Consider the following 71427-nt stretch of genomic DNA (forward strand, 5'->3'; position numbering starts at 1 on the left):
ATTTAAGTTTTTTCTTGAATTTTTTCTAAACTTTAGTTTAAATCACCACATTTAACTGGCATAACTCATGAAACATAAACTAATGCATCAAAATTTAATAAATATCAAAAGAAATTTTCTCTATCTATAACTAAAAATCGTGTGCTCACAGGTTCATAAAAAAGGTTGCAATTATCATAATTTATCTTGTTAGCTTATACAGTATCGAATCACTTATCCCTTTGGTATTTGCAAATTTTCCTGCTAAACTTGCTTACTTATAATTCTCTTTGAAACTTATCCAATTATTTGACTAATAAAGTTTATTAATTACGAAATTTATCAAAAAAAAAACATGATTAACTGCAATTAAATTAATTATGTAGTAGAAAAATATAATGTAAATTATACTAGCTTAATTAATAGAATTATTATTTTTATATATTGAGTTTGGGCCCGGGCTTAGCACAGGCATCGTGCAACTAGTAATAAGATAAGGTTAACTATTAGCACATTGAAATATTTGACATAAATGGACCATTATACGGTCAGACCTCTCTATAATAACATCCTTATATAATAATACCTCTCTATAATAGTCAAGTTTTTCTCGGAACTGATTTTTTATGTTACATTTTACCACTCTATAACAATATTTTACCTATTACAACAACAACCATCTTTAAAACAATACTTTTTTTGTAAAATTATCCCTTATAATAGTTATCTTCTTTTTTTGATAATATATAGTAATTAATTATTTTTATAGAAATAGAATCTCTAAGATTACCAATAATAGGTCTTGAGATTTTAATCAAACATTTTGATACTTTATTGCATTATTTATGACAAAAAAATTTATATGAATATATACTTTCATCTTTAAAAAATTTCCTTATAACAGACATTCGCTATAGCAGTCAAAAAATTTCGGAACCAATGATGTTGTTACATAGAGGCTTGGCTGTATATCTCTTTTACTTCTTAACTTAATTATTGCGACCCAAAAAATCAATTATGCATATATGTGGGGTAAAAATGGGGAACAATCTCACCTAAATCCTACCAACAAAATAATATTATACATATGTGGACCAATTGATGACATCCAAATTCTGCCAAAAATGGAGAAGCTTCTCGCAAATTATGATTGAAAAGATGATTACTGGGTTGATTCTAGAAATGATTTTAGATTTGAAGTTTAAATTATTCTAAGAATTTCTTAATATATGAGTTAGTAGATGGGTGCTTTTTAATCTCCAAAAGGCTTGTAGTGGGATAGATATGATTTATACATCCTCGGATTCAAGCCCTGGATATAGAAATTTTTTGATAGAGAGTATTTTCCCCTTAAATGATCTCAATGCATACAGTGGACGTGATGGCTAATTATTTAGCCTAATTTTGAGCTGACAATCAAAGTTTAGCCACAGTCTCAAATGTGAAAACGTTAGCGATGAGCCAAAATCCAACGGATTTCATAGGAAATTAGCGATTTTCCGGTAGTATATGTATAGTAGATGTTGAATCTGCTTGACTTACTTCCGCATGTTTACTTTTATGTATTTTGAATCTTCTTACTGAAAATTCGGCCTCCGTCACTAATTGTAATGAACTATAAACTTCAAATCTTAAATCCGCATATACTTAATTTTATAAGTTTTCTATTATCAATGAATTAGTGACCGTCCAATTTATTTGCCTGCGTAGCAATTCAATTCAACAATATAATTTCTTTGGCTGATTGATTAATACTGTATGTCTACAAATCCTTGTAATAAATTCTTTCATTTATAATTCTGAGTCATCAAAAATGCTGCAGAGAATAATGATGTTCTGATAAGGAAGAATAGTGATCAGCTATGTGAAGGTATTTGGAGATTAATTAGGGTTTTTTTTTTAATTTTTTTTTTTTACCAGTTTGAGTTATTAATTTACAAAGTGTTTGCTCATCTTTTTCTCTTTTTTCTTTTTAAAATTCTTTTTTTATTACATAGCGGGTAGGGTAAAGGGGGATTGGGAAGAAAATTATAACTTGGGAATTCGAACCCTCATCAACAAGGTGAAAGTTCAGGCAGTCAACCAACTGAAAGCTATTAAGATCCCTACAGTATTTGCTCATCTTGATAAATGCTTGAAATTTTATTCCACTAAATGTTTAATTCTCCTTCTATCTAACTTCTCTTGAGAGATTCATATTTATATCGTCTTCTTATAACTAAGAAGTCTAAGAGGGCAATGATTCATGGTTCAAAATTCTTTGTATAATGACTCGTCCCTCTACCCTTCTCCAATATTTTACTGGGCTTTGTATGTGGCTGCGTTCGAACCCATAACGTGGGTCGGAGTCACACATCATGTGTTGCTTTCATACGACTAAACCAAAGCCTTGAGGGCTATTTATATCATTTTTACATTTTATATTATTATTATTATTATTTGGTAAATATTTTATTTAAAAAATATAAAATAAAATCATGATATATATATATATATATATATATTACTTGGAAATCTTTAATTTGTTGATTTAGTTTGAAGAATCTGCTTTAACCGTAATTACTTAATGCGGCAAATAATTATTAAAATGTTGTAATTTTCTTTCATAGACTAATTATCTGAAATATACTAATCCTTTATAGTGCTTGTGAAGGAGAGCAGCGGGGTAAGTTCTGAGGTTCGAGACGTGAAATAATTTCTTGCGAAATACGGGGTAGGTCGCGTACGATAGACCCTTATGGTCCGGTTCTTCTCCGAATCCCGTGCATAACGGGAGCTTAATTAGTGCACAGGACTATAAAGTTCAAAATGAAGTTCAAACAACAACAATAACAACATACTTAGTGTAATCTCAAAAGTGGGTAAATAAATATTTAAAAATTGAAATTGTATTTTAAGCATGCAATATATTGGAAAACAAGTAATTAAATATTTATAAACCTTTAACCATTTATGTTAGAAAGCTACAAATAATTTTAGAGTTAAATACGTTAAACGCCCATGTATAATGACTCAGAAACAGAGACACGCCCTATATATATTTTAAAACAAAAACTTAATACTCCTGTACTATGAAATTCCTACACAAATATTAACCCCGTTAAAATTCTGTTATCTTTTTTTATTTCTTTCATGTCGCTACTAATATATTGAAAAAATTAACCTTGTAATATTAAACTCCCGTAGGAGTCATTAAGGATCCATCTACACCGAATTTTTTTTTCCAAGATAATGATTTTGACATTGTTTGTTGCAATCGATTCCCTGTCAAGATTTTAAAAGCATTATTTTCCTCTTCTGTTTTCATATATTGTTATAAGTGGAAAGAAAAGAAAGAAAATGGTAGTATAATTAATTTGGTGAATTGATTAAATCACCCTCTATAAAATATAACGGATCGCTTTTGTGTTATGTGTCCATGTATACAGAGGTCATATACCTCTATTTATTTTGTAAAGACTCCTTTTAACTAATTTCCTCTCATTAGACTATGGTCTATAAGGTCCATAAATTAAAAAAGAAACAAAAAGAGAGTCATTTACTATACAGCTAACCAACAAAAATTTCAACATCTCCCCCAATGACTCGAGAGATCCGGCTCCTCTCCATATCTCATTGTCTCCATTATTTCCCAAGTTCTTACTTGGAGGGGGACACATATCATAGTTTAAAATTAAGGCAGAATACCTAAAGACCCCCCTAAACTTGTTGTGTTTTATTCTTTTACCACCTTGTACTTGACTTTTTATAATCATTATCCCCTCAAACGATAACTGGTCCTAATTATACCCCCTTTATACTTGATCTTTTTATAATCGTTACCCCCAAAAAATAAAAATGAAAAAAAGAAAAAGAAAAATTGAAAGTTGTATTTTAGTGGAGCAACAGAGAAAATGTATGGGAAATAATCGTTGGAATGACTAAATAATCTTGGTCGGACTCGCTCTTGGATGCGTCTTCACCCTCAACGGTTCTACCCTCCACTCGGTCTCCACTGGGTGTATTATTTCTGACAGTTGGTGTCGGGGGTGTCCCTCCGGACCTTTTGACTCTGGCATTTGGGTTGTCAGAAAATCTTTGGGATAGTTTGCCTCATGAATTCCATCTCCTCCATCAAAGACCGTTGTCTTCTATGATTCTTGCCAACACCTGTTTAGCTTCCTGTTGATATTTGCACTCCTGCCCAATGTACAATAGCATAGAAGATTCTCCTGGTCCAAGCACAATCAGAGAACAAATGAACTTGTCTTTCAATGGCCTGAGCATCACACAAGCTACATTTAGTGTTGTCTACAAGAATATGCAGTCTTTAAAGCCTATCCTTTGTGAGAGTAATCTGTCCTGCACAACAAGCCAAACAATGAAGCTATGTCTAGGTTGAAGTACATTGCTCCATATTAAATCAGCAACTCTCATTCTTCTTTGGTAACCCAACATTGTACCATCGGTCCATAGCTGGCTGAAATGGAATATTTTCCATTAGCTGTCAGAACATAAGCCCTTTGGTGGGAATACCAACTAATCATATCGCTTTTAACTTATGTATAAGATATGGTAAAAATATCACAATAACATTATTATATTAGTTGTTATCGTAGCTAGGTATTATCTCATTTTACAAAATTATGAATTTCATTTTTACGAAGTAGCCTCAGATTTCTTTTGAGTGATTTGATAATATCATAATTGTAAACATTATGAATTTCATTTTTACGAAGTAGCCTCAGATATCTGTTGAGTGATTTGATAATATCATAATTGTAAACATTATTATTGGTGCAAATGGTTCGCAACGGGAATAAAATGATAATGGTATATTTGTACAACAAATGTTCAGGAAATTAAATAAACAAGTCAAAGAAGACTAATAAATGCTTTAACGAAAGTTCCACGTATAACAAAAGTCTTGCCTAAAAATGAGGTCCATAGTAATGCCTTTGTAACCTAACAACATTTAACAATAAAAAGGAAAATCCTCCAAATGCGTCAAGACGCTATATCGTCTAAAATACAAATTGATTCTAATTATTTTCTTTATTGTATATACTGCGACCCTTAATGTTCTCTCGAAAAATCACCTCCTTCTCTAACCCCAATTTCACTTGGGGTCTCCAGCACGTCAACCCAAAACTTTTCCCTCGTCGTCCCTTTCTTAACGGACGACGAGAAAAACCTCCTCATCCCACCACCACGATCACGTTCGCGACCGTCACATCATGAAAATGCCGCCAATTTCCAAGAACATGGGGATCATGAAACCGTTCCAACTCTTGGAAATAAACGTCATTTCAGCACAGGACTTGGAACCCTTGTCCAAGAAAATGAAAACCTACGCTGCCGCATGGATCCACCCTACACGGAAACTCGCCACGGGTGTTGATGTCGAAGGTGGCAACAACCCTACATGGAACGACAAGTTTGTTTTTCGTGTGGACGAGGAATTCCTTCGACAGGACAACTCCGCCGTCCACATTGAGATTTATTCCGTCCATTGGTTCCGGGACTCTCTCGTCGGAACGGTTCGTGTCCTCGTCGGAAACCTAATCCCTCCTATTCGAACTCACCACCGTACTCACCATCTTGGAATGCGTTTTGTTGCACTTCAGGTTTATACATTTTTTTTTTTTTTTGGTTTTTAGTTTCTACGTATGTTCAATATATGTTTACCTGCATACGTAAAGTTGCATGCATGCATGCACGTACAACAATTTGACTTATTCTTGGATCTCCTCTCTATTGTATTCTCTCTTTTTGGTTCCAATATGCCTTTCTGAATGTCTTCTTCTTTTCTTTTAATTTTCTCTATAAAGAATTTCACGTTTTTACCCCCTTTTACCTGGGGTTTGGAAAAGGGCCTCATCCTTTTGGGTGTAATGTGGGCAACTTGCCAGCTAATTAACATGAACACAAATGGTTAATTTCATGGCTCGAACCGTGACCTATAATTCATCATATATAAATAACTTTATTGTTGTTCCAAGGCTCCTGGTGTGTGACAATAGGTTAAAATTTCAAATTATAAGTTAAGTACCAAGATACTGCATAAGTTAATTTATATCGAGTTATTATAAAAGTACTACATGTTGCTAAGAGTTATGTAGTTAATGTTTATAAATAAATTAGTTTGTGGATATGGGGATTAGTTGCTATGCGTGTGATCATATGGTTCTATAGTTCTTCAATCATCAATTTTACCTTATGTTAATTGACATTTGAATGTCTACATATCTATTTTGGTGTATGTAGGTTCGTCGTCCATCAGGGCGTCCTCAGGGTATACTGAATATTGGTGTGGCGTTGCTCGATGGCTCGATGAGAAGTATGCCATTGTACAGACGAATGAGCACGTCAGCAGTTGGATATCGCGATTTAATGGAGGAAGACACACATCTTCTACGCAATAACGAGATCAAACAGAACAGCACCAACACCACCACCAACAACAATAACATCAGTAACACCAACGACGACGACAACAACAATGTTGCTACTTTAAAACCTATATTACGTCGGACAAAGAGTGAACGTAGCGAACGTGTCGCATTCGATGACATTTCCATGGGTAATAGTTCAATAGTTGCAATTCCCTCAAAAACAAAGGTTAAAGATCAAGACAAAGAGAGTTCAATACTTAGTATTTCATTTGAGCCTCCAACTCATATGATGAGAAAAAAGGGGAAAGCAAGTTCGGTTATTAGTGAAGCAGATCTAATAAAGGAGAAATCAAGAATAGAAGGTAAAAAAGGTAAGGCAAGTTCTGTTCTTAGTGATTCAATTGTGAGCAAAGGGTCATCTATTTATGATAGGCCCAATAATGAAAAGCCCAAGCCCAAACTCAAACTTATTGAGTTGGAAATGGGGCCCAAAGATGAGCCCACAAGTGGCCCACCAACAACTAAAGTTATTGATGAACAGTCTGTTACAAAGCCCATTATGAAGAATAGTGGAAATGAGTTTGGAGGCCCAAAAGGACCAATGCAGAATGGCAAGTTTGTGTATGGAGGCCCATTATCTGAATCAGAAATTGGGCCTTCAGCATCTGAATTGGCTGCTGCATTATTGGTTGATGAAAAGAGATATCCATTATTAGATGACAAAAAGAGCTCAGTGTTGGATGGTTGGAGCCTCGACGAGAGCACCGAGGGGCTCCGGTCCAAGCTCGAGAGGTGGAGGACCGAACTTCCGCCAGTATACGACCGAGGGACTGGCTCGAGCAGCTACCGTTCGACCGGGCGTCACGGGAGAAGGCGTTCGGATGGAGGGAGTAGCTTGTTTTCTTGCTTTGGTAATATTTGTGGGTATGAATGTCAATGCATTTGTGGGAAGCCTCAAAAGAGAAGTCATAACAACAAGTACAAAAGCCCATCAACTGCTAGCAGATCATGGCTTTGAAAGCCCAAGCCCAATTAGATTTTTCAGGCCCACTTGCAAGAAGAATGATATGTTGATGCTATTGAGGAATTAGGGGGTCATGTTGTTTAGGTCACTCTTTTCATTAATGATTATTATTTTAATGTTTCCAATGTTGTAAATTATTCTGCTATTTGGTTTTCTTTAGCAGAACTTCTCAAAATTATATACATTGTCATGTTGTTGATTGGTATGTCTTCTCCTGAAAAAAATTGATTTTATCATCTATTTTTTCATTTCCAATTTCTAAAAAATTTCCCATTCTTTGATAACAGGGAAGTTTCGCCATAAACCAATTGAGCTTATTGTACTGTTTACATCTATTCCTCTTCTACTTCTTCCTAACACTTCAAAGCAACTCTTAGGAGTAATTCTTTTTTATTTTTTTATATCGGGTATCTCATATATAGTTCCATAGATTAAGAAGCCTTAGAACATTCACTGCTAAAAAAACAGGAATAAGCGACGCACAAATTGTAATAGCTAAACTGCAAAATTTGTCGCTAATCTAATTTAGCAACAAGTTATCAATAAATTGAGTTAGCTACGGACAATTATCGATGGATTCACGACGAAATTCGTAGCTAACTTAATCTTTTTTAGTTATTCTTGGAGATTCCATATCATCCTAAGTTCCTAACTAGCTATTTGGTCTTGATCATTAGCATCAACAAGTAGCCAATAAATGACAGCACACAAACGAGTGAAATTAGCTGCTAAAGAGTTACTTCGACGTCCTATTATGAGGTCACATGTTGAAGGGGTTCAAAAAAACGTTAGGTGGGCTACAACTGAAAAGCAACAAGTATCACCAATAAATTGAAAGTTCAGGTAGTCAATCAATTGAACTAATAAGATTCCCAGAAAAAAAAGCTTTGAAATGCCTTACGGGCATTTTAATGTGCTTGTAAGTTATTAAAGATGATCCGCAAAGAGCAAGAAAAGAAGCATCACTATCTGAGAGCCGCCGCAAAAGCAAAGTTCAGAGAGTTTCGCTATATAATCGTGATCCCGTGATGTTTAATTTGAAAATTTTAATTTTTGATCCGTTTGGTATCACCGTTACTATATTTTACATACAAATTTATAGATTGACTATGAGGTTAATTTGGATCACTTTACATAATGCAACAACAAATTTGATCGTTTTTCCTTGTAAAGAAGTTTCATGTGTTGTGATTTTTCCGTTGTTAGTAAATCGTAATTTCATGTATTGTAAAGCTTCTGTTGTTAGTAGTACATACTCTCTCCTATTCAAAATAAGTATCCATTTATCCTTTAGCACACTCCTTAGGAAAATACCATTTTCTAGAAAAAATAGATATTTTGACTAAATTACTCTTAATTAAATACTACTGCAATTAATATAATTTCTTGATTATATAAAAGCTCACTAATCTAAATAGGAGTAAATTTGAAAGAAAATAACTAATTCTTGCTTGTATGTAAGTGAACACTTATTTTGCATCAAAATAAAAAAGGTTAAGTGAATACTTATTATAAATCGGAGGGAGTAATATATTTAGATCTGTTATAAAATAATACAAATTGAGAGTGAAACAAGAGAATTAGAGAGGAAGCTTAAGGAGTGATTTGCCATATTTTGATGGATCTCACTAAGGAGATAAAACCTTCTAATTTATAGGAAGAGAAATACTTGGTCATCAAGTAACTAGTTACATTCTAACTAGATTAGTCCATAATAACTACAGTTATTATCTAGTTACGTTGGTCTCCAACCAAACCTTGCTCTTCAAGTATAAATAAATATATATTTTACAATACATGCACATTCACTTATAATTTTATTTACAACAAGACCAATCTTATAAAAATAAAAATAAGAAAGTATTTTAACTCTAACTATTAATGATAAAAAAAAAATTGAATCATTTCGCAAAGTTTAGATTCAAACCCAGTGGCGGACCTAGTAAGAGCCCAGGGGTTCATCCGAACCCCCTTCAGCAAAAAATCGCACTGTATATACAAGGTGAAAATTATTTTTTATGTATATATAGTAGACGTTGAACCCCCTTAGCTTCTTCATTTATGACTTCTTTATATTTTTGAACTCCCTTGGCATAAATCTTGGCTCCGCCACTGTTCAAACCTATAGCTTTTCTATAAAAACGAATAAAGATTGATAGCCTGTTTGGTCAAACTTATTTTTTTCCAAAAGTACTTTTTTTTTCTTTTTTCAATAAGTGCTTATTCTAAAAAGATGAGGTGTTTGGTTAAGTTTTTGGGAGAAAATAAATATTTTTAGAGAGTAGCAGAAGCATTTTGTCAGAACCTAAAAAAAATAGATTTTGCGCATAAGCCTTTTTTGAATAGCAATTTTGAGAAAAATACACTTACCAGCACTTTTTAAAAGTTTGATCAAACACTAGTTGTTGTTTAAAAGTATTTTTTAAATTAATTAGTCAAACATAAATTGATTTTAGCCAAAAATATTTTTTTGAAAAATAATTTTAATATTTTTAAAATAAATTAATTTTGAAAGCTTGGCCAAATAGGGTATCGACAAAATTTAAATAAATAAAAGGAATAAAAATAGAGACAAAATTTCTAAAAAAGGACTAAAGAATCAACATTCTACCAAGTACACTACCACCTTAAGATCTTGTCATATTTGTGGGACCCGTAACCCAAAGCTCAACAATATTTACCTTCTTTAGCCGCCATTTATTTGGGCTATATATGCTACTTCCCCTTAACTCAATATCCAAAAAGCTAAGTTAATTTGTTTCAGTAATGGCATCTTCAGCTATTGCTTCAAGTTCTACACCTTTCATCAATAAGGTTTGTCTTTTTTTTTTTTTTTTGTATAAACTATTGAATTATGATACCCCTTTGTTGCAAAATCAAGGTTTTTTTTTTTTTTCGTTTTTAGTGAATTTATGATGACCCTTTTGCTGTAAAAATCAAGATTTATTGCGTTTTGAGGGAATTTATGATGACCCATTTGTTGATATTATGTTATTTGATGCAAAAATCAAACCTTTCTTGCATTTAAGGTTTGTCTTTTTTTTTTGCTGATTTTTTTTTATTTGATGTATAAACTAAAAATTATGATTTGTTGCAAAATCAAGGAATTTTTTTGACCTTTTTGTTGATATTATGATTATTTGCTGTAAAAATCAAGATTTATTGCGTTTTAAGGGAATTTATGCTGACCCTTTTGTTGATATTATGTTATTTGATGCAAAAATAAAAGATTTGTTGCATTTTGAGGGAATTTATGCTGACCTTTTTGTTGATATTATGTTATTTGATGCAAAAATCAAAGCTTTCTTGCATTTTGAGGAAATTTATGCTGATATTATGTTATTTGCTGCAAAAATAAAAGATTTCTTGCATTTGAGGGAATTTATGGTGACCTTTTTGCTGATATTATGTTATTTGCTGCAAAAATCAAAGATTTCTTGCATTTGAGGGAATTTATGGCGACCCTTTTGCTGATATTATGTTATTTGCTGCAAAAATCAAAGATTTCTTGCATTTTGAGGGAATTTATGACGACCCTTTTATTGATAATATGTTATTTGCTGCAAAAATGAAAGCTTTCTTGCAGTTTGAGGGAATTTATGGTGACCCTTTTGCTGATTTTCTCTTATTTGGTGGGAAAAAAAAAGATTTCTTGCATTTGAGGGAATTTATGGTGACCCTTTTTCTGATATTATGTTATTTATGAAAAAATATTATTGCTTCAAGTTTTACAGCTTTCATCAATAAGGTTTGTGTTTGTGTGTAAAAACTATTGAAAAAAGATGCCCCTTTGCTGCAAAATCAAGAATTTTTTTCGTTTTGAGTGAATTTACGCTGACCCTTTTGCCTATATTCTCTTCTTGGTGTTGTGTATGAAACTATAAATGATTGAATTGATGCCCCTTTGCTGCAAAATCAAGTTTTTTTTCCTTGTTTTGAGTGAATTTGTGCTGACCCTTTTGTTGATTTTCTTTTATTTGCTGCAAAAAATAAAAGATCTCTTGCATTTTGAGGGAATTTATGCTGACCCTCTTGCTGATTTATAAGCTATGCTTATAAACTAGTGAAATTAAGATGCCCCTTTGCTGCAAAAGTATGTTTTTTTCTCGGTCTTGAGTGAATTTACGCTAACCTTTTTGCTGATTATCTCTTATATGCTGCAAAAAAATCAAGATTTCTTCTGTTTTGAGTACCTTATTGATTTCTGCTTGCAAAAGTCAATAAGGTTTGTGTTTGTGTGTACAAACAATTGAATTAAGATGCCCCTTTTTTTTTTTTCCCCGTTTTGAGTGAATTTTCTCTTATATGCTGCAAAATAAAAGGATTTCTTGCGTTTTGATGGAATTTATGCTGACCCTTTTGCTGATTTTCTCTTATTTACTGCAAATATCAAGATTTCTTCTGTTTTGAGCAGATTTGCGCTGACCCGTTTGCTGATATTATGTCATTTTCACACAGAAAGATGTTGGTTTATCTTCTTTCTTTGTGTATAAATGATTGAATTGATGCCTCTTTGCTGCAAAATCAGATATTTATTTTCGTTTTGAGTGAATTTATTCTGACCCTTTTGCTAATTTTCTCTTCTTTTCACGCGTAATGATGTGGGTATATATTCTTTCTGTGTGTATTAACGATTGAATTGATGCTCCTTTGCTTCAAGTTCTACAACTTTCGTCAATAAGGTTTGTGTTTATACAGTGATTGAAACAAGAAGCCCCTTTGTGCAAGAATCAAGATTTTTTTTCCATTTTGAGTGAATTTACGCTGACCCTTTTGCTGGTTTTTTCTTAAAAGCTGCAAAAATCAAGATTTCTTCCCTTTCGAGTGAATTTACGCTGCCTTTTGCCGATATTGTTTTATTTGCCCGCAGAAAGATGTGGGTCTATCTGCTTTCTGTGTGTATAAACAATTGAACTGATGCCCCTTCGCTGAAGATCGAAGAATTTCTTATTTCTTTTTCTTCATTTTGAGTGAATTTACGCTGACCTTTTTGCTGATATCCTCTTCTTTTCGCACAGAAAGATGTGGGTCTATCTTCTTTCTGTGTGTATAAATGATTGAATTGATGCCCCTTTGCTGTAAAGTCAAGATTTTTTTTCCGTTTTGAGTGAATTTAAGCTGACCCTTTTGCTGATTTTCTATTATATGCTGCAAAAATCAAGATTTCTTCTGTTTTTTGAGATTTGGGCTGACCCTTTTGCTGATATAATTTTATTTGCCCGTAGAAAGATGTGGGTCTATCTGCTTTCTCTTCACAACCTTCATTTTCCGTTCAAACTGCTCGGAAAAGGGTTTCCAAGAAAATCGTTTCTGTGATGTCACCACAACAGACTGAGCGAAAACCTGCCACCACTGGATCAGTTTGTATTTCTGATTGTTTTGTGCTCTTTAATATTTTTAAAATTGGGTCGTTGATTTGGTGGATTTTGATTATTGGGGTTTGTTTGCATATGTATTTTTAGGTAAAGACTGGGATGACCATGACAGAGAAGATATTTGCTAAGGCTTCTGAGAAGCCTGAAGTGAGCCCTGGTGACAATGTTTGGGTAAATGTTGATGTTCTGATGACCCATGATGTCTGTGGGCCTGGCTCTATTGGAATTTTTAAGAAAGAGTTTGGGCAGAATGCTAAGGTATATGCTGCCAATAGAGTAATTTTTTTAGTGCAAATTGATTGTGTTGCAATTTTAGCAGAGTAATTTGATTTTGTTTCTATACTTGGAAACTGATTCTTAATTTGCTACTTTTCTTCATTACCTGGTTATGTAGCTCTACTATGCACAGACTAAAATTTTTTTTTTTTTTTTATTTGGTTGTCTGGTAATGGTGTTATGAAATGTGGAAATATGCAAATCAGTAAGTGAAATTATGTAAACTATGCCATTGTGATCTTTGTAGTTAGTTTTAGGTTCATTTGGTTTCCGGTGTAAGGGAAAATAATCCTAGGCATAAAATTCTGTGTATTTATAAGAATACATGTGTTAGCAATACCTAGAGATTAGAGTATCTACTAACAACAATGCTCTTAAACTAGGTAATACCTACATGATAATATCTGTATTATTATTCTTTTGGATAAGGATTATCTGTATATCATTCACTGAGTTACTATATCTGTATTGTTATTGACCGTAACAGTCCCTACATTATTATTCACCTTGTAGCATTCCCTGTATTATAATCCTTGCCTAAGTTGCTTGTACTCGGGAGCGGATCTAGAGGTCGGATCCTTCGTGATCTAAATTGTAAGATTCGGGAATACGGATCCAGGTATGGATACGGGTGCGGGGATTTGGCTAAAAATAATTGAAATACCTAAAAATAGAATTATAAAACCTAAATTATGAGATATTATGTGGAGAACTTGAGGAGAAAATATTGATCAAGAGGAGAATCCCAGAAGGAGATAAAAGGAAAAGGAGTGACATAGAAATTTCAATAGACAAGGTATTCCATTTTCTTCAAGTCCACCTTAGCTTTTGTTTTGATTATAGAAATCATTGGATCTGTCCGGAATTTCTCTGTCGATTTTGGTCAAAGTACCCAAAAACGGTTGACCAGATCGGGTACGGATCCCACACCCACACCCATGCCGAGTCGACACGGGCGCAGCACCAAAAGTGAAGAGTCCGAGTAACTTAGAATTCCTTGCATATAACTTTGGATTTATTTGAACTCGAGTTAGAATTAGTCTTTTGTTTTCCTTGAGGAGTTTGAAGTCTAATCTACTGGTATAAATGTTTCAAGTCTAACCTATTCTGGACATGTACTATATTTTTAAAAGTGCAATACTCTCCAATGATGACATGGTCAATATGTATAAATGGCTCTAGGGATTGCTTAATTTCTTTCTTTTCATGTTGTGCTTCTATACTAATTTCCTGTTATGAGTAAACATCACATTTTTATGAATTGGCATTGAGTTCTTACTTGATGTTTATTACTTATTATCAAAGCAGGTTCTTGTAAAAAAAATATTAACTAAGCAGGTTAACCCTTCTTGCTTTTAGCAAATGTATTGTAATTAATCCTGTATTTGCTTTGATTATTCAGCCATCTAGGCAGTTGGAGTAGAAAACTTCTTCTCCGTTTTTCTTTTTCATAAGGGAGTACAATATTTCCATAGATTATACTGAAATGAATAATTATCAATAGTATATCAGACTTCATGAATGTCATCTGTATGATAAAATTAAAGCCATGGATAGTAATTGGTGGTCAATGTCATTCGGCAAAAAAATGTAACTTAATGGGATTCTTTTTAAGTCTTTATGAACTAAAAACTATGTTTCTAATTTTATGAACTAAAAACTACGTTTCTCAGGCTAGAGCTTTTTTGTTGATTAGACGCATTTATTCGAATTATATATCTAATGGATGTTTCCTTATTTCAATATCATAGGTCTGGGATCGTGAAAAGCTTGTCATTATACCTGACCATTACATATTCACGACTGATGAACGAGCAAACCGTAACGTGGATATCTTGAGGGATTTCTGCACTGAACAAAATATTAAGTACTTCTATGACATTAAAGATCTGGGAAACTTCCGCGTATGGCTATTTCCTCTGAGAATAACTTATTACGTGCTCTGCTGAAGCTTTTACTTTGTTTGTCTGCTCTTAACAAATGAAAAACTAAATGCGTGATAACTATACAGGCTAATCCTGATTACAAGGGTGTTTGCCATGTTGCTCTTGCACAAGAAGGTCACTGCAGACCCGGAGAGGTTAATAATATTTGCCACCATCCACTCTGTCGAGATGTTTTAATATGTATTGTCATATGCTTAACCTTATGAAATCCTTATGTTTGTTCCCAGGTTTTGCTGGGTACAGATTCCCACACATGTACTGCTGGAGCTTTCGGGCAATTTGCCACTGGAATTGGAAATACTGATGCAGGTTTTGTGTTGGGTACTGGCAAGATTCTGCTCAAGGTATGTGATTCTTGCCTTTAAGGGATGCAGTTCTGGCTTGTGTTGTTTGATTTTATTGCCAACATGGTTCCTAATTAAATAACCAGAGGAGCTTTATCTACATTTTCTACTGTTGCATAGAGGTGTAACCCACTTTCTTTTTGTTGTCTCTTACCAAAGACTTGCCCTTTTTTTTCTTAAGACAAACAGATGACAGAGCTAAAAACTTAGAATAGTAAATGATAAGCTCATAAAGCATGTAATTGTGCTTGTTCTCCCTTGCAACTCACCAGATTAACGAGGACAAGTAATCATAACACTTTCTATTGCTTGAAGATTCAAAACAATCTACTTAAACGCGGTCCAATGCATGTAAAAGAGAAAAAACAATACGCATTAAAAAATGTATTAAAGAAACAAGGTATATACTTTATCATTTCCTATTTGAATTGAAGGATGAACAAGAACTGACTGTCACATTTGTCTCTTGTAAATTTTCAACTTTCATAGTTTTCTCTTTCTGCTAATGTACGTCATCTGTGAAATTTTACATCTGTACGCTGCAGGTGCCTCCAACTCTGAGATTTGTAATGGATGGTGAGATGCCCGATTACTTGCTTGCTAAGGACTTGATTTTGCAAGTAAGTTTTGTTGGATGCTCTATACTTCATTTTTGTGTGCTGTTTTATGTGAATAAAGCTAGCAGTAAGTGATTTGTTATGTCTCTTGTTCTACTTCTCTACAGCGTTGTTGGATTGATAAAAATTCAAAGTTCAAATTCTTGTCCTTTGCTTAAAAAATTGCAGATTATTGGTGAAATTTCTGTGGCTGGTGCTACTTATAAAGCAATGGAGTTTGTTGGCTCGACCGTTGAAAGTTTGACGGTAAGTTTTGTTTTAATATTGTTGATGGGAGTAAGCAGGTTAGATCTGTAAGTAATTATGGCTCTTATTGTTTTAATAGATGGAAGAAAGAATGACATTATGCAACATGGTTGTTGAAGCTGGTGGAAAGAACGGTATCATCCCAGCTGATAAAACAACATATGACTATCTCGAGGTAAGTGGGGAATCTGGGGACACGACTTCACCTCTTTAAATTTTTCCACCTCCCTTGAGCTTAATATCATCTGAGACATGCTGCCAAAAAGATCTTATAACTTTACATTCATGGGTACTGAATTGAAGAACCACTATTCAGCTGATGGATTTTTGTTTTCTGTTGTCACAGGGCAGGACTTCTGTGCCCTATGAACCTGTTTATAGTGATGGAGGAGCCAGGTATTTAACACCATAGAACATTGTTGCGACATCACCAATTGATTGCATGTTATTCTAGTGTGCTTTTGTCTCATGTTACCTAAAAGAATAAAGACTGAGCAAGTGTTGTCCTAATGAACTGGTGGATGGTTTAGTATAACATTCATTCCTGACCGCCGCTGCTTGCTTAAGATTAAAAGCTAGTAGTGAGACTTATATTCTGCCGCTTTCTAGTTTCTGTGGACAAATGTTTTAATGGCCGTGGAATGTTTGTTTGGATATAGCTAACACCAGAAGGGTCCGAGCTTGGTATATTTTCAAAAATCTTTGGGATATAGAGTCTTTTAGTAAAGCAGTAGCCCTCTTTCATGAAATCAATTTATTCTATTTCCAACGACATTGTAGGATTTTGTTTATTTGATGCCACTCTTTCATAAGGTTGTACACTTGTAGTCATCTTCCATATAACCTTCTTCTGTTCTTTTGTCTCACCAAAGAGTACTAGGATAACATCTGTATTCAAATTGCCATGACTTTAACATTTACACGTTGTTTTTGGTATATCCAGATATCTTAAGGAGTACAGATTCGATGTTTCCAAGTTGGAGCCCTTAGTGGCTAAGGTTGGTTATGTTCTAGCCTTCTCTCTTTGGGGGGTTCATCAATGGTGTTAACTGTGTTCGGTTGTGTGGATATAATTTATAAGGTTGGCAAAATTCTATGTTGCCTGGACTCCCTAAAAATGCCATCGGGTGCGTGTTGGATAGTTCAAGAGTACTGCATAATTGGAGGATCTGACACGGGTGCGGCAGTGTGTTTGGAGAGTCCAAGAAACATAGGCAAATATTGTACTTAAATTCTATGTTATCAAAAGATCAAGAACACTAGTACAGCGCTCTTTGCTGTGCTTTAAGCTAGTCTCTTGTTGTTTATTACTCTGGTTGTATTTTCTCTGGTGATGGATTTTAACTCATATTGAGTACTGCCTGTTCCAAATGTTCTAAATCTTCTGTGCATTGTGCAGCCTCATTCTCCTGATAATCGTGCTTTGGCAAGAGAATGCAAAGATGTTAAAATCGACAGAGTATATATCGGATCTTGTACTGGGGGAAAAACAGAGGACTTCATGGCTGCTGCAAAAGTTTTTCTAGCTTCTGTAAGATGTTACTCCAATTTTCTATTTTTAACCATGTAGTTGTTGATTTGGTGCACTCTGCAAAATACTGCTGCTATTGTGATCGACAGATATTTGCACTATTTTTACCCTCGCACTTCTCATAAATTAGGAGAAAACAGCCTATTTCTAATCAACCATTAGGGTTGATTGTGGAAAAATAGTCAAACATCCAACAACTCATCCCAATCCACTCAATTTTTGTCAGTTAGTGACTGATTTCCACATTAGGCCACTTGTCTTTTCTGCAAGTCTATGTTCTTTAGATTTGTTCTTGTCCTATATTGGCTGATTACTAGATATGTATGCAGTGTTGCTTCACCATGTTTCACAACTATCTGACACTATTCTGCTTACTTTCTCGCTTCTTTTTGTGGCAATTTTAGCTCTTTTATTTCTTCTCCCATTCCCGCAGGGAGAGGAAGAAGGGGAGCCTTCCTTTTGTGGCAAGGTTTTGGAAACAGCCTCTTTTTATTTCTTCTCCCATTCCTGCAGGGAGAGGAAATACCTAACATTTTTCATGATTAAGTCCTTATTTTTCTCATGTTTTCCATGTAATAAGACTCGGGATCCCTGTTTTAGATCTTATGTTATGTTCTTCAATTGACTCTAGATGTCCGATGCTTTATTTCCTTTTTAGATAACTTAAAAAATGGAACGTTCGAGTTCTGCAATCTACTTCCAATTAAGCAGGATATGTTAGGTCTTTCAGGGTTTAAACAAATAACCTTGTCTTATGCAGGGAAAGAAGGTAAAGGTTCCAACTTTTCTTGTTCCTGCTACGCAAAAGGTTCGTAATCTTATTTTTCGTCCTGCTACTATTTTGGTACCTTAGCTGCAACATCACTGCAGAAATACCATATGATGTAAATATTTGAAACTGTTTCAGGTATGGATGGATGTATATAGCCTCCCAGTTCCAGGATCCGGCGGCAAAACATGTTCCCAGATTTTTGAGGAGGCAGGTTGCGATACACCTGCAAGTCCTAGTTGTGGTGCTTGTTTGGGTGGCCCTAAAGATACCTATGCACGCATGAATGAGGCTCAGGCAAGTCGTTACTTGTGAATAGTTTTTCTTACTAATTATAAAGTGACTTTTTTGTAGTCGAAATAAAGTGATTTTTTTCATCAATATATATCTGGGCTAGCTTGGCCCATAGAGTAAGTCATACTGATCGGCAGGAAGTCAGCTGACTTGACCAGCCGATCAATAATCACCCAAATAGCGGAATGAGTAAAGAATCAAGCTACAAGTATCGATCTATACGAAACACACTGGTCTTTTTTCTTTCTTTCGGTTCATTGATAATAGAAAAGACCTACTCTTGACTTGCCATTAATATGCTACTGTGTTACGTGTATGCGGCTCTTGAGTAAACGTCATTGGTTTGTCTGTGACAAATAGTATATGTCATAGTGGAATTTCAAGTAGTAATTTCAATGTTATGCCACCTAGTTGAAAATATGCATTTGAAAGTTGATGTATTCTTATCGTAAACTTTATGTAGAACAGTTATAAATGAAGAGAACTTCAGAAGTAATTATGTGAAACACAGATTTGTCTCTTCCTGTGATTAAGCCTTTCTTAGAAACATACCTCCTGCATCAAGTAGAAACCCATACAAGCTCTTGCTATTCTTTTCCAGATAAGGTAATCGCTTGCTATTCTGGACTATCGGTCTATGTGCTATATATCATGATGCTAGCTATAGCTGTCGATTATTTGTATGCATGCACCTCTAAAGCTTAAACTTACTATGTGGTTTGCAAAATCTGGAGACAAGCAAGTAGGCAGTTGTTTGGTCGATTGGTTCAATGTATGGTGAACGAGGAATAACATTTACGTGCATATTTTCGGCTCACCGTAGCATGAATTGAGATTATTTGTAGGTTTACCCTTATTCCAGATTAATTGACCTGGTTTTAGTGAAGGACTTACATTATTACATAACTTAAATTAGCTTCCTTAAGTGTATGATGCTGGATCTTTTAGGTGCATTAATCTTGCTGTAGAGAATCCTTTGAGAAAAATTCAACCAAGAGGTCAAATTTTGTCATCGTGATGTAGTTCGTTACCTCATTCTACGAATGGTGGTTTGTTTTGCAGGTCTGTGTATCAACCACGAATAGGAACTTCCCTGGTCGAATGGGACACAAGGAAGGCCAGATTTATCTTGCGTCCCCGTATACAGCTGCGGCATCAGCATTGACCGGTTATGTCACTGATCCCCGAGAGTTTTTGCAGTGAAATGCTGAATGACCTCATTTTAGGAGTTGGGAGTATGTTGTACACTAACAGATGAGTGAGGTTTAAGCTCTTAATGCTTATATATTTTCTGAAAAGAGCCGCGGGCGATGTGTTTTCTTTGAAATGCATAGCTCTTAGTCCTTTTTATCTCAAGATTCTTTGTTGTATTATTGGAGTCTTATGGTTAATGCATTGAAATAAACATTTGCTTCAGCAAGTAATCCTGGTTCATGTTTCACTGAAATCTCAAGGGATGATTTTGTTTGCTTCCTTTCATGTGAATGAAGACACACAAATCACAATCAACAAAGGAACTGTTTTACTTTAAATATCAGAAAGCCTCATGGGAGTAGACACTTAATAAAATAGACAGCAAGGTGAAATTTTCGCTTTGAAGCAACTGTTTAGCGATTGATGCTTCCTTCCTTTTTTTTTTTTTAATTTTTTTTTTTATATATATTTCTCTCGCAACTTAAAGACCTTTTAGACCCCGGTCTAGAATTTTGTTTGATCAAACGTACAATCTTAAGAGAAAATATTGGACAATGGTCTAAATTTTTGTAAGTTATTGCAAATGTTAGACGATAACCTTATATTTTGTTTGTAAGCTTGAACAATATGTGAACAAATATTAGGTTTGAGTCTAACATTGTCCGGAGTGATAATTTTTAAGGGCCTATATGTTTGCCACTTTTAAAAAATATGGACAAAATTTAAATGGTGGTTTGGTTGGATAGTGAAGTAGAAAAAAATTCCGGTAGATTAAGATTAAAATTCTAGTAGAAACAAAAAAAATGGCTGGGATCTTTTCCCATTGTCTGCAGTTTGAAGTTTGAACATACTTCATATGTCCCAATTTATGTGGCAAATTTTTCTTTTTAGTAGGTCTTAAAAAGAATGTCACATTTTTATATTACGAAATAATTTAACTTTATGAGATGATTTACATCTACATAAATATTTTAGGCTTATTTTGGATCACAAATTTTAAAAGTCTTATTTTCTTTTTGAAACTCCATGCTATGTCAAATGATGCTGCAGAAATTGAGACGGATGGAGCACAGGAGCTGGTATTAAAACTATTTCAAGAAGCATAAAGACATCAAGTGGTCGTGCCGGAGTGGTTATCGGGCATGACTAGAAATCATGTGGGCTTTGCCCGCGCAGGTTCGAATCCTGCCGACCACGTCATATTTTACTAATAATTTTAATCAAAAGCAAAGTATTAGGTATGTACTATTTATTTTTGTAAGGCTAACCAAACATTGTCATTATCTTATGCCAATTTTTAGCACTTCAATAGTGGCTCTTACGTTTTATAGGAGTGATTTGGCGTAGAAAATATACATGACTTGTACTGCAATACATTTTATTTGTAGTAGCATAATACTGAGATGAGTTCAGCGCAAATTCACATAGCCAACTCAACTTCTTATGGACTGAGACGTAGTTGTTGTTGTCACACCAACAACCACTTAGGAACAGGATGAGTGACAATGAAAAACTCCCTCATCTGCCGCAATTTGGATACGAGTAGCTCCGCCACTGACATTTGACGAGCAAAAGAACCAGTGAGGATGTCTTAGGATACAAATGCTAAGTTTAATTTGTAAACTCTGCTGAATGAACTGATCAAGAGCCTGCAACTAGCAAGTTCCCAGATAGGCACCAATTAATGCATTTGTGCTATATATCAGAAGAGAACTATCTGCCAGCATCCAACTACATGGGCTAGAAGCACATCTGTGAAAACTTCTCAAATGTGGCTTTCATTTTTGCACTTTCAATGAGCAACTATAGGCAATCCATACGGCAGAGTGAGAATGTGTTGGTTCATAGTGCTACATTTAATTTGTCAACTTTGTAGCAAAAAGTGAAGTAATCAAGTTACCTGGGGAGACGCTATAAATGCATTCTGCTATGAACTACAAAAATCATATGTACAGCTAAAGATTCATGCCACCTGAAATCTATATCTGAACTTAGGAAATGTTATAAAAGACACGTGATATTATAAGAAAAAATAGAGAGTAGAACATAGTTGCAGTCCTTATAAGCAGCACATTCGCAGGCATCAAGCATGAAAGTCTGAAGCAATTGACCGTAGTAACAGCACCTCACTCTATTCGAGCTGCATATATTTTGACTTCACCTTCAAATTTTTTCATTACCTAGACATATGTGGACATGATACCATTGCACGAATCAATGTTCACAGATTCTAAAAGATACTAGTATTACTTAAGCTCCTTTCACCCAAATACCTGTGGTGTTTCGTCGAGACTCGTAATTCTCAGACAATATGCAAATAAATAAGCAGGTCACATATAAAATATAAGAATAAAAGAGATATGCACAGCAATATCAAAACTAAATCTTTCTTAAGCCATTGTATATCACTGACAAAATTCACTGAGAACAGAAAATGTTCAGCTCATACCGAAAAACCACCAACTGTATTTGATACATCATACAAAAGTAAAATGTCAGTCAAATGACCTACTTATTCTTAGTGGTCTTCTTCTTGGAACCTGAGTTAGCAGACAGTGGTTTGGGATGCTTTTCAGCTTCACTTGGGTCCAACCACTTGAGAGGATGACGATTATAGACAGGCCAGTTAGGGATGGTGACAAGGGCAGTAAAGACAACACCACCAGCGTATGTTAACAACATAGTTTGAAACGAGCCCAAGACATAGCCTGTGATGAATGCTACTACCGCGAAGCTCACAAGCAGTATCTGCATCAACTGTTCCACTAGCTTTTGTCCTTGCCAATCCATCTACAATAGACGGCAGAGAAACAAATGAAAAAAATGCACATCATCACCAAACAGGAACAATAGAAGTCCTATTGATACTTAGTCAATCAATCCAATCAACTACCCATTAGTCCCAACTGACAAATAGTTGGGATCAGTTATATAAATCTTTCGGGCCATTTCAGTGATATCACTCCAAATTAGATAATTTGCTTTCTAACTAGATTACAAAAGGGACTCTTGGCAAACATAGGACATAACGTAAGTACAACAACAACTAAGCCTTAATTAAACTAGTTGGTATCACTTTTACAGTTCTTTTGCTTCAATTATGCCTTAATCCTCTTTCTACGTGATGAAAACGACAGCTCAATCTTCCTATTTTCAGCTCCAAAGAGAGCCAATAATTTTTGTAACAAAAACTTAATACGACAAATTATACCAACGGACAAATCACAAAAAACCTCTATCTCACTATGTATACGTAAATCTTCAATGTTATGAAAAATATATGTACTATGTCTTAGTCTGTTTCTCCTACATAACGAGAAATTATTGGAACTCGAACCTATGCAATATACAAATGGCCCGAGTGTTTGCCGAGTATACAAATGTATACCAATATACAAATCTAAAACTACCTGTATATCACTATGATTATGTAAATCTCTCATGAAATATATATATTTTTTTTCTTTATTCATTTCCTCAACACTATATTGCTCAAATCCTCCTAAAAATGGCCCGAGCGTTTGCCGAATCCTCCAAAAGTTTTTTTTTTTTTTTGAGGATCCGAGCAATAAAACTTAGGACCTGTTTGGCCATGAAAATTATTCACTTTTTTACGGAATTTTTTTCTTCACGTTATTTGAAAATCAGCATTTGTCCATGAAAATCCTGTTTTCAAAAAAAAACAACTAAATATTATTTGCAAAAACTATAACCAAACCAACTTCAAAAATTCCAAATAAAAAGCTCTTACAATTAACTCAAAAAAAAAAAATAATAAATCTTCATTTTCATCAATTACCCCTCAAAAATAAATAAATTAGTATATCCAAAACTATACAAACAACAATTAATTAGATCTGAATATTTAGATCAGCAAGAGGTGTGATAAAATAAAACCTAATTTTTTTTTTATTTTTTTAGTGTACAGTGATTAATTTTTTTAATTAAATTTTAGAAAAACAAAATTGAAAAGAAAAAAAAAGGGAGCATTTGATAAAACTCACCGGCGGCGATTGAAGAAGGAGATAACAGGCGGGTATAGAGAGAGAGAGAGACAACTAGAAAGTTTTTAATGTAAAGAAAATAGGGGTAACTCAATTATGGTCAATATATTAGACAAGGGAGAGGGGTCAAAAATATCTACTTTATTTTCGGAAAGATATCAAATATGTCGTTAAAGCATCGAAAATCTTATTTATTTCATTCATTAATAGTTTAGCTATTTATTGTCGATGAACTATCGAAAATGGTTTATTTATGTCACCGATCAATAGTTTGGCTCATTTATGTCATTCTCCGTTATCAGAATAATTTATCAATATCATTTTTTATTAACACCAATTTTATAATACCAGATATGACACGTGGCCTCTAACTAGATTATGGTTGTAATTGGGTGGATGTATGAGTCGGATTTTTTAATTAATTTGAGATTTAAAATTTGGCTGATTTAATTAAATGACGTTGACCTCTAATTTGAAGGTCCGTATGTCATTATAAAATATTATAAAACATGTGTTAATGAAAAATGGCATGGATGAGTTATTTTGGTAGCGATGGCATAAATAAATGAGCATAAATGGTGTAAATGAAACTATTGATCGGTAAATTATTGATAAATGAGTCATTAAAACAATTTGATGCATATTTGAGCCTTTTTCATTGTTTTAATGGCTAAAAATATCTTCCAAACTAATTTTTGGTCATTTATAGCTCCTGCAGTTATGAAAGTTAACAAATATATCCCAAATAACACCATTGATTTCAGTTGATTAATATGGGAATGAGTTATTTTTTATGAAATCGGGTTATTTGAATTAATTTGAGAATTACCGTCAAATGAAGAATATATTTGCTAACGTTGATAACAGCAGGGCCATAAATGACCCAAAATTTCGGAGGATATTTTTATCCATTAAAATAAGGATATTTTTTACCCTTTTCCCGTTAGAGAAAGTAAATTATGTTAGAAAATGTTCAAAATTCAATCCCACAAAATGCAAGCAATTAATTTGCCACCAACATTGTCTTTAATCTTTATTCCTTTTGGGGTAGTTTGATTTGAGTTGAAAAATAATTAACCTCAACACAAAGTTTCACTTAAAATAATACAATGTTTCATTTCTGTAGCAACCCCATTAAATTATACGAAAATTTATGTATTATTTTATGTAAACTAAAATATGAATAAGAGTATGTATAGTAACACATATATTAAATTACTTAAAGACAAAAATGTACTTTTATAGTAGAGTTTAATTTATGTATATCATTTTCGTTATTAATTATGTGAGACTTTTTTCTTTTCAATCGGTCCGAGAAAAAATGACATTTTTTTTTATAGAAACAATTTAAATTTTAGACTTCTCATTTTTCCCTTAATGATATTATTTATAGCCACAAAAATATATGTGACTTATTCTAGATCATAAATTTCAAAAAACTTGAACTCTGAGCTTAGTCAAACACTTTCCCATAAAATTGAGACGTATAGAGTAATAACTACCGCAAAACAATATATTATCATTGAACACCGCATATTATAATCACTTTATTATTAAAAACCGCATAAATAATTGGTCCTTACACAAGCATTTCAACAAGCGAAGAAAAACATCATCAAACACTTGATCAGAGTTTTAAAAGGTAGTTTCAGGATTCGTCGCGGGACGGAACACTGACAAAATGCTCGGGGGCTAGCGTGCAGGGCTTAGTTCCTGTGAGGCTTACGCCCTAAGCGCCCGACTGTATGCCCTAAATATGCTAAACGCCCAACGCTCGCTGCTCGCCTTACAGTTCTTACACAAATTATATGTTTTCCTTAATTAAAATCGTTGACCCTTATAATTCTTCAATAAATGAATGATATTTAATAGTTTTTCATCTTCTATAGAAATAAGAAGATTGGCTGTAATCCAAATAACAAGTCGTAGTATTACATATTTACTATGTGAGAACATAGTGAGGGTCACTTAATATTTCAGAATAGCTTTTATTTCATTGTTTTATTTATACTTGTAAAATTATATTTATATATAATCAAGTTGTAAATTGCGTATAATGAATTGTTTTGATTAGTTTTTTGTGAGGATCAAACACACACACACATATATATATGTATATATATACGCACTTCATTTGTTTATAGTTTTCTTTTATTTCTTTTAATGTAATTTATCTATTTAAAAATATTTATCGTAATTATATTATTTTATAAAATACTAAAAATTAAATATCCATGGCCCCCACCTTTTAAAAACACTGCACTTGATATCCAAAGGAAGAACCCGATGAACAATTAGGGGTTCATTTTCTACCCAAATGGACAGGTAAACTTAGTGAAGACACTTACGCGAAGCACACCTACATTAATTTAAACTTATTTCTAAACCAAACAACACGTTGGTTGTGTTTGGTATGGAGGAAAATATTTTTCGAAAAATATTTTTCAATTTTGTTGTTTTTTGGAAAACATTTTTTTATAAAAAATAAGTTTAAAAATGGGGAAAATTTTAACACCGTATCAAAAGGGAAAACAAGTCCACAAATGGCATTTCAACAACCACCCAACCCCCCTCCACCCCACACCCCTTCAAAATAATTTTTTTTCACACCCCACCCCTCTCAAAATATTATTTTTTTCCTTAAAAAAAGTTTTAATTTTTTTTTTTTGATTTTTTATGCAATTATCCCACCCTAATTTGGTGGGCATAGGTTTGTAATTTAAAAACTTGGCTACGCAAATATAATTTTGGTTTCTAAAAATATTATACCATTATTGAAATTAATTTCAGTATGGTTCGATATTTTAAAGTTCGATTTCGGTATATTACGGTACGGTAAATCGGTACCATAATTTGTCCAATTAGGGGTTCATTTACATATACTCATATCGATGGAGAACTATGAAGTTACTTAAGAACCACGTCTCAATTATTATGTACAAAACACCTTACACATGTAAAAATATTCAAAAGAAAGTACACGTTAGGTGTGTTCGGTATGGAGGTAAATCAATTTTACAAAAAAGACATTTAAATCAAGGTAGAGTAGTCACGTTTGGTCAAAATTTTAAACAATTAGTTTTCTAATAATACTAGTTTATATAAATGTTAGTATTATAATACTAAGATATATGAATTGTATATGTAATTATATACTTCGGTCTGATATTCGGTATTTTCTTTATGAATATCGAATCCCTCCACCGAATACCAATTTTTTTTTTTTTTAAAAATGCATACCAAATACCATAATACCAAAATTGCGGTATAAAAAATTTCTATTTCTGGAAAAAAAGTTTTAATTTTTTTTTTTTTTTGGTTTTTAGACCATCCACCCTACCCCACCCCACCACCCCCTCCAAAATAATAATCATTTTTTTTTCTAAAAAAGTTTTGAAAAGATTTTTTTTTTCTGCGATACCCCCACCCCCTCCAAGAAAATTATTTTTAAAAAAATGGTTTTGAAAAGTTTTCTTTTTTGATTTTCTCCACCCACCGCCCCCTCCCCCTGCTCGCTCACCCCCTACCCCTCCTGAATTTTGTACTTCATATTTAATTTACCTTTATAAAAAAATTATAAAAGTTTGTGTGGTTAAATTTGGTGTGGGGTGGGTGGGGCGTAGGGGTGGGTAAGAAATTTTTTCTCATTTTTATAATTTTTTATAAAAGTAAAATAAAATATATGAAATAGAAAATTTGGAGGGGGGTAGGGGGTGAGCGGGAGGGTTGGATGGAGCGTTGGTGGGTGGTGGTGTGGGGTTGGGGTGGGTGAAGATGAAGTGCGTTCGAGGGTGGTGGTTGGGGGGGGTGGGGTGTGTGGGGTGGTAGGTGCTTGGGGTGGGTGTGGGGGTTGGTGTGGTGTGGGGTGGTGGCATTGTGGTGTGGGTTGGTGGGGCTTGGGTGTGTATTTTTCGAAAAATATAATGTTTTATACCTACCAACCGAACATGAAAAATAAGCAAGAAATCCACTTATTTTTTTCTACCCAACCGAACATGAGAAAATAAGTATAAATTCACTTATTTTCCAATAACACATTTTTGTGGAAAACATTTTCCTGCATACCGAACACACGTTTTATTTTTATTTTCTTCGTCTATTATGTAATTGGGCAACTTAATTGTCTTCACGAGTATAGCTAACAAGATGTACCTCATTACTAATATACTAGAAGAATTTACACGAAATTTATGTATTAGTGCATTTTATTAGATGTAATAATATACTACTAAGAATACTTATATTAGTACACGTTGTATAGGGCAAAATCCGTAGACACCACGGGATGAATCAGAGGATGACACGTGACAATGGTGATAGATCAGATTAGAGTGAACAAACGAGTGGCTCCGGGAAAGCATAATGATGCTCCGGAGGAGTAACTTGGCAGCCGCTTCCGGAGATAGAAATTAGAAGAGGTCCGAAGAAGCATGCCAACTCACTATTCAAATGTCATTCAATGTGCAGCCATTGCAAGAAACCCTAATTAAGTCTTCCTCCAGTCTTAAATGTGCATTATTGCCCTTCATTACCATTCATTGTCATAACATTAAATCCCTTTATTACCTTTAACATTAATATGGGTAATGAAAAGGGCATGATTTGTGGATCATACACCCCATAGCTCTAATATAAATAGATGTGCTCATCTCATTGTAAACATCATCTGAAACATTATACAACAATACATAGTATTCATATTATTCTTAGCATTTGCTCTTTCTTGCTTAATTTGTGGTGTTTATAGTGATTCACCACGCGGAGGCTTTAGCTCAAAGCCTCTCCAAGGCCCACGCTACGCAACTAATTATGCTTTACTTTCATTTGTCTAGTTAATTATTACTTGCTATTTCATAATTTTAATTACATTGATCTACGTGTCCTTGACTACGTACACAAATTCAACTGTAACGATTTTCCGTGTAAACACACGTGGATAAGTGTCCTTAAATACTAAAGTACCTTTAAAGTAGTGCAGTTCTTGCATAACAAATCCAGCATATTATGTATCGTAGTATAACAATTCATATAGTACTAGCACGATATATTAATTATAATGTTTTATTCATAGTATAACAGCGGTGGAGCTAAACTTTTCACTAATGAGATTCAAAATATAACGAAATAAGCATAAGAAGAAGCTAATGGATTAATTCAACATCTACTATATATATACATAAAAATAATTTTGATTATATATATATAGTGTAATTTTTCTTTTGAAAACAACCTCTCTACCTCCTCAAGGTAGGGGTAAGGTGCAGTACACTCTTTCTTTCGGACCCACTTTGTGAGATTCTGTTGAGATATGTTGTTGTTGTTGTTATTGTTATATATAGTGTAATTTAATTTCTTACAAAAAAGATTCTGATTAATCTCTTACAATACCTTAGCTCCACCTTTGTACATTAACAATTTCTATATTATATTTTTTATTTATTTAACCATTCGGTGTTTAAAATTTATCATTTGACTAATCTAGATTCATGTCATAAGAAAACTCATTAATGGGATTTTAGTGCTCCAAGCTAAGATTAAACACAATACTTTTGTTATATAAAGATAATTTTTTTTTTTTGTTTTGTTATTCCAGTACATCTCTTAGTGATTCAATAGCTATTTTATAATTCCTGCATGGCTAGCCCTTAATAAACGACCCCTTAAATGATGAAACGTTAGGGATGAAATCAAATTTAAGGCCCCTAACATCAAGAACATTTGTGGAATTTTCTCTAAAACTACTAGCGCAATTGTTAAAGATCCAATATTGAAAAATTCTCAGAGAAAGAAGAGAAAAAAAGAGATGGTCGATATTTTATCCAATGTCAACGTTATATTACTCACCAAGATGTTTAATGGAAATGATTTTATCCAATTTTATTCTTTTCCTAAATTTTGGTACATCACAACATTTTTTAATAATTGAGAAATTTTTAAGGGTAAATAACGCACCATTCGAAACTCAATGGATAATGAACCACTCGCCTATATTTCTTCATTGAAGTATGAAATTTTTATGTACGACAGAATTCGAACTCATAATGTGCAACTCACATTTCACATGCTAGCTAGAATGCTCCTCTTTGTTTCCTTTTTCTTTTCTTTTTACTTCGATGTCTTCTGCATTTGATCCAAAATCTTGGATCACTCCATGATTTATTATAAATTAATTAACCTCTCATTGAAATATGGAAATTAGTACTCTTGGTTTCAGTAAACATTTAGATCATAATAAATTTCCTCCAATTGCTTGGAATCTCGTCTATCAGTTTAATTAATTAAAAAATAGATAATGGTCAAAAAACACCTAAATTATCCTCTCTTTTTTTCAAGTTGAGGTGTGTTTTAATACATGTGTTAGATGGAGTTTTTTCTTAGAACTATATCACCATTGGGTAGAAAAAGGGAACGACGGGTAGTTAAGGTGTATCTTAATACATAAATGGTGATAGTTCAAAAAGGAAAAGAGAACAACTGATAGTTGAGAGGGGAAAAAGCGATAGTTCAGAAAAAGAAAAGGACAAAAGACCAAATTAGGATGTGTTTTCTTTATTTTAAATAAATGATACATTGACTGATTGTTTCTTCAGATCGTATCACGAAAAATATTCCATGCTGCTTCAGTTTCAATATCTACTGACAAAATTCAAATTTGCAATTATCATAGCCTGGAAAAAAGAGGAAACAAAACATTGAAAATTACATAACTTATAAATTATAATCCAAAATCAAAAAATGAACGTATAACGATATTTATAACTCATCAAAAAAACAAGAAAATATTTACTTGGGTCAGTAACAACAATAACGCCAGTTTTGCCAAAGTCACAATTCCAATAATTTCTCCCTGAATTCTGATAATAAATGTTCATGGCCACTGATGCATGGTTCATGAAAGTATCAGGGTTACAACAAGATCCACCATCATAAATTAAAGAACAATCCATTTTCTGTTCATTACAGACATAATGAATATTCCTTTGAAGTTCCTCATCTGAAGCTGAGGGTCTTGCAATGCACCAAGATCCCTATAAAATTTATTATAAAAAGTTTAATATTCTTTCTGAGAAAATAAATCAGAGTGTGTTGTTAAAACGGTCACTTAACTACTCAAAGTAGGTGAACAAAAGAACAAAAACAAAGTCACCTTTAGTTCTTTGTATCAGAAAAGTCACTTATCTTTTGATATTACAATCAAATGATTACTCAACCCGAACGTGATACATCCGGTCAATTTTTATGATGTGGCATTTGAGTAAAATAGCAAAAAGATAAATGAATTTCTGATAGAAAAGAAAGAAAATCGATTTTGTTCACCAATTTTAATTTCAATAAGTTTTTCAATAACTGTTTAAGGAATGAACTCAATAAATCAACATAATTTGTAAAAGAAAAGAGGATTTTTTTTTTTGAGTCAGAAGTTTAACCTGTCCTGGTGCTTGTGCATTTGCAAGGTTTAGGATTCCACCTGCAGTTAAAAGAAAAGAAAAATTAACAATTGAAGATAATTAAGCTACTTTTTTATTTTTATTTTTCATATTCTAGAAGTTAATGGAAAAAATAAAAAAGTTGAATTGGTGGTATGGAATAATCACAAAAAAGGGGGGTCAAGAAAAGAAACAAGTATGACCTTATTTTAAAAAAAAGTTCACTTTGGTGTCCGGTACCTGTTTTGAGTAGAATTAATTCACATCCGTGCCAGAATTAGTTGAATTTAAGTAATTAGCTTAAATCGAGGGACTTGGACAACGAAAATTCATACGATCGATGTGTACCTAGTTGTTTGGTTGAAGTGATCACAAGTCTAAAATCTTTTGAAGTTCCTAAAATCAAGAATCTTATGTGAAAACAAATTAAAGGACAACACAACAACCACAATTCAACAACAAACCAAGTGTAATCCTATAAGTGGAGTCTGGTAATAGGACAACACACAAATTAATTTTAAAGTGAAATATACTCAATACAAGCTAAAATGAAATAAAAATAAAAAGTAGATCGAAAAGAAAAGGAAAGGTACCTGAGTTGATGATTGAAAGCAGAAGAGAAAGGATGAGAATGGGATCAAGAACTCGAAATGAGTGAGCCATAGATGTTCTAAACTAAAGTTATGAGGTAAAATAGAAGGGTATAATATAATCAAAAACTTAACACCTACATGGAGTTGAGTGAAGAATCTCTTTATATTTATAGAGGGTCCAAACCCCACATAAATTTCATGCAAAACCTTGTCATATATATAGACCAGGAATTATTTTTTATTCGCGTCGGTATTTACACTAAATCATATTAATTTATCATGATTAAAAAAAAAATTAAAAGTAATGTGTATTGATTGGCTGTAGTTTAGTGATAAGAGTGTACTTGAAGACATGTTTCATGATAAGCAGGAAGGTAGTGTTCAGCATTTGGTCAAATCCAGTAGTTATGTCACAAAACCCATATTTGTCTTATAAAAAATTATTTAATATTTATAAATTATTAATTTAAAATCTAATAATTTAAAAAGGGTAGAATTTTGAACCCGTAAATTTCAAATAATGTATTCGTATATGTTTATTTTATTGGTATAAACACCGATTATGGATAAATTTTACTTATAGTGGAGCTCCAACGTAACTTCATGATCAGTGAAGTGAAATCATAGCCGTAGATCTGTTCAGTATGTCTTAACAAACATCAAAATCAATTTTCGTAATAAACTTAATTGGTGCATGCTTAAGAATTAGGATATATTTATGGGTTTTCTCAATTCTAGCCAACAATACATATTCAATACATAATCTCATCACAATTACTTTTATTTCATGAACCAAGCTCAATGTCAGGGATGAATTCAAGAAGATAGCTAAATTTAGAGGAAAAAATTATTACTACTATATTATTATTATTATTCATTAACGATCCAAATTGTATTAATAAGATTGAAGAAGAATTAACTAACACTATACAGTAGCAACTAACTCCAACGGGACTAACAGATAACTAACTCTAATAACAGCTAACTAAATTCAGCTTTGGCAGCTCACCATTTTTCACTCTAATAACAACTCCTAACTGAGTTCACTCCACCATTTTTCTAGAAATGCCTTGTATAATATAAAAGGAAATTCGTTAATAAACTGACCATGATCTGAGCACTTTGAATATTATTTAAAAAAAAAAAATCAAGCAAATTGATGAAATTGAAGATGAAAATCCTGGATTTGCTTATCTATTTATTGTTAGAAAAATAATATTTTCTATTTAATATCTTAAAAATAAAAGGATTATTTCTAACATTTTTATTGGCTTTAATACAAAAACTTGATTATATTTTATTAGCCTTAATGGCAACTTTTCATAATGGAAAAATTAGTCCGTTACTAAACGGTTTTGTGCATTAAATCTGGTCATTTGACCAATTGTTTTTATGGTCGTTTATGGCCTTTATTATTTTTAAAACTTTGTATTGCAGGATTAGAAGCTCACTAAGTTGCTATATATATATTACCTTATGGGTTCATCTTTGTGAGAGTGAAAAAACATAGAAAAAGTACTTCTTCTCATTTTGTATTGTTGGGCTTTTATGAGATAAATTTTTGTTAGTTTCTGGCTCCTAGTTTTGTCTTAGAAGAGCTTGTTGAATCGCGGGATACACCATCTTGCTGAAATATCCTTAAAGACAGTGTCTTAATTGACATGCCTCAAGCTTTCGAGTATTTCCTGCAAGGTTCGTGATCAAGTATCTTCAGAGAAGGTTCGTGATCAAGTATATATTTTCCGTAAGATTTCCAACATTTATATCTGTGAAAATTTTAAACTATTAACAGATATATGCATTTACCTGTAATTCTAAGTAAAAAGGAGATGGATAAACTTAAAACACTGTACTTACTATTACAGCAGGTAAAGGTGATTGCATATAAGTTAAACTCTACACGAAATGATAGATTATTAGTTATATGAAAGGTCTTTTAACTTTATTGTAATTAATTTATCATTGAGTAGATGGAGAAGTGCTGTCAATGGAATTGTAATTTATCGGAGATTATTTTTACCCGATTTACTCAGTATGATTTTCCTACGAAGCGGATTGCAATTGAATCTCCTCTCTTAATTCATGAGGCTACGCTTCGGGAGGCGGATGTAACATATTAGGTAGGGGTCAATTGAACCCATAACCTTCAATGCGGAGCATAGATTAAGTGTAAATTTTTTTTAAAACTACAAAAAATAGTAAACATGAACCCATAATTGTACTTTAAGAATATAATGAGCTCAATATTAAAAATCTTAAAAGGTTGAACCCATAGATTATAGAGTTTAAATATTGAATCCGTCTCTGTTCGCCACCGACTGTTGTTCAAAAATACTTTTCGGTTTTGGCTGAATACCAAAAAAAAAAAAAAAAAAAAAAAAAAAGTACTTATGTAACTTTCCAGAAGTTTCGCCAAACATGCACATGCATGCACTTTTAATATATCCTTTGTTATTTGAAAAGCAACTCGATTTTTATGTAGGGGGTGGGCTATTGAACTGTTTTGTTCCTAGCATTTATGTTAACGACATTTCTCATGTTCAAACCCCAAAAGAAAAAAGACGAAATACATATATAGACCCTTGAACTTGGTCAAAATTTTCAATTTGGCACTTTAATCCACGGTTGTTCCATTTAGACCATCCAACATCATCTAAATCGTGCCTTTTAAACATAAAAAAATGAATAAGGAACCAAATGAAGAGCATGAGATTCAATCGGGTGACATGGCAAAAACAACCAATAAAAAAAGTCCATGTGAACTTGAGTCTAATTAATCAGGAAAAAGAAAAAAGAAGAAAATATGGCGTGTCATCCCGTATCCTCCTTCTTCCAAGTTTTAAGCCACGCATCTATTTTGCTATTCTTGGCCAAAACCAGTAGTGCTCCTCCCCATCACCAAAAATCTTCTTCAATAAAATCCAAAATAGTGACCACACCTTAAGGTCCATGAGTCCATCATCTTCCACTCTTTTGTAAAAGAAATCAGCAGAATCTTGAAACATCAAAAGATCTGAAAATCAATAATTTCAACAACAAACAGTGGAGAACATTAACCACAAAAAATATTAAGGAATTGTTTTAATCACTCGAATTTGCATTTTTATTCGCTTTCGATGTTTTTCCCTTAATTTTCTGAACACCTAATTCCAAAGTCTTGCTTGTGATGGTCTATACAACACAATTAGCCTAAACCCATCTTACACAAGTTCAAATTTGTAACGTTGAATAAGTATCAGAGCCATTTTTTTTTAATACCTATTGCAAAATTCTATCAATTTCATAAGGTTTCTTACATTAGTTTGTTGGAAAACTAATCCTGCCGGCTTTAATTTTGTAGTTGTTTGTTCCGTTTTGTGAGGGTGGAGTGGGTGGTCATGCCAGAAGGAGAAAGTAAGAGAAAGGTAGTGGCGGAAGGGTGGTGGTCACAATGAAGATGGCAATGTGAGTTTTAAGAAGAAAGAGAACAAATAAAATTACAATCTGAGAGCAACTCGCGCATATGTTCATGATTTCTAAGACTTGATGAATCGCTGATTTATCACTAAGGTCATGATTTCTACAGCGAATGTAGACATCTTTTTTCTTCATATCGAAAAAGAACATAATGATCCATTACATAACATAAGCTAGAACATATCCATTACCCTTGAAATATCCAGTATTAAATAATGAGAAAACAGGAAGAGCACCGACCTCTGGAGAAATTTTCAGTGTTTTCGAAGGCTTTCGATTGGATTTTTGCTACCAGCTAATAGATAATAGAAAAAAGGTTAACAAGCAGTAGAAGTTTGAGGGTTTATGATGTGATCCAGGATACCACTTTTTTGGATGGTTGTTACTTCCACGACCCAAACCGAAGGGCCGCAATCGACACCAAATGCCCTGCCTGACTGAGAGTCACTATACTATTCATTCTTTTTTCATTATCCTTATGTAAGCCCATAAATCATTTATTCTTACTCGTTATCGAGTTATCATAGAACTCAGCAAAACTTTTCGTAAAGAACATACATGAATATGCAGATCTATATGACCGCTATAGACACTGTCGACATCTCGACACACTATACACAAGACACTGTCTGCAAAGTCTTTAACATGGACCAAGGTACCATAACATAAGTCGGGACAGGGCCTCGACGTACTCATAATGCATATGACAAATGTATATAAACACACGTACTCCGACTCGGCAATACTCCTAATTGAAATGGAGTTCACCGATTCAGCTGATAGCCCGGGAACATCCTACAGCAAGAGTCCTCTACTCATCTGTGTACACCTGTGTGACATGAAGCATAGTGCTCCCAGGCAAAAGGGCGTCAGTACGAATAATGTACCGAGTATGTAAGGCAAAAATGAAACAACATATCAATACTCAAATGATAAGAAGAATGTAAGAGTCAACTTGTACCTGTGACCGTCGCTAAGGACCATGAATATGCATAATGTACTTTTGAAAACATTTATATATTTATATGTACCTTTACCCATTTGCTCCTTCGAGCTTCGCCCCGTAGGGCATCATATCATATAGTCCCCTTCGGGCATCGTAATCATCATATACCAGCTGATCAGGTGGTTTGCGTATATAACGCCATAGCCCTTTCCCCTTCCCCATAAAATCGTGATACATGAGTATGTAAATATGTATATATGTATAATGCATGACAAAGCTTATAAAACTCGGAACTCCCTTCGGAGTGACTCTCTAGTCATCATAATCATACGTCCCCTTCGGGACTTGGAATTAATCAAGAAATGTATGGAAATGTGAAACCTCGTACGTGCCCCTTCGGGACTTAGGAACTTAAGAAACAATATGCTTGGAAGCTCAATCATAAGAATGTCAAAGAGTAAATTTCTCTAATGTTCTAAGAGTAGAATCATTATGGAGCAACATTCGTTTACGTTTCCTTCTATCATGGGTCATGCCAAAATGAAAGAAAGGATAACCTTAACATACCTGATCTTAGCTCAATGGCTCAAGAACTCAACTCAAATCTGCTCCACGATCTATATGATAACAATAATGATACTATCGTTAATTACACAAAACGATTGTCTTAATCTTATAACGAAATTTTGACTTATCCTAAAATAAAATGGGCAGTATCTCCCCCGTTCTTCTCATTTCCTCAAAAATCATAACGACATCAACAACACACAAACACCATCAACCTAGATGTCCAGCACCCCAACAATCACAAGAGCAGCCCTAAAATTATGACACAACGACACCCAACAACTAGTTTACAAATTTCTGATCGCCGTCACGAAAATTTTATCCGTAGAATATTCATAAATCTTATAGACGAAAGGTAGAAAAATCTTTACATACCTTAAAACTATTTTCGAATTAACAATAGCACTGCGAGTTCCAAACAACTAAACGAACGTAATACTTTCCGCGACGAAAATGGACCGACGAAACCAAAGTCGTGAGCAATCCCTCTGTCCGTTTTTGTTTTGCATAGCTCCTCAGTTTCATTTGAAAATGGGTGCTTATGTGAAGAATTTTCTCTATTAATGGGCCATGGGATTCACAAAATTAAAGGCATGACTCACTAAAGTTTGTCTATCAAGATGCCACCACATATGACAATTTGTAATAGTCACTTCCTATTTATTTTCTATGCAGCCACGTGGATACATTCTTGTCCCTTACACTTATCCACAAATCCCTAATTAAACTCATTTATCTCCCACTAATTTCAACAATTAGCCAAATTATCCACATAATTAATTTTTTAATCTCAATTCATTGAAATATGAAGTACGAAATACTTTTAAGAAACTTCATATACACATTACTATGATCATGTGATATAGCACTAGTTCATAGCCATAGCCTCATTCGGCATTCATACAAAATTATTCCAATCACCGTCATTCTACTTTTGAGTCTTAAATAATTTCGGGACTTCTCCTTTTATACACCGATCTCTTTATTTACATACTTGAATATGATCAAAATTCTCCGGTTCGAACCATAGCCCGAACGTTCGGGTATAATATTGATGAAACTTATACTATTCGATTTGTTTAACCTCTAACTTTCACGACACTTATTTATCACTTGTTAAGCATCGCATAAATACTTATAACCTCAAAAATTAACCTTGTCCTTGAACTTATGTCGATTAACTTACGACGAATCCAACGTACAAAAGTACGGAATGTAACAATTACATAATGATCCAGAATAACACCAATACATTATAATATGATACTTTATGAAACAATATGTAACAACTATCCAAACAGAGTGTAAGAGCTGAAATGCGGGAGTAGTACATGAAGTTGTCGAAGGAGTACTTAACAGCTGAAGAGATTCAAGCTTTTAGTTAGCGTTTGTTCCTAGATTTTCGATCAAATTTTGAAATTTTACTTTCAGGTTATGAAATTTGATTAGATTTTGAAAATTTATCTTCAAAATATTTTCAAGTTCCAAAAACTGATCTAAGATCAGTTTCTGGCCGAAATTTCACTTCCACTCACAAAACTTCAAAAGCGTTTGGCCTTAGATTTTAAAAATTTATCTTCAAGTATTTGTTTGACCAAGAAATTTGATCAGATTTTGAAAATTTATCTTCAAAATATTTTCAAGTTCCAAAAACTGGCTCAGACCAAGTTTTTGGGAGAAATTTCTCTTCCACCCACAAAACTTCAAAAGCGTTTGGCCTTAAATTTTGAAAATTTATCTTCAAGTTATCTGTTTGGCCATGAAATAGGATTAGATTTTGAAAATTTATCTTCAAAATATTTTCAAGTTCCAGAAACTGGCTCAGACCAAGTTTTTGGGAGAAATTTCACTTCCACAAACAAAAATTTCAATTTTTTTCCAAGTAAAATGCATGTCCAAACATAACTTCTAAGTTCCAAAAATCACAACTTCAAAAAAACTCAAATTTTCAACTTCAAAATCTATGGCCAAACGGGAACAAATTAGTCACGTTTTTGGAGCTATATGTACTGAATTGGAGCAATGCTTTGAGCTATGAATCAAAACCTGTTAGTTCTTCTTTCCTTAGTTAGATTAATTATTACTGCATTTTACTTTTGATTTTGCAAAATCACAACAAATTGATGGTGCGGTTATTCATTTAGTGAATATAAGCCATGTATTATACCAAAAAAAATTTAATGTTTCTACTGATTCTGAAAATAGCCATTAAATATCCCGGCCAAAATTAATTTTGGACCGTTCGATCAGTACAATCAGGCGGTCAAGATTTAGTGTCCTAAAATAGAACCATCCGTGTTAAGTTTGAAGTTGGAGTGTCTCTACATACACTTTCATCAAATTTATATATTCCTTCCGTCTCATTATCTGTTACTTTTTTGTTTTGCATGCCCTATTTAGTAGGCATTTGGCCATGCCATGGTTTCGAGGTTTCAAACCAGCGTTTGAATATGCGTTTGAAATCAGAGTTTCAAACTCAAATTATTCAAAAAGGCATAATTTGGGGTTTGAAATCATGGTTTCAACTTTTTTAAATATAAAATTTAATCCATAAGTTTATATTTTGTAAAAAAAGACCCATAAGTTGGTAGATATTTTTAACAATTATCCCATCAATCATTTACCAATCTCATCAACTTCCACCAAATTTTATTTATGTCTACCAACCTTTTAATTTTGTAAAAAATGACCCATAGTTTAATTTTATTTATTAAACTAAAATTTGATCAATTGATGTTGCATTTTTAGAAAGGTCTTCTAGTATTAATTTTGAGCCGGTTGTCATGAATTAGCGTATTAATTTTGTTATGAATTATGACTTGCTCATTTGGTAAGATTGTATAAGAATTGAGAATGTTTTGATAGTTTTCACAACTTGTGGGGTTTTTATGTCTATAAGAGAAAATACTCCTCAAAATATCCAAATTGCATGTCCAAACATGATTTTTAACCATGGTTTCAAACCAAGTTTCAGACCATGATTTCAAACCATGTCCAAATGGGACCTTATTAGGAGCAGAGGTGAATCCAGGATTTCAAGACGATGGATTCACCATCAGTTATGGGGCTTTTTTATTTCTCTTGTCTTTAGTGCCTATGGGGTTTTTGATTTCTTTTGTTTTTTGGGACTTGGGTAATTAGAAATAAAGGGGAAAAAAATTCATAAGATGAAACACGTTTTTTACTTTTGGATAATTAGAATTATAGGAAAAAAAGGATTTAGAATTATATAAAAAGGAAAGTTGAAAGGCTGCTTTAGAAAATAAAAACATAAAATGTGCAGGAGCTTAGGTTCAATCGTGAGACCTTGAGGAGATAAACACAACCCCTAACCAGTGCTCCACTTGGCCTAGTTTGACCATGTGTTCCATTACTATTAGATATGTTTTCAGAATTATACACATGATGTATCGAGTTTAATCGAGTGACCATGTATTCATGTGACCCAATTCATACATAAATTCGCCTATGATTAGAAGTGATATTTAATTAACTTTACCCTTATTTATGCGTAAGTTATAATCTCTCTTCATTAAATGTTTATTCTATTTAGGGAAGAAAACATAATTAGCCAAGCCCATAATCTATACAACTTAATCTAGCCCTAAAAGATAGTTTATAACAATTGGCCATACAGTAAATCTAACCGTATCAACCTAGCATAAATCTAGGCAAAAATCCTCCATTTTTAAAGATCATGTCATTATCTTTTTTAATTAAAAAGATCTCTTTCCTTTTTTCTCTTATTTTTTCAATTACTCAAATAAAAAAAGGGAAAATTTCATAAATGACTACATTTTAAGGGTTAAAAATCTGGCATAGCAACATTTTGCTTATTTACAGCTCATAGCTACTTTTTTATTTGCTGTATTCATTTTTTTCGCTGTATTCAATTTTTGTTTTCGCTGTATTCATGACTAAAATATTTTTTTTCCCACTGTATTCATGAAATATTTATCTGTATTCATAAATTGGCTTATTTTATTCATGAATACAACAAGTAAAAAACTGAATACATATACACCAATAATAATGCATCATATTTTCCGATATGTATACAACAGACTGTATACAATATAGATACACCAAAAAATTAACAAATACAAGCGAAAAACATTGTATACACGGCAAATATACAATAAAATACAAAGAAAAAATTAATGAATACAATGAATTGTATGCTAAAAAATTAATGAATACACTGAAAAAGAAACGTGATTTTTCAGATCGGCACCGGAATTTGGCCGGAAAAGCCATCGGCGGTATGACAGCTATTTCCGCCAGATCTGCCAGAAATTTCGCAACAACAACAACAATCCTTAAAATACATCCAGATCTAAGATACAAAAAATAAAATATGCTTAGATCTGAGAAAATACACTCAGATCTTAAAAAATCTGATTTGACAATGGTGAGACGATGGTGGCGGTGGCCATGGATTCATTCCACCATGTCGAATCTTTGATTGAAGAAAAAGTGAAGAAAAAAAAAACACTTTCCTACAAGCTTTGATTGAAGAAAAATTGATTTTAGCTTCAATTGCTTTGCTCCAATGGCCAAGAAGGGAAAAGGAGAGAAAGCTGTGGGAGAAGAGAGATGGCGAGAGAGGAAAGAGGGAAGAGAGCAGTGAAGAGAGAAGGAGAGGAGAGATGGGCGAGAGAGAAAAGAGGAAAGAGAGCAACGAAGAGAGAAGCATATTTCATTGATGATGGGGTATTTTACTTTTTATATATATATAGCTATAAGTTGTATTTAACATATAATTAATAGCTATGGAATGTAATTATTTTAAACTATAGCTACTAAATATAAATATGTAGTAATGTTAGTTATGCTATGTAGTTATCCCATAAAAAAAATCCTATATGTCCTCTCTTTATTCCATTTCCGGTTACCAAAAATAAAAATAAACACACACACACACACACACACACACACATATATATATATATATATATATATATATATATATAAAATGTGTTTGCATGTGTATAATTTTTTGTCTGTGCTACGAGTATTTTCCTTTGCATGTATATTTTATGTGTAACTATATATAATTCGTGTATAAGTATTACAAATGTATATTATTTTATGTTATATATACGTAATTTCCTAGATTTTCTTATAAATTCTTTTATTTTCTGTATAAGTAACTTATACTTACAAATTAATAATAATTATGTAATTTTGATTAGATATACAATAGTAGCATTTATATATGAGTTATATACATTTATACACACACTGTACATGAAATAAAAATTTATACATGAATTATATACATTTATACACACATTGTACATGGAACGAAAATGTATACATGACTTATATATATCTATACACACATTATACATGAAACCAAAAACATTAATTTCACGAATTATACACATGTTACATACTTGATATATACAATAATTATACATATTTTTGTGGAAATAAGAACTAGACAAAGTAATTAAAATATCAACGTATATAATATTCAACATCATATCCAGATGAGAAAATTGTGTGAGATGGAGAGATATAGTAAAGAGATATATACGTATCCCTGTTTAAAGGGATAATGATCTAATTAGATTCTATACGTATCCTAACCCCTAAAAAATTGTGATTAGAATTAAAATCCTACAATTACTCCTAACTATTTGACTGGCTAAAAAAAGTTAAAATCATGTGGAAGGTGGTTATAATGGATTGATAAAAACAAAATATGTTTATATTGAGTTTAAATGTTAAATGGGCTGCTGATTGAGTTAATTATTCTAATATTTATGTGTGATATTCATTAATGACATAATTCTACCAAGGATATAATGGAAAAATAATAATTGTGTGTTGAATTTTTAAAATAACAAATTATTGGAAATAACTATTTTTAGTAATCACAATCAATAATTTGTGAAAGAGGGAGCTTAAGCCTTTAAGGACCAAAAGGAATGAAGCCCATGCATTAAGGACCATTTTGATCATTTTTCTCTTTTTGGTAACCGCCTGCCTTTTATTTCTCCTACGTATTCTTGTGTAAGTCACAATCGGTTGAAATCAAGAAAGGTACGCATGCTATATTTTTCTTGGAGAAATTTAAAACCTAGGGTTTTTGATCTTCATTTTTACTTCAACTGTGTATAAAGATTTGCTTTTTGATTATTTAAGGCATGCAAGAAATGGCTAGGGAAAATGTAGTTACTGTTCCAGGAGAAAAAATGAGGGAAATTCAAGAGAAGATTAAGAAGATGCGTAGACAGATTGGTGTTGGTGCTGGTCTATTGTACGTGCATGCTTATGGTTTTAGAAGGAAGAAGGAACGACGTGAAAAGATTGCTATAGGTATGTATATAATTAGATTGTTTTGCTGTTAAGTAGTACGTAGTAGTATGTATTTGTGCAAGTTAACCTAGTTCTTGCATGGCGAATGTGATTATTTTTTAATTTTTTCTAATGTTTTATATGATCGAACATCCATCTGTGCATGTAATGGGATGGGAGCAAAAATATGTTAGTAGTATATAAAATGGGATAATGAATTACTCCCTCCGTCCCGATTTATGTGGCATTTTTCACTTTTTGAGAGTTAATTTGATTAAATTTTGAAGCTAAATTGAATTAGATTAATTTAGTATTTTAATATTAAAATTCATCTATTTGAAAACTACATGAAAAGTACTATAATTTGTAACTTTTCTCATATCAATTTGGTGAAAAATTACGCCTTAAAATGTTGGGCAAAGTTCACGCAGTTTGAATATCGGGAAACAAAAAGTGTCACGTAAATTGGGACAGAGGGAGTATCAAATACTCCCTCCGTTTCAATTTGTTTGTTTGATTTTGACTTAGCATGAAGTTAAGAATGTAAAGAAGACTTTTGAATGTTGTGGTCTTAAATTAAAGATATGTATAATATACCAAATGCCCTTTAATCTTATGGTCTTAAACATGTTACCTGGAAAATTGAAATTAAAGAGTTGTAAAAAAAAAAGAGATACGCAACCTAGTTCTTGGCGAATGTGATTACTTTTTTAATTTTGTTTAATCTTTTATGATCGAACATCCACCTATGGATGTATTGGGATGGGAGTAATAATGTGCAATATAAAATGGGACAAAGAATTATTAATTATAAACTCTAAGGTGTGTTTGGTACGACGGAAAATGTTTTCCAAGAAAATATTTTTCAAGAAAATAAGTGATTTTGCTACTCATTTTCTTGTGTTTGTTATGCAAGTTGGATGGTGGGGGTAGGCTCCCAGGGTGGGAGGCGGGGTAGGTGGTAGGCAGGTTGGCGGGGTTGGGGGTTGGGTGAGTGGATAGTGCGGGGTTGGGTTAGGGATGCGGTGGTGTGTTTATTGATCCGGAAAATGTTTTCCCTTCAATTTTTAAAGAAATTTTTTTTTCTTACTTTGAGGAAAACATTTTTCAAGATATTTAGTGGAACCAAACAAGAGAAAAGAGGAAAACATTTTCCGTCCTTACCAAACACGTCTTAAGTTGTATTATTTGTAGCTCTGTATCATTGATGCAATTCCAATCCCAAATTGTATTATCTGTGGCTTTGTGTCTATGTTCTGTACTCAGAGGGAGGTCATTTATATTTAAAAATAGTTGTACTTAGTACTTCAACAATATTTCTTAACAAATTATTTGAAATTGAAGTATCAACAGTGAATTCGATATGTTTTCCCAATTTATCATTACTAATCACTGAACTTATATGTTAGGAGAAAAGAATTTTGTAAGGACCTAGTTGCTAGACTATCAAATAATCTCAAGTGATAAATTCAGATATTTTCTATGTGATGTCAAACCTTTTATTCATTCTCAAAAGAACTAACAAGAAATAGGAGGAAAAAAGGAAACATATCAAAATGAATAGAAGTTGAAAGGGGAGAAAGAGAGGAAGTTGATATTAATAATGATAATAATAAGGTGATAATGCAAATGTATAGAAGTTAGTCGAGAAGCGCGCAAGCTGGCCCGGACACCACGGTTATAAAAAAAAGTATTATGCAAACGGACATGGTGTTAAGGTGTCTCTGGGAGCTATTGGATCAGTTTTGTGACTAAACAGGCATCCAAGAATGCGACCTGCCCTTGCCCTGTCCAGTTAACTTTCAAAAACATTTGTGATTCCCTCTGCTGTTCTCCGCCCCGCCTCGTCCTAATTATGGACTTTCTTGCCCTACCGCCCTGCCCCCTTGCCGCTCCTGATGATTTGTTTGAAAGTTAGTTCAAATAATCTATAACAGTGTTATTCTTATGAACTGAAGTTAATAGAGTATTTTCGTTGATTGGTTAATCCCGACAAGTAACTTTTATTGACTTCAGAGTCACGGCGGACAATGATGGATGTTGATACTGAGAAAAATGAGAAAAATCTGAACTTGATGGATAGTGAGCTACTAGGAAAAGGTATGTGCCTTCACTATGTATAAGGACACATAATGGATGCTCACGAGCCTTAGGTCTATTCTTTTCTATTTGATGAAATAGTGACTTCCATTTTATTTGAGTGTGTAGTAATTCAACAGTGTTCTAGGATTTCAACCTTGCATATATTATCATAAACATTATCTTTCCTCCCACCTCGTAATTTCTTTTATGATCTATCTGGTTTCTACAAAATCCTTCTAACGAATTTGTTTATTTTCAATTCAGAGTCATCCAAAGAGGTTGCACAGACCCTGACTGTCATGAAAACTGAGAAAAATACTGCAGAGAAGAGGAACTATGCTCTGATAACGGAGCATGGCGATCAGCAATGTGAAGGTATTGCCTATTCTTGCTGTGAATGTAATGTGTGTTATACTTGAATATCCAAAGACAATGCATGTGATTGATTGGAGATTTATTTGTCTTTTACATTTTGATGAGATAATAAACTTCCGAGTTATCCATTTACAAAGTGTTTGCTCATCTTGGTATAGGCTTGAAATTTCTCTCATATTGTACTAAACATATACTAATAGTCTTTCTATCTAAAGTAGTCATGAGAGGTTCATCTTTATTTCATTTCTACTTTTATATATCATTTGACATCTTAAATTTGTTGATTTATTTTGGTGAATTTGCTTTATAACATAATGCCAATAACTATTTATATAAGTAATTTTCTTTCATAGATTAAATATCTTAAATATGCTAATCCTTTATAGTACTTGTTTGTGAATACCAGAGACATTTAAAGAGGATAGGAGGACCATGGCTGATAAAGGAACCAGTAAAAATGTTGCTGAGACCGTTAAAAATGTTGCTGAGAAGAAATTGAACGATGGCGAGGTACAAAGTGAAGGTATGTGCAGTTGTGGACATCTAATGTATGTTCACAAGGCTTAGTTCTATATTTTTCTGTTCATGAGTTAGTGACCTTCCAACTTTGTTTGTCTGTGCAGCAACTCAATTCTTTGACTGATTGATCAATCCGATGTCTAAAGATCCTTCAATAATACTTTTATTTTTACTTCAGATTCATCCCAGACCATGACGGACACGAAAACTGAAAAGGAAACTGATGAGAAGAACTGTGCTCTGAAAAGGAAGTATGGCAATCAACAAGGTGTAGGTATAGCCTCTGTTCTTTGGTAATATAATGTGTATATGTGTTTGAATATCCAAATATTCATGCTATTATAAATACAGATTTAGTTGTCTTTAACAATTTTATGATACATTAAGCTCAGAAATGTTTCATTTTACCCCGTGTTTGATCATCTTGATATGCTTGAAATTTCTCCCAGGACTTCAAAGTGGTGTGAGTGGTTCATCTTAGTATCTTTTTTACTTTTATATATCATTTGATATCTTTAATTTGTTAATCTAATTTGAACAATTTGCTTCAAGGCTTATGTAACACGATATCAAGAACTGTTTCTTGACTTAGTCATTTTCTCTGATAGATTGAATCTGAAATATACTACTCCTTTATGATGCTCATTTTTATATATCAGAGGCATTCAGAGAGGATGTGGAGGTAAGAACCAAACGTCATGTAGAGCATGCAATTAAGATGATGAGAGCATTACATGGCTCTAGTTCTGATGATGATTATGCAGTTTTCAGAAACTCTAAAAGTAGTTTCGATGATCATTTCCGCGAGTTGCTTTGTTGTAGTGGTGCTTTAAAGTCGACAGAAGCTGCTACAGTGGAAGGTGGAAAGGAGACTAACACTGATTGTGTCATTGAAAGTCTTGCAAAACGCGTAATCAAAGATTTGGAACTGACATTCTTTGGTTCTGATACTGAGTATGATCCCTCTGATGACCTTGATATTAAGACCAGCAAAATCTTGGAACGCATGGAGTATTGCATGTGCGAGTTGTTTCGTCTATACGTTGCTGAAGAATCAGAGAAAGATAAAATGGCGAGTAATGGCGCTGATCTGAAAAGGAGAAAGACGGAGAACATCACTGATTGTGATGTAAAGAGTAGCCTGGAAAAGGAGGAAGGGGGCAAGAGTGAGGCATAGAAGTTGAAGAGATCCTTAGGTCTTTTTATAGTCTGCAAATAAAGTACTAGTGAAGAACCAATTGCTTTGGACTTCATTTTGCTTTAGTGTTCTTGCATTAAAATGTTTAGAGGATCAAGTACAATCTCCTTCTGACAATTCATTAGTTTTTATCCATCAATTTCAGTACACCCCTTAGCTTAATACTATCACAATTTGCCACTCTTTTCTCAAAGCTCACTCAACTGCTTTAAATAATACTCCCTCGGTTCACTTTACTTGTCCACTATGAACTTTGTACGTCCCTTATTAAGAAATAACAAATGAAAGTGCATATTTTACCATGATACCCATATTAATTGGTATATAGTCTTAATGAATTTGGAAAATGATTTGGAATGAATAATTAATGCTAAGGCTAAAACAGGAAAAATAATTTTTTTTTTCTCTTGATATGCGAAAGTGGACAAGTAAAAAGTGAAAATCTATTTTTGGAATACCGGACAAGTTAAGAGTGAACAGAGGAGTACATTATTTAAGTTAAAAATTCCAAAATGTAAGCCTTCAAGAAAATTAGCTGCAGAGTTTGAAACTCTTTGGCATTTCCTATTCTCTAAGCTGTTCCCAATTCCCAAACTTTTTTTTTGCCTTTCCATTTTTCTTTCACAATCATTTTAATATTGGCTCTTCATATAAGTTCATAGAAGTGCAATATGTCAAACATCTTTACACCAAGAGTTTAAAGGAATGCCTCATATCTCTGAATTATTTCCATTCTTTTCTTTCCATGAAAATCCTCAACGTTAAGCATATTACGTTCTACAATCTTTATAGAGAGTTTATTTTTATGTTTCCATGTATATATTTTGAAATAACTCGTGTGTTTAACCATCTTTGAATATCATATGGTTATAAATTATGTAGTTAGTACTGTTAACATAATGACAAGAAAAAAAAAATGCAATAAAAGAATCAATAATATGTAGGATCTCTTAATAAGGTTGACTCGTTGAAAATTAAGAATTCACGAGCATACATATCTTGTTGAGTTCCAGCACCTTATCTTGGATTTTGGCAACTCAGTGGATGCATGTGAGTGCATTTTTATATCTTTATTATATCACACACTCCCATCCAAGTTCTTTAGTAGACCTTTTTTTCACATAGACTGTTATGTTTTAATCGTGTTAATACATTTGCTTTAGGTTCTTTAGTTTTATAGGAGAAAGAAAATTGAAGTAAAACGTTTAAGAGGGATAACTTATAGCTTAGATAAAATAATCTTAAAATTAGTTACTCCTTCCATTCCAAAATATTTGTCATATGTTGCTTCTCGAGATAGTCAACTTACATGAATTTTGACCACAATTTAAGATATTTTGTTTTCACCATATTGATATGTAAAGAGTTGCATCTTATAGTACATTTTTATAGTTTTCGAATATTTAAATTTAATTTTAAAATATTGAATCAATCTAATACAATTTAGCCCTAAAGATTAGTTAAATTGACTTTCGGAGAGTGAACCGTGACAAGTATTTTTTTGGACAGAGGGTGTATCGTTCTTTGTGAAGACGTGCAAAAACTTTAACGGACAAATAATATGATCAGAAATACTGCCATCTAAAATACTCACATTTTAATTTAATATTATGGTGTCAAGATTGAAGGTGACAATTATTAACTACCACTTTATCTTTTTAAACACTTAATTTAGGATCTTCCATATAAGTATCAAATCAAGGCTCTTCAATTAATTTCAAGCAACAGCAATATAATAGATTCCCATACAAATTAAATATGCTCCTGAGAAGTTCATCAACACCTGTTTCACAATCCATTTTTGTAGAAAGTCCAAAACATGACCACTTTGATAATACCTCTGATCACTACATTGGCAAAATCTCATTTCATCCTTCAAACCACTTGTGTTCTTTCTCATGCAACTCTTCATCTGATCAATTCAACCCCAAAAAACCTAATAATCTTGGCCGAAAATTGCCCCGGAGAGCTCAATCTGATGGGAACTTAAAAGGGTTGGTGTCAAAATCTGATCTTGATGAAGTTTATAGATCAAAAGTACTTCCAAGATCTTGTCACAATCAAGAGAAGAATATAATGTTGCAAACAGAACCATCATTTTCTATTTATAATGATCAAGACTTTGAGGAGGAGAAGAAGAATGGAACCAGTTAGTCCAATGTACCTTGCTGCTGGATTTGGGATTGATGTTAATGTCATGGAGAATGCTGGTGTTGTGACTCCCGTGACTGAGGGCGGGCTGATGAGGACGGGCTGTGATGCTAACGGTGTACCTTCAAATTTCGATGAAAATGGAGATGTCGAGGAGTATTATAAGATTTTGCTTGAAGAATATCCCTCCAACCCTTTGGTCTTGAGGAATTATGTTCAGCTTTTGCAGGTCAGTCTACCACCTCTGTTGATCACCATTCCCTTGAGATTGTATTGTTGTTTTCAGTTTGTGAACATGGCTAATTCTCATTGTACCGTGCACATTTTTGTTATGGATTCGACAACTGCAATGTCTTCATTGAGGTGATGAGGCGAACTGCTTCAATGGAGGCATCAGCCAGTACCATTTTGCTTTACTTTCCTTTCTAGTTTGTTCAAAAAAGAATGTCTCTTTCTAAATTTAGTAGGTTTTTAGTTCCAACCAATGTTTTAAAAGGCTTTAGCACTTGCAAAGCGTTCTGAGGCTCACCGCATGGAGCTTTGTGTTGTGAGTCTTACGCCTTAACCGCCCAACCGTGCACTCTAAACATGCCTAATGCTCAATGCTCGGGTCTCGCCCAATTATGCAAATAGTATGTCAAATTCTCTAATTAGCACTGTTGATCCTCAAATTTCTTTAACAAGTGAATGATAAAAGTTTTAATCATCTATAGAAAGCTCAGTGTATTCTCTTTGTAGTGGTCTTAGGATCATTTATTTCTCCACAACCTATTTAAGAATGATCGGGAGGGTCATAGGCATGCACAATAGGTCCTGATTTAACTACTAATTGGTTATAATTTTTCTATCTAAATTCAACGAGATATGTTCTTAATAGATTTGCTAGTGATTTGGGTTTACTAGTGATTTGGGAGGGTGAAACATACACAGAGAATTTTGAATCATGCTGTTTTGCCCTTAAACTCTCTATTCATGTTTCCACATAATGTGATTTAGTCCAATGCTTGGTCCTCATGTATATGTTTTGTGTCTTTCATGATACTGTCTGAAACTTATGTTGGCAGTCGAAAGGAGATTTTTCCGCGGCCGAGGAACATTACTTTCGAGCTACACTAGCAGATCCGAAAGACGGGGAAGTCTTGTGACAGTATGCTAAATTGGTGTGGCAGCTGCACCATGATAGAGATAGAGCCTTGAATTACTTTGAATGTTCCGCTCATGCTGCTCCAAAAAACAGGTACTTCACCGTTTCATTTTATATGACGTTTCATTTTATATGACAGTATCTGACTGCAACAGAATTGAAAAAAGAAAGAAAGACTTATGTTTATGTACCAAAAGTACCATTATAATTGGTTCGAGACATGCCATGATATTTTTATGGCTATAATAGCATGCCATTAAGGGCAAAATGAAAAAGCTTAAAATTAAAGAGTATCCAAATATTTAAATGTGTTTTTTTTTTTTTGGAACAGACTAAAAGGAAATAGTGCGATATAAAATGGAACGTCTATTGCATTGGTGTATTGATATGTTACAAATTGGACATGAATAGGATTGTCTCCTTTTTTGACATTATTTTTTGGTCTGTAACCCATGTCCTTGCAGCATATGCTAGTTTTCTTTGGGAGATCAATTATGATGACAGCGAGCAGGATGCTGACACACCCCACGATCAAGATAAGGTGTTTACACATTCTTTCTACTTTCTTTCCAAGTGAACACGTAATAATTTTTAGAACAAGAGCCGTTTTGTAGCATATCCCTTTTATGACTGAAGTTTTTCTTCTTGATGTGTCATGTCAAGGAAGCCGAAGAAGTTTCTCCGTTACACGACACGGATTTTGAACAAAGGATCATACAAGTTAGCCCTCTGCTGAATCTTGTAGCAGGATTTGGGATTGGAAGTTGTGGATTTAGTGGTGGCATGACTTTTAATGAGTTTATAGCAGCTGAGGATTACTACATGAGGATGATTCAAGAAAATCCAAATAACCCCTTGGTTTTAAGAAACTATGCTCAGTTCCTTGATCAGGTAATGTCCCTTATATTCTTTCTAAGTTACCACTTATACAACAAAGGGTGGTCCGTTGGAAAATGGATTGTGACTTTTTACACATATATTAAATCTTGAACTCCTTGACGGAATTCCTGATTTCGCTTCTGCAGTTACAGGTCATCCCTTATGTGCTTAAATGAAGCAAATTCAAATACATTTTCCTCTTGGCTTGTAGCTGAGTGCGATTGTTCAAGGATGTCATCAAATAAACATAGAAAACAAAGATAGGAACTAGCGACAGACAGTTCCGTCGTTAAAACAACAAAAATATGTCGCTAATCCTATTTGGCGCTAATCCTATTTGGCGATGGATTATTGTAAAAAAGCTATTTGTGATGCATATGGTATCTAGCGAAGGTTCCGTATCTAATTCCTGTGTCTTTTAAGTGAAATATTGCAAATATGGACAGCTACCTTGAGAAACTAACGTGCATGCTTCAGAGGAACAAATGCTTCATCACGTTGAAATGCAGCACAGCAACGGATTATTGACAGAATATAAAAATATCCTAATTAGCGACACATCCATGGCTAAAATTCCCTTTTTTATTACAATTGAAATGTGTGCAAATATGGACAACTTATAGCATACTTCAAGCTCAAGGCACAAACTCATCACATTGAAATGAATTGTTTTGGATGTGACTTTATGTTTGTAGTGATGCTGCTTGTTATTTTGCTGGCAGTGTAAAGGAGACTTAAGAGGAGCTGAAGAATACTACTCGCGTGCGGTATTAGCAGATGCTACAGATGGAAAAATTATTTCACAGTACGCAAATTTTATATGGCAACTTCATCATGACCAAAATAAGACCTCCTCTTACTTTACAAGAGCAGTTCAAGCTTCTCCTGGAAACAGGTAAGCATTAACTATGTTCCTGCCATACAATTCCTAAGTACCGAAATATTTTCGACATGAGATACAACATATGTGAAAAATCACTCAACTTATAACCAACTGTAATCTACATTAATGAGTATAGTGCAAAGGACCTAAAAGGTTGGACTCATCAAGCTTAAATTCTGATTCGTCTCTATTCATTCCGAATCCCTCTCGTTTTGCTTTCAGTAATGTACTTTCAGCGTATGCCCCATACAAATTTTTCCAACTACTGAAATATTTTCGACGTGAGACATAACGTGTGAAAAATTCACCAAACTTGTTACAAATTTTAATGTACATTAGTGAGTATAGTGCAAAGACGATTAAAGATTGAACTTCACCAAAAACAATGAAGATCAAGATCATTGGGCTGTTGTTCACTGTCCATCACTATGATTAAGTGCAGCAATAAACCAATGAGAAATATATTTCCCCTTATAAAATCAATTTACCAGAGGAGAACAAACAATATACTAACCAAACTATTCAACAAATTACCAAAAACACTAGATAAAACATGGAAAAAACATCAAGATCATCTTGTTTTGGTTCATGTTGAAGATCAAGATCATTGAGCTGCTGTTAATGGTCCATCACTATAATTAAGGGCATAAATAAACCAAAGAGCAAAATATTTCACCAGATAAAATCAATTCAGCCGAGACGCAAACATCTTATAACCAATCTATTCTATACATTATGCAATCCAATCTCAAACCCATCACCGAAACACTAAATAAAACAAAATCACTATAGTTAATGGCAAACCCAGAACCAAAAATGTTCCATCACTATGATTAAAGACAGAAACAGACCAAAGAAACATATTTCACCAGATAAAGTCAATTTACTAGCGGCCGTAGAAACATCTAATAACACAACAATTTGGCCCACATAGGTAGCACCACAAGCTGCCTGCTTGCCCTTTGTAACTATAGATGAACGAGAAACCATAGTTAGTATGCCTTCGTCTTTGCATATTTACTATATTGTTCACAGCTATCCTCCGCTATACTACAACAACAACATACCCAGTGAAATCCCACGGTGTGGGGTCTCGGGAGGGTAAAGTGTACGCAGACCTTACCCCCATCTCAAAAGATAGAGAGGCTATTTCCGAAAGACCCTCGGCTCAAGAGAAAACATGACGAGAAAAGGTTAGATAAGCACAAACAGTACAAAGCAAAACGGAAATGATATCCTCCGCTATACTATGTAGTCAAAATTACCCCCACCGTTGTGAAGGTTTTCAAATTTACCCTCCAATTAACTTTCAATCACCCAATTCACTTGAACATCCAACCTACCAACCCGCGACCTACACAACCCAGAGGAGAGCAAACAGTGTACTAACCAAACTAAATCTCAAACCCATCATCAAAACACTAGATAAACCAAGGATAACACATCAAGATCATCTTTTTTGGTTCATATTGAAGATCAAGATCATGGATTGGTCCATCACTATGATTAAGGGCATAAATAAACTAAAGAGAAATATATTTCACCCAATAAAATCAATTTAGCAAACGAGGCACAAACACCTCATAACCAACAACAACATACCCAGTGAAATCCTGATGTGGGAGTGCAGGGGAGGGTAAAGTGTCGCGAGACCTTACCCCCACCTTGGGAGGTAGGGGGTTTGTTTAGAAAAGACCCTGTTCCGAGAGAAAACAAGACAAAGGAGTCAGATAAGGGCAAGCATATCAGAGTAATGCGAAAATAAGAAATAACAAGAGTGAAGAAGTCATGATAAAACAACCTGGAAAGACAAGACCCAACAAATATAAGCAGAATCAAAGGGCAATAAACGATAGAGAAAAACTACGACCACTAGTGCGAAAGAATAAGTGAGACTACCTACTAGCCTTACTAGCCTTCTATCCTAATCTGAGTCCTCCACAACCTCATAACCAAAGTATTCATAAATAATGCAATCTAATCTCGAATTCATCACCAAAACACTAGATAAAACAAAGAAAAAACACAAACATAATGAGAAATCATTTCTGGGGTGCAACTAGGAGGGGCAAAGAGGCGGGTCCGATCAGATATGGGCGGGTCAAAACGGTTTAAACATCAAGATCATTTCTTTTTGGTACATGTTGAAGATCAAGATCATTGAGTTGCTATTACTGGTCCATCACGATAATTAAGGGCAATGAACCCAAAAAACATATTTTTCCTGATAAAATCAATTTAGCAAAGGAAGTACAAACATCTAGTAACGAAAATATTCTGTAGATTATGCAATCCTATCTCAAACCCATCACCAAAACACTAGATAAAACGAAGAGAAAACATCAAGATCAAAATTTTTTTATTTTTTTTTGGGTTCATGTTAAAGATCAATATCATTGAGCTGCTATTAATGTCCATCACAACAATTAAGGGCAGAAATAAACCAAAAAGAAACATATTTCACCTGATAAAATCAATTCAGCAGAGGTGGCGCAAACATCAAATAACCAAACTATTCAATAAATTATGCAATACAATCTCGAATTCATCATCAAAACACTAATAAAACACAAACATAATGAGAAATCATTTCTGGGGGGCAGGGGGAGCACCGAGAACACTAGGCTGTTGAAGATCAAGATCAATTTTTTTTCACTTCATAAAGTAAATTTACCAGCGGAGAGCAAACTATTCTATAATTTCTGAAACAAAATCTCAAACCCATCATCAAAAGAGTAAATAGAACAAAGAAACAACACAGACATAACAAAAAAATCATTTCCGGGGTACAACAGCTGAGGCAAGGGAAGCACCAAAAAGACTAGACTGTTGTAGATCAAGATCATTCAGCTGCTGTTAATGGTCCATCAATATAGTTAAGGGCATAAATAAACAAAACGAAACATATTTCACCCAATAAAATCAATTCAGCAGAGGCGGCACAAACATCTAATCCCCAAACTATTCTATAAATATGCGATCCAATCTCAAACGCATCACTAAAACACTAAATAAAAAAAGGGAAAACATCAAGATCATCATTTTGGTTCATGTTGAAGATCAAGATCATTGAGCTGCTGTAGTGGTCCATCACTATAATTAAGGGCATAACTAAACAAAAGAAACATATTTCACCCGATAAAATCAATTCAGCAGATGAGGCGCAAACATCTAATAACAAAACTATTCTATAAATTATGCAATCCAATCTCAAACCCATAACCAAAACACTAAATAGAACAAAAATCACTATAGTTAAAGGCAAACCCAGAACCAAAAATGTTCCATCACTATCATTGAAGGCAGAAATAGACCATCACCATGTGTTATTTCACCCGATAAAGTTAATTTACTAGCGGCCGCAGAAACATCTAATAACACAACAATTTTGCCCACATAGGTAGCACCACAAGCTGCCTGCTTGCCCTTTGTAACTATAGATGAACGAGAAACCCTAGTTAGTATGCCTTCATCTTTGCATACTTTACTACATTGTTCACATCTATCCTCCGTTATACTATGGGACCAAAATTACCCCTGCAGTTATGAAAGTTTTTAAATTTACCCTCCAATTAACGGATTCCCCCAAATTAACTTTCAATTACCCAATTCACTTGAATACCCAACCCGCCGACCCACATAATCCTCCAATGTCAAACCCATCACCAAAACACTAAATAAAACAAAGAAAAAAACATCAAGATCAAATCTTTTTTGGTTCGACAATTAATGGTCCATCACTATGATTAAGGGCAGAAATAGACTCAAAACAACACATCACCAAAATATTCTATTAATTATGCAAATCAATCTAAAACTCATCACCAAAACACTACATAAATCAAAGAAACAACATCAAGATCATATTTTTATGGTTCACGCTCAAGATCAAGAATGGCCCATCACTATGATTAAGGGCAGAAATAAACCAAAAAGGTACATATTTCACCTGATAAAATCAATTTACCAGTATTGCCCACAGTGACGGATCCAGGATTTTCACTCAGGGGGTTCGAAAAAAATAATAAAAGCTAAATATAAAAAATAATGTTGTTGATGGGAATCGAACCTAGAATGCTAGAGACTATTTTGAACACCCTGGACCACTTAAGCTAACCATTTGCATTTATTCAAGGTGTTCAAAAGTTAATATATGTACATAAACACAAAAAATCTACCCTACATATACACTGTAATTTTTTGCCAAGGGTGTTCGGGTGAACCCCCTCGGATACCTCTAAATCCGCCCCTGAATTTGCCCAAAACATTAAATAAATTATGCAAGTCAATCTCAAACCGATCACCAAAACACTAGATAAAACATAGAACAAGCATCAAGATCATCTTTTTTGGGTTCATATTGTAGATCAACATCATTAAGCTCCTATCAAATGGTCCATCACTATGATTAAGGGCATAAATAACACATTTCACCTGATAAAATCAATTTACCAGTATTAGCCAAAACATTCTATTAATTATGCAATTCAATCTCAGACCCATCACCAAAACACTACATAAAACACAGAAAAGCCATCAAGATCAATTTTTTTTTTTTTTTTTTTGGGCTCTTGTTGAAGATCAGAATCATTGAGCTACTATTAATGGTCCATCACTAAAACCCATCACCAAAAACACTAAATAAAACATAATGAAAAATAATCACTTCTGGGGTACAACAACTGAAGCAGGGGGTGCACCAAGAAGGCTATCTTGTTGAAGATCAAGTTCATTGAGCTACTATTAAGGGCAGAGATAACTAAAAACGACACATTTCACCTGATAAAATCAATTTACCAGAACTAGCCAAAAATATTCTATTAATTATGCAAACCCCATCATCAAGACACTAGATAAAACATAAAAAGGATCACAAACATAATGAAAAATAATCACTTCTGAGGTACAACAACTGAAGCAGGAGGTGCACCAAGAAGGCTAGAGATAACTAAAAACAACACATTTCACCTGATAAAATCAAATTTACCAGAACTAGCCAAAAATATTCTATTAATTATGCAAACCCCATCATCAAAACACTAGATAAAACATAAAAAGGTTCACAAACGTACTGGAAAAAAAAAAATAATCACTTCTGAGGTACAACGACTGAAGCAGGAGGTGCATCAAGAAGGCTAGAGATAACTAAAAACAACACATTTCAACTGATAAAATCAATTTACCAGAACTAGCCAAAATATTCTATTAATTATGCAAACCCCATCATCAAAACACTAAATAAAACATAAAAAGGATCACAAACATAATGAAAAAATAATCACTTCTGGGGTACGACAACTGAAGCAGGAGGTGCACCAAGAAGGCTAGAGATAACTAAAAACAACACATTTCAACTGATAAAATCAATTTATCAGAACTAGCCAAAATATTCTATTAATTATGCAAACCCCATCATCAAACCACTGGATAAAACATAAAAAGTTCACAAACATAATGATAAGTAAATACTGTAATCACTTCTGAGGTACAACAACTGAAGCAGGAGGTGCACCAAGAAGGCTAGAGATAACTAAAAACAGCACATTTCACCTGATAAAATCAATTTACCAGAACTAGCCAAAAATATTCTATTAATTATGCAAACCCCATCACCAAAACACTAAATTACACAAAGAAACAACATCAAGATCAAATCTTTTTTTTTTTGGTTCATATTGAAGATCAAGATCACTAAAAACTAAAAACAACACATGTCACCTGATAAAATCAATTTACCAGAACTAGCCAAAATATTCTATTAATTATGCAAACCCCATCATCAAAACACTAGATAAAACATAAAAAGGTTCACAAACATACTGGAAAAAAAAAAAATCACTTCTGAGGTACAACAACTGAAGCAGGAGGTGCACCAAGAAGACTAGCTTGTTGAAGATCAAGTTCATTAAGCTGCTGTTCACGATCCATCACTATCATTAAAGGCAAACCAAGAACCAAAACTGTTGTAGCAACAAGCCAAGCAGCTTTACCAGTACTCTTTGCTAGTTTTTTACCCACATAAGTAGCACCACAAGCTGCTTCTTTACCCTTTGTAACAATAGATGAACGAGAAATCTTGGACAAAACACCTTCATCTTTGTTGTTGTTGGTTGATCCAGTTAAAGAAAACCGTTTTCCACCTACAGAAGCCATTGTTGGTCAATAAAGGGGAAGGGTTCTTGGAGGAATGTAGAGTGAAAGGGGCTGTAGGGTTTTTGCTTGAAGTTGGGCTAAAACCCTTGCCATTTATTGACCAAATAAAAAAAAAATAAAAAATAAAAAAATAAAAAAAAATAAAAAAATTATATATATTTCTACTATATTAGAAGCACCGGTTGGGGTGCTTTTTCGTCGTCCGTTGTGGACCCCCCATAAAAACAAAAAATTAGAAGCACCGATTGGGGTGCTTTTTCGTCGTCCGTTGTGGACCCCCCATAAAAACAAAAAAAAAAATTTTGGGCCCCATATTAATCAAGCCCTAAAAAAAAAAAAATTGTAAAAAAAATTGTGGGTCCCATATTAAACAACATCGAGTATTAAAAAAAAGTAAACCCACCACATCCAAACTCAATGGAAAAAAAAGTAGACCCCGTATTAATAAAATCAAGCGATATTGAAAAAAAAAGTGAATCCCGTATTTAAAAAACAAACACCGTTAAAAAAAATGTGGGCCCCATATTAAACAGCGATGTGTATTTCGTAGCAAATATTAATATAATAAAGTTTTAAATACGAATCTATTTCTGATATTATATTAATCGTGTTTTGAACATAGTATCATATTGACAAAATCAAGCAATGTATAATAAAAAAAAAGTGAATCCCATATTAAAAAAATAAATAATGTCAAAAAAAAAAGTGCAGACTTTGTATTCTTACCAACACTAATATAGTAAAATTTTAGATACGGAGCATAAATTACAATGTTATATCAATCGTGTTTTGAACATAGTATATATATATATATATATATATATATATATATACGTAAAAATAATCTATTAATAATGTCAAAAAGGGTGGGCCCCATCTAAACGACACCAAGCAATATAAAAAATAAAAATTAAAAAAAAGAAGAAAACTATATAAAGCATGGGTTTAGCCATGCTTAAATACATCGTTAATATCTCTTAAAAAAAAGGTGGGCTCCTATACTAAATACACCAAGCAATAAAAAACAAGAAGAAAAAAAGTGAAACTCACCACATCCAAACTCACGGGAAAAAAAAAGTAGACCCCATATTAACAGAATCAAGCAACATTAAAAAAAAAATGTGAATCCCACATTAATGCTTTAATTAAGTTATCTTCATTTATTTCGATCTTAATTTAATATTTATCTTTTTTTTCCCATATTAATTTAGCCTAATTTTTGAAAATGACAAAATTTGAACCAATTATTTATAATAATAACCATAATAAGTAAACTGGATGATAGACAGGTGACAAAAAAAAACCGGATCAAAGCATATATTTTTTTTTCTCGAGAAATTGTACGAATTGCCCTTTAAATTGGCTGGTCTTTAATTTTTGCCTTTAGCCATCGAACTTATGCGTAGTGACATAAGTTCCTTAGTTATGAGGGCATATTTGTTATGAGATTTTATGAGGTAATACGCCACGCGAAAAAGTTATTCCATATTTGTTAATTGTTATGATGGTAAAAAATAAGGACCAATACAAAATATGGACAAAAGTGCCAATCTTTTTGTTTCTATCTATTTTTACTAATAATGACGAATCTGACTTGTCGCCTAACGGCAACCTGGTTCTACCTGTGGACGATTACTACATCTCCACGTCTGTTCTTCATAGCGCCATTCATTTCTATCCAAGAACTAGCGGTCTATGCCCGTCTTGTAGCGTTTCAACACTTTAGATTATAGTGCATCTATGTGTATATAGTTATTTTGAATGGTAATATATATATATATATATATATATATATATATATATATATTATTTAATTCAAATCAAATTTGGAACCGAATTTGACATTATAACTTATATATCCTAATTTTCGAAGTTATTTAGTTAAATAAATAAACTATACATAGTTAATGAACTTTTAAAACAAATACATAATTTAACTTTGTGCGACGGATGGATTTGTCGCTCTCTTAATCGGGGATTAGGGGTTCGAACATGGATATGAAAAAAAATCTTTGGAGGAAGCGCTCCTCCCTAGAATAGGCGCGATGCGGTGCTAATTATCGGATTAATTGAGAACTACATGTGATATCGAAGCGCAATCGGAAAATCAAAAACGTGAAAATGAGGTAGGAGGTTGATAGGCTTTTGAAAAGTAGGCTTTAAAAACAAAAAAACAAAAAAATTGACTTAAATAAATAAGATTAGGACCTAAAAGTAATTAATTAAAAAGTTTTAAAAAAATTTAAAAATTATTGTGAGATTCTAAAAGTCCTGAGGTTCGATAGGCTTTTGAAAAGTAGGCTTTAAAAAGCAAAAAAATAAAAAAATTGACTTAAATAAATAAGATTAGGACATAAAAGTAATTAATTAAAAAGTTTTTAAAAAATTGGGAAATTATTTTGAGGGGTGAGTTCTTCTTCTTCCTTTTTCTTAATTTTTTACTTAGTTTCTTATTTTAGTCTTCTTTCTCTCTTTAATATTGAAAATGTTTTACCTTCTGGGTCACTGAAATTGGATTTTTCATGTTATAAGAATTGTTAAAGTGCGACTGTATCCTTATACTTATTGCTCAATGGAGTCTATTTAGATTTTGAATTACTGGTGGTTTATGCTGAGGTACTTAGAGAAGTGCTTACTCAGTTGTCATAGGCTCTACTCTCAAGTCTCAACCGGTGTTTCCTTATTGATTTACGTATGTATGGTCTTTTTAGACGCTTCAAAAAAATTAGTTATGGAATTCGTTGATAAAGCCCGTAGCTTGCAGAATATTTTGATAATTCGTCATTAAATAGGATAAGGCTTAGGGGCGAATATTATAGTTTAGCACGGCAGATGTTCGCTAATTACTGTTTTATATCTAAAGAATTTGAGTTTCATCTGCAGATACAACTCTGCCAATTAAGCATGTGCAAGGACAACTGTTGAACAAACTGTTTTGTATTAAACTGAAAAATTCAGCATGGAGAAATTTTGAGATCGTTTTGTTTTATGTTGAAAAGTAACATATGTTTCCAACAAGTGTCGGTGAAAGAAGCCAAAAAACAAAGAGAGTCTTAGAGTACAATCGAATCGAGAAATGGTGGAAGCAGTTGTAAAACCTGAAACATCATGCAAGATGCTGAAACTAGAACCGCTGACAGCATTATGGAATATATAAAGGTAATTCCCCTTTTATAGTTCAAAATTTTTGTTTAGCCAAATTTCAGCTAATGAAGCTTGATTATCATGTCAAATTTTTGTTTAACCAAACTTCAGCTTATGAAACTTGAGTATCATGTGAACTCTTTAGATACAATGTTTGTAAGAACCTCTAATGCACGTGCTTTGGTTTCAACCAGGGATGAAAAAATCATTTTCTTGCTGCTCCCATTAACTAAAATATTTTACATAATCATCACTTTCTACCATCTTCTATTCTACAACTTTCTCCCCTTTCTTCGTTCCATCGATTTTTATTCCTCTCTCTTCCTTCAGTCTCTTTGATCCTCTCTCTTCCTTTTCTATTGGTAAGTGGAATTGCTGCTGATTGTTGGAAACTGAGTATGGTTATATTCCGTTTCCTTTGATTAAGTATGAATTGTTGGGTGAATGCTCATACCCGAACTTTAGATGCTGTAAGTTTAATCCCTAACGCTAACTTCTCGCCATCTGCTCCCCATATTAGATCTTTAATTATATTAATCGATTCAGTTTTGTGATTTATGTTACTACTAACAGTTCTTTTTGAAGTATATTTTGGTGCTTGCATGTGATTCTTGAGCTGATTCGGAGTGAATTTTATTCATATTTATCGTTTGATGAGGCTTTGATCTGACTAATAATTGAAGTTAAAGTCACCTTTGGAGATTTTAGTTAATTCTGATTTTTTGGTTGGACTTTTCAACGTTCATGTATTTTCTTGTGTTGGATGGATATGCTTGATTAATTAGAAAAAGGTTGAACTTTGATTATATAAAGATTTTCTTTCAGAGTTTTGACTTTGAATATCAGAGGAACTGTATGTACTTCTCTGTGTAGATAAATTATAAGTTAAGCCGAATCAAGTTAATTGTGGTGTTTAGCGACCAGGGAGAAAGGACATGTCCGCTATATGCCAAGGAGTTGGATTTGGCAGATCAGCAGTTGAAGCCTAGCAAGTGCGGCTATGAGGTTCGTATTATTTCCCTATATTCGATTAGAATGTTCCTCGACTGTGAAACCCCTTATGAAAATATACGGGAATCCTATCCTAAATGTCGTTGTGAAGGATAGGTTATTCAACAGTTGGACACCTGTTTGTAGTATTGCTCAGGGTTTATGAGCTAAAATGTGTCTACACCTTGGGAACTGTGATATAAGCAATTTGAAGCAATGATTTTCTTGGACTGATTAGCTTGGTTGTTCATGAGAAGGCTACACATTTTCCTGTCACTTTAAGTGCATTTCCGTCTTATATCCTTTAGTAAAAGTTGTCACGACCGACCAGTAGGCCGCGGCTAGTGCCGGGTTGGGCACCCAAACACATTTATTAACCGATCGATCGCATACTGACTTATAATACGTACGCTAAATATCGGATGTTGTCTCAAGCTGCCTCAAACACAAACATATATATATATATACAGAAGGTTTCGTGGTATCATATATGTAACGGTCCAAAATATATATACAAATGCAAGCGATCGGTACGCCATCACGGCGAATGGGATCGCCCGGAACATATGACATACGAACACACTGCATAAAAATAGGCACAACCCATGTACGTCTACGGATTCTAAACGGAACAACGAATCATATGACGGGGACGGAGTCCCACGTATTTCAACAAACAAATACATATACAACGGAAGATATATACCAAAATGTAGGCTCGGAATAAAGGGAGCACTCCAAACGGCGAATAGGTGTCCTGGGCGGCGGATCACCGGCCTGTGGGTCATGCACACGCGGGCATGAAACGCGCGCCCCAGAAAGAAAGGGGGTCAGTACGGAATATGTACTGAGTATGCAAGCAGCAAATATAGTAAACAGAACTGATCATAATCGAAACAGAAGTACCGAAAATAAGTGCAATATCCAAAATACCAAAATGTTTATTTTTAAAATACAAATCATGCATGGGGCTCGAAAAATATGGTCGCCATGCATTAATGGTAGCGTATAACACATCATACTTTTAAGATTTCATAGAAAGCCGGTGCGCGTGCATTTCATGGGCTTGGGGAAGATAATTTCATACTTACTTTTCGATATGAGGGAAGATAATTTCTTACTTACTTTAATGTCTAGTACTTTTCGATATTAGGGAAGATAATTTCATACTTACTTTAATGTCTAGTAGGACCACACAAAAAAGAAAAAAAAAAAAGTAATAGCCCCAAGTTGACTACATTTACAAAATAGACATGATACTATGCACATTCATTTGCAGAACAACTGAAAGGGATAGTGAGCGTGGGCTGAAAATTCCGACTTAAATATACTTATGTAAACAATATCACTTCACAATCCAACGGGCTTGTCATAATTAATTTGTATCTGTGTTTTAGACCAAGTAAGAAGTAGACTATGTACAATAAAACAGGCCTTACTGAGAAATTCTTCAGTCGTGAATACCCTTGTAACGTGCAAGGTTCTGTTCTCATTTGGTGTTTCTCCTTTTGCTCTACGATGCCATACCCAAGATAGAGAAAAAAGGATGGGAGGCCAAAAAAAAAAAAACAGTTAATTCATAAAATGTGATCTCATATAAGACTTAAGATAGGATATGCACCAAAAGAATATATGCAGTTATGGACAGAATTAATGAGATTTCTTTGGTATGAATAGATAAATAACAATGATGAGAGTTGCCAAATTAACAATATTAGCGACAAAAGTTTAAAGAGGACGAACGTGTAATTTCTCACAAGTCCCTAGCATTTTGATAACCTATAGGTGACATTAATCAATGAGAATACTTAATGTTTCCTGCAACATTTAGATATGATCACAGAATAAAGCAGCAAACTCCAACGTTTAATGGCATCTAAGTTAATTGAGCACAAGATTACTGCAATACATGCTTAATAGATTACTACTATATATATTCACAATACGTACAACAAACACAAGTACTGTTTAGTTAAACCATTTGCAAGCATTGTTATTGTAGACGCAATACACCAAAAATATAACTACTACTCCACTTATTATTATAGACATAATACACCAAATGTATCTATAAGATACATCATGAGGAAATCCTAATTTAACAGTTGTAGTGTGGTGGATGAAGTTCCAATCTCAGTAGCCAATCTTCTGCATTACAAAAAACCATAGCATAGGGACATGTCGAGGAACCTGAGAAAAACATGTAAATATCAGTGAAGTCAGGATTGAGAAATCTACAAATGAAGCAGTGCAACAACTAAAAAATACTGGAATAGAATATTAAACTATTTGTCCAACAAATACTTGCTTGAGTGATCAATCTGGAGGTGCCTATTATGTGATAACATATGTATTCAAGACATTGTCCATGGCAGATCCATGTTTGTGCTCCATTATAGCTTTAAAAAAGTGGTAGACTCAGACTTAGCATGCTCCAAAAGTCTCCGGGCCATTAAAAGAGTTGTGTGAACACACAGATATTCCATTTAGCCACTTCCTTGAAGGAGCTGTGTTAAGGAAGGAGCTGTGTGTTCTGGAGCTAAATGATGCAGAATCCATTTCTTATGCACATAACAGTACTTGAATATGCATGCTACCCAAACGGAAAGGAGTACCCTACCGGACGTTCACCGAAAAATCAGAGTGAGGCCAGCCCTATGTCAATATCACAAATAGTTAGCCTGTAACACCCCGTATCTTTGACCTAAGCTTTAACCATGATCCTAGACTTGGAAAATCAGATAAGGAATGTGGGAATTGAGATTTTTCCGTTCAGTTGTGATATGGTGGTTTACGCCCATGAACGATTGGTCGTATTCAATTTACGCCCATGAAGCGATTACGAAATGCTTCAGAAACCAGAATTTACGAACGATTCGGAATTTGACATTTTGAGGTCATATGGTTAAATACGGACTGTATTTCACTTTACGGCCCGTATTTCAAAACGTGTTTAGAATTTGAGAAAACTTCCTTGATGAAAGTTGTAGAGCATTGAAATACCTTTCCAACGGTATCTTACGGGGGTCAAACAGACACACGTACCAAAAAGTTATGGCCATTTTGCGAAGAGAGGCGGTGCGATCGTAAATCAAAATACGGACCGTAAATCAATTTACGGCCCGTAAACTGAATTTACGACCAACACTGTTCAGGTCGTAATTTGCAATTTCACGGACAGTATATATTCATCCATATCAGTTCAACTCATTACTTTTCACTCCCTCAAGCCACTACGACTTCCTACCCTCTCCCTTCATCAAGAACACCAAAGTAAGCCTATTCTAATTATTCCAACTCAATTCTAACATCTATCCTTGTAATCTAAACAAGAAATTATCATTCTAAAACTAGGGTTTTCAAGAAAACCCGTCTCAAGGTTCAAGAACTTAAGATTTTGGAAATCTTCTTCAAAGCTCAAGTCTCTAATTCAAGTTTTTGGAGCAATTAAGGTATGTAGAGTTACTATCTACGTGTGGGAACATCATTGTTTCTTCCCCACGCCTCATAATCCATAAATTATGATTCTTTACGAAAACTAGGGTTTCTATACCATGCTCGCATGATAACCCTGGTCCGTGTTTCATGATTATATTATGTATGAATTGTTATAATTCCATCATTGAATTCTTAATATTTCTTTATGATTATTGAGAATCGTCGTAATCCATGAAAACCCATATATCTCATTCCATGGGTTCATGCATGCTAGTTTATGATATATTATGCTATTTTCAAGAAAATACTATACATGTTTTACAAGTTCACGCAAGCAAGCTATAATTTATGATATCCGTGTACAAGCGAGGTTATGATTCATGAAAACCATGTACAAGCAAGTTATGTTTCATGACATACTATGGGCGACAAGTGCCACTATTTTTACATGTTCATGTTTTTGGGAGTTGCTTTAATTAGGGAGGGCTTCGGATAGCCCGAAACTACGTTGCCGTAGGATGAGGATTAATCCACTCGTGTTTAGGATGATTCTCATAATGATGGATCCTTTCATATTTTATTAAATCTCATGTTCCCTGGCAAGGGCGAGTGTTCTTTGGCGCGGGACGCAAGCACCAGACCATGGATCGGTTACAAGTTATTGCTCTCCCTACTTATGATATTTTTATCATGTTATATATATATGTATCCATGCTCATGCTCATGTTCATGTCCAGGTTTCAATTTCAGTTCTTACCATGTTATTCCATGTCCCATGTTATTTCTTTCAGTTGCTTTACATACCAGTACATTCAATGTCTTTGACGTCCCCTTTTGTTGCCGGGGAACTGCGTTTCGCGATGCGAGTGCGATATACGGACGACACGTACGCCGGGGGCCGACATTCGTATCGACTTATTGGTGAGCCCCATCTCGGGGTTTAGTCAACTTTTGTTTTATGATTAGTTATGCATCTCGGGTATCTTGCGGGGGCCTTGTCAGTAAGTATGTTTTCCGGTCAGACTCATGGTAGAGGTTTCATAGACTAGACAAGTCAGTTATGTTATGTCAGACATTCGGAGTCGTATGGCCATTTTGGCTCATTCATGTTATTTCCGCACTCATGTTTAAACAAGTATTTTTATTAAATATTATGACTTACTACGTTTTACAAAGGCTCATCATGCATTCACGTTATATTCCGCTCATGTTATGCCTCGTGATGATTCGGCGAAGCCATGTGGTTCGCTCGGTCGCGTACGATGAGGCACCGAGTGCGTGTTTCGCCCGAGCCATGGTTCGGGGCGTGACAAAGCTTGGTATCGAGCCTAGGTTCAAGTGTCTTAGGGAGTCTATGAAACCGTGTCCGGTGGGGTCACTTTTATATGTGTGTGCGCGCTACACATATAAACGATTGACCACCAAGACATTTAAGATTGTCTCACTTCTTTCAACTCTAGATCGTGTAATAGAGCTATGTTCTCAGAAATCACTCGGACTCGTGTGTTGTTTCCCGTTCTACCGAATACGCTACGTCTCAATGGATGTGGAAGATGTAAATCTAATTATTTTCGATGTGTTGCTTTCAGATAAAGTCATCAGGATTTATTCTAATTCGTGCCATGAAGCTTAGAGCAGTAAGTAACATTCTTTTTCTATCGAATTCTGAACGTGTCAAATGCGTAAGCGGCAAGAAGGAAATTCGAGGCTCGAGACTTGCTAAATAGTGCATGGTGTGTTTATCAGGTGATAGTACCATTTGAAAGGCAAGTTTCGATATGGTAGTACACGTAGGTTTATATACCCTATAGAATAAGTTTAATTAGACTCTTTGACCATAGAGCTATAAGATAAGGATGATGGTTCAGATTTAAGATCCCACGAGGTAGCATGTTATGAAGTTAACCGCAGCAGGCATAAATTGTCCACGATAGTTTTAAGCAGGAAATAGCCTAAGAGCCAACCACCGGTAATACTAGAAAGTCTCGAATTTTTTTTAGGTTATATATGTATTTTTGCCATATGATCTATGTACATGACTAGGAAGGGACTGGTGCCATAAGAAAACCATGAGCAGACGATATTGAATTTTTTGTGGGGTTAGTTTTAATTTATTTAAGCTTATTCAGATCAGACCCAGAGAGTATGATGTTAGTGAGTTACTACGAGGCAAATATTACTATGAGATAAAAAGATATGACGGTTCCTTTTAGGGTTATGTTATTAAGTATTTATCCACGATGTGTATAGTATGATATAATTTTGAAAGTGTATAGGGAGTTTGGGGTTAGTTATTCCAATTCCTTGTTTGAGACGAGATGAAATTTCCCTAAGTGTGACCATGTCCATAATTCAAAAGATAGTATACAACCCGAAATAGAGTCGGATAAGGAGGAAAAGTTAGAAATAACCTTATATTTCACTTTTGTACTCGAGAAGAAGAATTAGAGAATATGATACTAGCAAGTGGTAACGAAGCTTAGTAAGTAAGTTTGAGTAGATACGGTGAATTAGAAATTTTCGGCAGAGAGTTAGTAGAAGTATGATTTGAGTTACTTAGTCAAGTTAATACTAGTAAGTGGGCAACCGTCTAAATACACCGAAGGCGTGTTAGAACCCAAAGGGTTTAAGTTAAATTCGAGGTATAGACATGGGTGAAAGAAGAAAACCATCTAAGCGATGAAGAGTAGCCAAAAAAAAAAAAAAAAAAAAAAAGAGCCTTTATGTGCTATCGGAAAATAGTTTTTTCCCAAGGCGACAAAGCTAGTATGTTAGTCATGTACATTAGAAACCCATTCATTTAAGTAATCGGTTCTCCCGAAGAGATTGCTTGAAGTAAGCCAAAGAAATGAGTTGTCGGTATTTTAGAGGAAATTAGTGGAACCACTAGATTATCACTTATCTCTAACTCAAGGGATCCACAGGCTTTAAACATTAGCTTTTGAACTAAGGGGGAGATCATGCGATAAAGTGCCGATATAAACTATGTGTTTTGTAAGTTGATAGGTGTTAGGGAGATTATGTCGAAGGATCACAGTTTCATGTTGCTAAGATAAAGTGTGTGGAATTCGTCTTTTGTCATGTCGCTGAGATCAAGTTTTAGGGCGAATAAAAGGTTTAAGAGTGTAACGTTTCCAATTTCAGAATAATTCATGCACTATGTAGTACCAATGCCCAAACTTACTCTACACATGCATAGCATACCTATCTTATGCCCTTGTTAAAGCTTTACACTCCACGTTTAAGGTATAAGAAATAAGACTCCATACAATAGCAAGCTATGCAAGGGAATGTTCTTTCATTTTTCTCACATCAGGTTGTACTTATGTCCAAGGTTAAAGACCGCATTCATGTCTCACGTATCTATCGTGCTTTTATACTCATGTCCATGTTCTAGTATCTAAGTGCTTTTCAAATCTGATGATGATCTTAACCCCTATGATTATGTTATCCATGTTACCACATACTCGTGCCCCAATCCATTTCGTTATGCATCCCACTTATAGCGGTATCGTAATAATGATTTTGTTAGATAATAATGAAGATGAACCAAGATGGATGCCCAACCTATGATTCTATGTAATTCGTGCTTATGTTTCTTTGGCTAATGTTTTAAACCATCATAACTTATACAAAGGATGCCTTTATATTTTTCGAAGTACCTATGCCATTTTTATGTTCAAAGTGACTTTCTACCCATGTCTTAGATGCTCGAGGAATGAATTATTCATGCCTATAATCTATTTTTTCATGAGCCTTATTTATAACAAGGGCAATTACTCACGGTGATAAGAGTAAGCTATGTTGAATCATGTCCCATCATTTAAGATATCTAAGTTCTAAAGGTAATACTTTATCCATGCCTTACGTCTATGAGTACCCAGTGAGCCTACAATGGTACTCCACGCAAATCACGCTTATGTCTTATTAATAGCTCAATACTCATGAAATTAGGTCCAGACGCCACAATATGCATCCATGATGTACTCATGTAAATGTCAGGTTGCTCATGGTCCCATGTCTCATGTCATGCTATTCACGTTTCATGCCATATGAATCACGTTCCCATGTACGCATGTTCCACGTTACGTCCTCCATGCACAATGCACCATGTCATGTATGTTCTCTAAAGCATAGTATCTTATATGAATAGTACCAATAATTCCTTTTCTCTCACTCCTTAATGATCCGCTTACAATAATAAGCAAGGTAAGCCAAGATATTCATATCTATGTTTCAGAGCGAACAAGGTAAGGTTCGAAGTACGGTATGTTCCAAGTTCATAGTGAGATCCCTTCGAGTATTCTATGGTACTTATCTCAAAAGTATTCGACTCGAGATTTGATGTATCATGTCATGCCTACGCTAGAGCTTTATGAATACCTATGTTAGAATCATATTCCTAGTATATGACTCAACTCTATCTCATTCGCACGGAGTTGCACTTACATTCAGAGCCATCGTACTCTTATCTCGTATGTCTATCGTGGTAACACATGAACATCTATGATCAAGTCTCTAAGTGTTCAGATCCTACCACGCTAGTATTCAACCCTCATGTTGTAACAATCATGTTTTCGACATTCGGATCTATGTTGATGTCCATGTTTACACGTGTTTGTATCTTATAAAAGTTTAGCACTCATGTTTTCATGCCCAATCTTCATGTATTTAAGTCCCGTGTCATGCTCTCACGTCCGGGTAATCATGTCATGTTCGTGCCTATTTTCCGGTACTCATGTCATTCATGCCTACAAATTCTCTTCCAAACCCCATGTATAGTAATCATGTAATCATCACCAATAATCATGGGTTCGAGCCTTCGGTATTCATGTTAGCCACATTCAAGTTTCAATAATCAAGATTATGTCATATCACACGATTAAGATACCCTGTGAGTTGTGTGTTGGTACTTTAGTTAGTTGGCAGGCGTTTGAAGAATGTCGTGAGGATCTGAATTATGAAGGAAGTCCTGCCATAAATTTTGTAGATTCCAGAGTTAGTAGTGATTCTTAACCACTAGTCATAAATCGAGGACAAATGTTTCATGATTCTCATTCATGTAGGCACCACTCAGTTTCATGTTCCCCATGTACATGTTTCCATGTAATCACGTATTCAGTTCTCATGATCCATGACCATGTTCCCACGTAACCATGTCAAGCTCTTACGTTTTACGTCATGTTTCTTTCATGTTCATGTA

General features: G+C 33.9%; 8 protein-coding genes, 1 long non-coding RNA gene and 1 other non-coding gene across 12 annotated transcripts in view; 6 read left to right on the forward strand and 4 right to left on the reverse strand.

Annotated features, from left to right (window-relative positions):
* Window positions 1–5042: 5042 nt before the first annotated feature.
* LOC132043943 (uncharacterized) lies at window positions 5043–7619 on the forward strand. Its single transcript, XM_059434405.1, has 2 exons — window positions 5043–5585; window positions 6226–7619. The coding sequence occupies exons 1-2, from the start codon at window positions 5196–5198 to the stop codon at window positions 7369–7371; spliced, it is 1536 nt and encodes a 511-aa protein (XP_059290388.1). The 5' UTR covers window positions 5043–5195; the 3' UTR covers window positions 7372–7619.
* A 2379-nt stretch (window positions 7620–9998) lies between these two features.
* Window positions 9999–20216, forward strand: LOC132043950 (3-isopropylmalate dehydratase large subunit, chloroplastic-like). The gene is made up of 15 exons (XM_059434411.1): window positions 9999–10191; window positions 12603–12737; window positions 12840–13010; window positions 14780–14932; window positions 15040–15108; window positions 15202–15318; window positions 15864–15938; window positions 16104–16181; window positions 16261–16356; window positions 16528–16577; window positions 17125–17179; window positions 17581–17712; window positions 18473–18520; window positions 18620–18778; window positions 19838–20216. Exons 1-15 carry the CDS (start codon window positions 10144–10146, stop codon window positions 19976–19978), a joined length of 1527 nt encoding a protein of 508 aa, XP_059290394.1. The 5' UTR covers window positions 9999–10143; the 3' UTR covers window positions 19979–20216.
* An 868-nt stretch (window positions 20217–21084) lies between these two features.
* On the forward strand, window positions 21085–21166 carry TRNAS-AGA (transfer RNA serine (anticodon AGA)). Its single transcript has one exon. It is a non-coding gene; the product is annotated as a tRNA-Ser (tRNA).
* A 1176-nt stretch (window positions 21167–22342) lies between these two features.
* LOC132043951 (signal peptidase complex subunit 1-like) lies at window positions 22343–24109 on the reverse strand. The gene is made up of 2 exons (XM_059434412.1): window positions 23974–24109; window positions 22343–22759 (listed from the first exon to the last, which is right to left on the reverse strand). The coding sequence occupies exon 2, from the start codon at window positions 22757–22759 to the stop codon at window positions 22478–22480; it is 282 nt and encodes a 93-aa protein (XP_059290395.1). The 5' UTR covers window positions 23974–24109; the 3' UTR covers window positions 22343–22477.
* A 6419-nt stretch (window positions 24110–30528) lies between these two features.
* On the reverse strand, window positions 30529–32205 carry LOC132043955 (major pollen allergen Ole e 10-like). Its single transcript, XM_059434414.1, has 4 exons — window positions 31994–32205; window positions 31401–31441; window positions 30761–31001; window positions 30529–30641 (listed from the first exon to the last, which is right to left on the reverse strand). The coding sequence occupies exons 1-4, from the start codon at window positions 32061–32063 to the stop codon at window positions 30607–30609; spliced, it is 387 nt and encodes a 128-aa protein (XP_059290397.1). The 5' UTR covers window positions 32064–32205; the 3' UTR covers window positions 30529–30606.
* A 10818-nt stretch (window positions 32206–43023) lies between these two features.
* On the forward strand, window positions 43024–47589 carry LOC132043952 (uncharacterized). Its single transcript, XM_059434413.1, has 6 exons — window positions 43024–43289; window positions 45285–45368; window positions 45615–45725; window positions 46132–46248; window positions 46423–46518; window positions 46904–47589. The coding sequence occupies exons 1-6, from the start codon at window positions 43118–43120 to the stop codon at window positions 47419–47421; spliced, it is 1098 nt and encodes a 365-aa protein (XP_059290396.1). The 5' UTR covers window positions 43024–43117; the 3' UTR covers window positions 47422–47589.
* A 1992-nt stretch (window positions 47590–49581) lies between these two features.
* On the forward strand, window positions 49582–50824 carry LOC132043945 (uncharacterized). The gene is made up of 2 exons (XM_059434406.1): window positions 49582–49822; window positions 50658–50824. Exons 1-2 carry the CDS (start codon window positions 49583–49585, stop codon window positions 50736–50738), a joined length of 321 nt encoding a protein of 106 aa, XP_059290389.1. The 5' UTR covers window position 49582; the 3' UTR covers window positions 50739–50824.
* Window positions 50825–51140: 316 nt separating this feature from the next.
* Window positions 51141–52867, forward strand: LOC132043947 (uncharacterized). Its single transcript, XM_059434408.1, has 3 exons — window positions 51141–51278; window positions 51401–51628; window positions 52339–52867. The coding sequence occupies exons 1-3, from the start codon at window positions 51141–51143 to the stop codon at window positions 52513–52515; spliced, it is 543 nt and encodes a 180-aa protein (XP_059290391.1). The 3' UTR covers window positions 52516–52867.
* A 4601-nt stretch (window positions 52868–57468) lies between these two features.
* On the reverse strand, window positions 57469–58729 carry LOC132043946 (mitochondrial import receptor subunit TOM9-1-like). Its single transcript, XM_059434407.1, has one exon. It carries the CDS (start codon window positions 58650–58652, stop codon window positions 58335–58337), a length of 318 nt encoding a protein of 105 aa, XP_059290390.1. The 5' UTR covers window positions 58653–58729; the 3' UTR covers window positions 57469–58334.
* A 5954-nt stretch (window positions 58730–64683) lies between these two features.
* LOC132043953 (uncharacterized) overlaps window positions 64684–71427 on the reverse strand; it is a 12420-nt gene continuing 5676 nt past the window's right edge. For all 3 annotated transcript variants that reach the window (XR_009411982.1, XR_009411981.1, XR_009411980.1), the window contains one exon: window positions 64684–65441. This is a non-coding gene — a long non-coding RNA (uncharacterized LOC132043953). The remainder of the gene's footprint in view (window positions 65442–71427) is intronic.

Source organism: Lycium ferocissimum, unplaced genomic scaffold, assembly GCF_029784015.1.
Source record: "Lycium ferocissimum isolate CSIRO_LF1 unplaced genomic scaffold, AGI_CSIRO_Lferr_CH_V1 ctg3086, whole genome shotgun sequence".
Taxonomy (NCBI): domain Eukaryota; kingdom Viridiplantae; phylum Streptophyta; class Magnoliopsida; order Solanales; family Solanaceae; genus Lycium; species Lycium ferocissimum.

Bases quoted from the DNA above. Each gene is read 5' to 3' on its own strand.
- LOC132043946 (XM_059434407.1), bottom strand. From the start codon at position 58,652: ATGGCTTCTGTAGGTGGAAAACGGTTTTCTTTAACTGGATCAACCAAC.
- LOC132043950 (XM_059434411.1), top strand. From the start codon at position 10,144: ATGGCATCTTCAGCTATTGCTTCAAGTTCTACACCTTTCATCAATAAG. The intron at 15,109-15,201 runs GTTAATAATATT...GTTTGTTCCCAG, and splicing joins GTCACTGCAGACCCGGAGAG to GTTTTGCTGGGTACAGATTC. The intron at 16,578-17,124 runs GTATTTAACACC...TGGTATATCCAG, and splicing joins TATAGTGATGGAGGAGCCAG to ATATCTTAAGGAGTACAGAT.
- LOC132043945 (XM_059434406.1), top strand. From the start codon at position 49,583: ATGGAACCAGTTAGTCCAATGTACCTTGCTGCTGGATTTGGGATTGAT. The intron at 49,823-50,657 runs GTCAGTCTACCA...TTATGTTGGCAG, and splicing joins ATTATGTTCAGCTTTTGCAG to TCGAAAGGAGATTTTTCCGC.
- LOC132043952 (XM_059434413.1), top strand. From the start codon at position 43,118: ATGCAAGAAATGGCTAGGGAAAATGTAGTTACTGTTCCAGGAGAAAAA. The intron at 43,290-45,284 runs GTATGTATATAA...TATTGACTTCAG, and splicing joins ACGTGAAAAGATTGCTATAG to AGTCACGGCGGACAATGATG. The intron at 46,249-46,422 runs GTATGTGCAGTT...TTTTTACTTCAG, and splicing joins TGGCGAGGTACAAAGTGAAG to ATTCATCCCAGACCATGACG.
- LOC132043955 (XM_059434414.1), bottom strand. From the start codon at position 32,063: ATGGCTCACTCATTTCGAGTTCTTGATCCCATTCTCATCCTTTCTCTT. The intron at 31,442-31,993 runs GTACCTTTCCTT...TTTTAACTGCAG, and splicing joins GCTTTCAATCATCAACTCAG to GTGGAATCCTAAACCTTGCA. The intron at 31,002-31,400 runs GTTAAACTTCTG...TAAATTTTATAG, and splicing joins ATGCACAAGCACCAGGACAG to GGATCTTGGTGCATTGCAAG.
- LOC132043947 (XM_059434408.1), top strand. From the start codon at position 51,141: ATGAATAGGATTGTCTCCTTTTTTGACATTATTTTTTGGTCTGTAACC. The intron at 51,279-51,400 runs GTGTTTACACAT...TGTCATGTCAAG, and splicing joins CACCCCACGATCAAGATAAG to GAAGCCGAAGAAGTTTCTCC. The intron at 51,629-52,338 runs GTAATGTCCCTT...TTTTGCTGGCAG, and splicing joins ATGCTCAGTTCCTTGATCAG to TGTAAAGGAGACTTAAGAGG.
- LOC132043951 (XM_059434412.1), bottom strand. From the start codon at position 22,759: ATGGATTGGCAAGGACAAAAGCTAGTGGAACAGTTGATGCAGATACTG.
- LOC132043943 (XM_059434405.1), top strand. From the start codon at position 5,196: ATGAAAATGCCGCCAATTTCCAAGAACATGGGGATCATGAAACCGTTC. The intron at 5,586-6,225 runs GTTTATACATTT...TGGTGTATGTAG, and splicing joins TGCGTTTTGTTGCACTTCAG to GTTCGTCGTCCATCAGGGCG.